This window comes from Lactuca serriola, chromosome 8 (genome assembly GCF_051521515.1).
Source record: "Lactuca serriola cultivar US96UC23 chromosome 8, Lser_US96UC23_V15, whole genome shotgun sequence".
NCBI lineage: Eukaryota > Viridiplantae > Streptophyta > Magnoliopsida > Asterales > Asteraceae > Lactuca > Lactuca serriola.
The window spans coordinates 306,019,393-306,091,481 of record NC_136415.1 but is presented as its reverse complement, the minus strand read 5'-3'; the positions used below and the strand labels follow the sequence as shown (position 1 = coordinate 306,091,481).

At 38.8% G+C, this 72,089-nt stretch overlaps 1 protein-coding gene and 1 pseudogene across 1 annotated transcript; both read left to right on the top strand.

The window, feature by feature from the left end:
* Positions 1 to 29,998: 29,998 nt before the first annotated feature.
* LOC145071820 (5S ribosomal RNA) lies at positions 29,999 to 30,116 on the top strand (annotated as a pseudogene).
* A 20,392-nt stretch (positions 30,117 to 50,508) lies between these two features.
* On the top strand, positions 50,509 to 55,045 carry KUP6 (K+ uptake permease 6). Its single transcript, XM_079012504.1, has 8 exons — positions 50,509 to 51,067; positions 51,163 to 51,649; positions 51,937 to 51,990; positions 52,558 to 52,818; positions 52,902 to 52,954; positions 53,064 to 53,187; positions 53,301 to 53,555; positions 53,741 to 55,045. The coding sequence occupies exons 1-8, from the start codon at positions 51,029 to 51,031 to the stop codon at positions 54,799 to 54,801; spliced, it is 2,334 nt and encodes a 777-aa protein (XP_078868630.1). The 5' UTR covers positions 50,509 to 51,028; the 3' UTR covers positions 54,802 to 55,045.
* Positions 55,046 to 72,089: the final 17,044 nt, after the last annotated feature.

Genomic DNA, 72,089 nt, shown 5'->3' with positions numbered 1-72,089 from the left:
GTTGAACATTTGATGGTGGATTGAGATTGCCAGAAATGAAATTCCACAGTTCTTCATCCAATCCATTGAGATAATCCTGCATACGATCAACCCATTGATCGTAATATGCAGGGATGATCATAGGAATTTTGGTGGATGATCCTAGAAGATGAGAAAATGAAGTCATGGAATTCAGGTTGAAAGACGCCATTGACGTACGGAATAAATCCTTGAGAATTTTTTTGAAGAAACTTTGAGAATTTGACAACAAACTATATGATTCAAATCAGAATCACCAATAGAACACTCGATTCAAGAATTAAGTGCAGAATCGAATCACAGACTAAGATCTAGACAATTTTTCACTTTCAAAAAATGCGGAAACTTTTGAATCAAAGAGTTGATTCAAAAACCTTTTGAACAACATGAAAATCAGATCAGAGATATGATTCCTGCTCTGATACCAATTGATGAAAAAAAGAATCGAGTATTGAATTAATCAGAGTGTGAATTCAAAATAGGATAGCGAGATTTGACCACCAATGCAAATATGATCTTGTTTCAGCTCTATTACGCTTCCATGTTTTACAGAGTACAAGTGAAAATTCTGTAAAGACTTCATATCTATGACTCTAGTAAACACTACTATTTATAGGAGAGGAAAGCATATAAAAAATATAATAAGGACTAAACATTAAGCTTCGAATATAATGCCCTAGTAAAATAGATTACAAAAATGTTCAAAGAAACCAAAAACAAACTTCGACTCATTATAACACTTCGACCCTAACAGGTTTAGGGGCAGTGTTGATGCAGAGGGGTCGCATGATCGCTTACGCTTCGAGGCAGCTGAAGCCTCATGAGGCGAATTATGTGACACATGATTTGGAGTTGGGGGCCATGGCTTTTTCCCTCAGAATTTGGCGACATTACCTCTATGGGTTCCACTGTACTATTTACACAGATCACAAGATGTGACAACCCAAAACTTTCCATTCTGTTCAACCATCCACTTCAATTTGAGTCAAAACTATTTCTGCTAACTTTCAAACTTTTTGGGATAAGTTTGAGTGTTTTAAAGTTAGTACATCAAGAGATATCAGGAGAGAGGATACCCTAGGGTTTATTACCTATCAAAACATGCCCAAACTTCAAGAGTTTTGAGTTTACGGTCCAAAATGGTATTAGGACCGTAAACCCAAAAGACTATATAAGTGAGACTTAGAAATTTTAACCACCTTTTCACAATTCCAAAGACTAAAGCCATTTCTCTCTCAAGTATCATCCTGTTTTTCTTCAAGATCTTCAACTAGTAAGTGTTTCTAGCCCTATTAGATCAAGTGTTAACATCAAGAAATCATTAAAATCCCCCAAGAACAAGGTGTTCACGGCCCAAGATCTTCTTGGACCGTGAACACTAAAGGTGGGGCTTAAATGTGCCCTTTGTCCCTTTAGACCTTGGAAACAAGCATAGAAACAACCCTTAACATGTTTAAACCATAAGAGCAACAAGAAAACACCCAAATATCACAAGGATAAGGTGTTTACAGTCCAAGAATCTCCTTGGACCGTAAACCCTAAAAAGAGTGCTAAAAGTGTGCCAAAGTGCCCCTAAACTCTTGCCAAACCTTAGAAGCAAACATAGAACCTTCCTTTGATGTGTTTAGCACATGAAAACCACAAAAATGTCCCATATATATGTGTTTACGGTTTGGGGAGCTCCCAAAACCGTAAACACGTCTTAGACATGTTCTGATGCCCCAAACTCATTCCTTAAGCTTAGAAACTAGCCTAGACCTTTACCTAGAAGTGTTTAGGACTTGAAAACATCATTTGACCATAAACGCATGGGTGTTCTACTGTAAACCCAAAGCCAAATGGTCCAAAAACCGTAAACCCTATAAAGGGGTGATATGTTGCCCTAATCACTTCCTAAGGCTAAGACTTGAAGTTAGGATGCTTCAAAAGGACTTCTAGGACTTCAAACCACCATATGGTCAAAGTACCATGAGTTTACGACCGTAAACGCATGGGTTTACCACCATAAACTCAATGGGAGTTGGTTACAAAACCGTAAACACAAATTAGTGCAATTTCACTTCCCTTTGTTGAATCACATGTGATTCCAACACCTAGCCAAGGTGTTTCCTAGTCTCGGAAGGTGTTATCATTCATATAGTTGTTTATAAACACTATATTCATGTCAATATGTGTCCTTATATGTCAATTAGGACTTATTGTGTCTCGGGACTTCATTCGTGGAGCTTCTCATCCGTACGCACATACCCGTTTGAATCACCCACATCAGGTGAGTTCATACCCCGTAATGAATCTTTTAAACTATTTTAACTGTTTTAAGGGGGGATACAAGTTGAACACAATGATAATTGTGTAAATTTTTGTTATAAACATCTTTCAAAATGTTACTTATGTCACTTATAAGTTGTCATTACATTTCAAAACTCTTTTAAAGGTTGTGTTACTTTATAGTTGTACAAAACTCCGTTTTTAAAGTATAAGCACAGCTTGGTAGAGAAACGAGTCTTGTCATTATCAGTATAGTTAGAACATTAGTAAACTATTATAGGTATAGTTTAGGAGAATGTTATTCATTACTTCTAGTACAATGAAGCACACAAAGAAACAATACCATAACAGAACAAACAGTGAAGAGAATCAAACAACACCAGAACAAAACAAACAGTGAAGAGAATCAAACAACACCAGAACAAAACATAACAAACAAGTTAATTTACTATAGCATGATAACACACAAACATGATCTAATTATGCCAATGAATCACTAACGCATTAGTGATAGTTATATTGGGTATACATGATCATGTAACTTTAATGTGAATTACACGGCTTGCATGGATTTGTTGGGGTCGTGTTGGATTCCGTCAATCTCTTTATATGAGAGCGTTTAGTAGGGGTTCTAGCTTTCACATTATGAACGTAATAAAACAAATATGTTTTTAGGTTAATAGTACCTCCGCATGTCGTTATAAACGACATCAGAGTACTCACTTCTCCCATTACTTTCATAAAGTGTCGGTAACACTTGAAGGTTAATCTATTTTCTACTCGACATAGTTATAAACTAGGGAGAATATACTTTACATTTGACAAAGGAACAGCCAAGTCTTGGTAGAAGGCTACTTTCAAAACAGTAGAGTCTTGGTAGAAGACTACTTTCAAAACAGTCGAGTCTTGGTAGAAGGCTACTTTCAAAACAGTAGAGTCTTAGTAGAAGACTACTTTCAAAACAATCGAGTCTTGGTAGAAGGCTACTTATAAAGGTTAGGACCATGATGCTAACTTTATGATTCCTTAATGTATACACTATAGGATACATATATGCTAAGTAGATTCTAACAGCTAATAGGGTGTGTGCTCTTCGTTGTACGTCATGTTCCCGTTGGATGTGGGCTTACACTGAGGTCACCCAATCTATTATCTACCCGAATCTATATATATTTATGCTTAGTATACATTAAGTCATCATAAGGGTACCTGGTATGGATCAGGTCATAGGACACAGAGTCAATGCACAGTTTTTCTAGTACAAAACTTACGTTTCAAAGTCAGTACTTTTGGTATACAAAACTAGCGATTTCCCAGTTAAGGGCTTAATCCATTTTATTAAGCCAGTACAGTTTTAAAGACTTTAAGTGAGTTAACTCTATAACACCTCAGTTTATACACCATGTTTATATATAAAACTAATATCCGACAGATAGCTAAATGTGTGTTTTCCCCCGACGTCCTGTTCCCGTTGGATGTGGGCTTAGGGCAGATTCCCCTAATTAACTATCTACCCGATATCAGATTATATATAGCAGTATAAACAAAGCTATTATAAAAGTAATCACCATAGTCAATATTTTACTATAAGAAATATAGGTTTTCTTAAAAGAATTCTCCATTAGATATAAAGGAACCATTACAAATAACTCCATGAGTAACAAGTGAATACACCAAGGTTATATATGACAACGATCTAACAACCAATGGAATGTGTGTTATCTGCCTTACTTACTGTACCCCATTGGGTTATGAGTTGAGGGCAGATGCACACAATCGATTGTTTATTTACTCCAAGTATATATAACTTGTACCCACTTAGTACGCATATAAAGGCTTGTAGTGTCATTTTACTAAACTTCCATTAAAGTAGGAAATATAGGATTTTCTAGAGGAACAGGCAAACTTTTCAAAACAGAACTTACAGCTTACATCACTCTTACATATACCTTTTCAACAACACTTTACAGCTTACTCACATCACTAAAATCTTATGAACTCACCAGCTTAATTGCTGATCAACTATTTCAAATAACTTATATTCTTAGGAGACTATTAGACGGGTGCTCGTGCTGGGAATTCAGAAGATGGAGTATTTTAGCTTCAAGTCTCGTTTTGTTATTTGTTTATGACTTCTATGTTTAGTGAACACATACATTGTAAACACTTTCTTTCTAAATGAAATGGTTGTTCATTACTTGCTTACCATATACATATCTCGTGATACTTGACATGACGTCCTCCACCCCCGAACGTTTCCGCCGTTCCAGTTTTGGGGTGTGACACAAGAGCCTGAGGTACCTAATGGATCAGCCGAATCTGAATATACGACAACGTCGATGGTTGGATGTGGTGAAGGATTATGATTGTGGGATCCTTTATCACCCAGGGAAAGCTAATGTGGTGGCTGATCCTCTCAGCCGCAAGGAGGTCGCGGCTCCGATCGGAGACATATGTTTGAGGATGACCGTGATTACTCCATTATTGGAGCGGATTCGGGAGGCACAAGTTGAGGCTATGAAGGAAGAGCACCGAAAAAGCAAGCGTATTGTGGGACAGGTAGCTTCTTGAGATTATGATAGTCGGGGATTATTAACTCTGCATCGGCGAGTCTAGGTTCCATACTGGGGCGGTGTACGCCAGATTCTGATGGAGGAGGCTCACAAGTCGAGGTTCTCTATCCATTTCGAGGCGATGAAGATGTATAGGGATCTTTGTCCTGATTATTGGTGGCCCTGCAAGGGAATGTGGCATGGTATGTGGAGCGGTGCTTGACCTGCAGGAAGGTCAAGGCCGAACATCAGCGTCCTCACGGTAAGATGTAGTTGTTTAAGATTCCCTTATAGAAATGGGAAGATTGATGGGTTTTGAGCATTCTAACACTCCTAAGCGTACATGCAACCCTAGAAAACCTTGGATCTATGTTTGTTTAAAATACATGCAAAATATGATTTCCAAGGTTCATAATCCTATCTAGCATACATGGGGAACTTTTTAACTTAAAAGATGGTTGGAATACCATACCTTGTTTGATGATTTGATTCCTTGAAAATCTTGAGAGCCTAGCACCCCAAATGTGATGCCTCAAATGCTTCACACAACACCAAATTCTTTTGGAGTAAACTTGAGATAATTAAGAACACTTCTATTTTCGGCCTTGCCCTCTTGTATAGCTAGTGTAACCGAAAATGGGGAGTATGATGCTCTTTATATAGTGTGTTCCAATTATGGTTACACCATGTAAACCCTAATGTAACATGGCTCTTCATTTCCATGACCCATGGGTTTAAACTCCAAGGAGCATCCTATGGGTGTTAGCCCAACTTGATAATCCATGGAGCCTTTATCCCACTATACAAGTTATGGATGATTTACATAATGAACCCATATATTTAGTATTTGATTGAGTATGTTTATGAACTTGTAGCCGGGGAGATACCGGAGCAGCAGCGGTTAGCCCTCAGAGTTATTCACTCAGCAGCCAGTTCACGAGGTGAGTCTCCCTTCAGTAGGAACGGGTCTACGGCCACAATGCCGGCCCGTGTAATTATCAGTAGTTCCGGTCTTTAGTTTGATGTAGTAGCTAGCTGGCTTGACATCTTTGTGATTCAAGCATATTTGTGTTATGTGTTCCGGACTTCGGTCCGATGCAGTTAGTTCCGGACTTCGGTCCGATGCAGTCAGTTCCGGACTTCGGTCCGATGCAGTTAGTTCCGGACTCCGGTCCGATGCAGTTAGTTCCGGACTCTGGTCCGATGCAGGGGACAAGGTCCCGGTCAGTTCCGGACTTCGGTCCGATGCAGCTAGTTCCAGACCTCGGTCTGATGCAGTGGGCAAGGCCCAGTATGTGATTTATATGTATTGTATGGAATGTGGTAGTTTGGGGGAGCTCACTAAGCTTTGTGCTTACAGTTTCGGTTTTGGTTTCAGGTACTTCCGCTTGTAGAGAGAGGAGCTCGGGATGATGGCATCGCACACACCACAGTTCCAGCTTTTATCCTGGGAGTTGATTGGTTCTTGATTTTTATATAACATGGATATGATACAATTTTCCGCATAGTGTTTTTATTATTTTTTTTGAGATACATCATGTATGGTTATGACATGACACTCAGATTATGGTTTTTGGTTATGTTGAAAAACGAAATTTTTGGGTCGTATTTTTGGGACGTTTCAAGTTGGTATCAGAGCCCTGGTTTGAGGGATTCGGATACACTTCCGGGTGTATCTGAACTCAAACTAAGGGGGAATTAAAAAGATTTTTCAAAGGAAAATGTTTTCTAAAAGAATTTTGGAAGCACTTAGAAAGAAAGAGATTTTTAAAAACAAGATAAGGGTGTGGTGCATGCGATCAGCCGAGCTCAAGTAAGTACTCCCAAATTACCCATATAAGTTATTTGTTCAGTTTCAGTTTCAGTAGAACAGCATGCTAGTATAAGACTAAGGATCTAGGAGGATACCTTATGTGCCTGCTTTATGTGTTACAGCTTTATGAGTATTGCGTGCTAGTATTGAGTAGACAGCAGTAGGATAGCCTGTTTAGGTTATGCCTGATAGTATGAGCTTAGCACTGTATGCTAGATCAGTTTCTCGTTTTGAGAATAGTTTTGCCTGAGTATGTTTCCTTTATCCGAATGCTGCTTGCTTCGTGCTTTGTGGGAGTTCTGAGTGATGGAAGTTAGCCATTAGGTGAAAACGTTACACCACATGTGATCAGGGTTGAATAATCCCAGAGTGCTGGAACTGGCCCTATTGCGCAGCTCTTGTTTGAGTCCAACCGTTATAGGGACAGGTCTGTTACTTGAAGGATTATCTGATCTTCGTCACATGTGATGGTGTTCAGGTGGTGGTTAATTAGCATTATAAGGAGACCTGCAGCAGCTGAGGACTAGTTGAGTTGAGTTTGAGGTTTCCCTGGGGCAAGCCTAGGATGAGAGTAGCAGAGATCAGTAGTAGTAGAAGTGACTTGGGGGAGTCAGGGCAGTTCTTGAAGAAAGTACGGATAGATGTGGAAGGTAGTATGGGCCCGTACTACTGGAAGCAGAGGATCCGTACTCGAATCAAGAAAGGCTGAGACAAGACCAGGAAGCTAGTTGTAGTATCAATGATCCCTGGAGATATTTCTGTTTTCTGATGTAGTTGTGATGTGTTTCAGAATGGTGGTTTTGCGTTCGAGACCAGCAGCCGGCAGCGGAGGTGCCGGGGAGGGATCAGGTTCAGGTTCGGGGGATGAGCGCATGGACGAGCAGACCCGAGAGTTTCTTTCTTCGGAGATTACGCGCATCATTATAGAGCAGACTCCTGTGATCTTCGGTTCGATCAAGGAGGGGATTCTAGAGCTGATGGATGAGAGATTGGGCACCTTCCGTGCCGAGGTGGCGGCCATGATGGGGACGCGCACCCTAACTTTCAGGGAGTTCAGGGCATGTGGAGCTCCGGACTATCATGGGGCGCGAGACCCCATAGCGAGCACCAGATGGTTGGCGGATGTGGCCAACGCTTTCCGTACTAGCAGATGTCCCGAGGGGGACAAGGTCAGATTGGCGTCCTGTCTTCTGAAGGACAGGGCACGGGATTGGTGGGAGGAGGTCGGACATGCCATTGGGGATGATGCAGCATTGGACGCCATGACCTGGGCTGATTTCTCTACCAGGTTCAGGGCGGAGTTTGCACCGGTCATTGAGGTGCAACAGCTAGCTAGGGAGTTTCAGGACCTCACCCAGACTACAGAGACAGTGGCGGAGATCACCGCCAAGTTCAGGGAGAGGGCTCTTCTCGTTCCTCAGTATGTAGCTGATGAGGAAATGAAGAAGGCCCGTTATCATGAGATGTTGCGGAGCGATATCCGCCAGTTTGTGAGCCGGTCCAGCTGTAAAACGCTGGAAGATATGATTGCTAGGGCTCGGGAGAGGGAGATTGATCTCGAGATGGAGAAGAAGAGGAAACCGGAGGCGGTTTCGGGTTCAGGCGGTTCGGGCAAAAAGCCCAAGGTTTCGGATCATAGATCTAGGAGTCAGCAGAGCCACGGTCGATGTGGCAAGTGTGGGAGATTGCACGAGGGAGCGTGCAAGGCAAGGAGTTCCGGCTGCTACAAGTGCGGTCGGATTGGGCATTTGAGTAGGGATTGTACGGCCCCTGCTACTGCCGTCGCAGCATCAGACCTGATTTGCTTTTAGTGCAATCAGAGGGGACATAAAAAGTCCCAGTGTCCGGGTTTAGCTGCAGCGGGGAAGGTGGCTGCACCTGCCCCTGCTACCTTGAGGATTACAGATGGCCGGCAGGGCCGAGCTGATGCGCCAGTGGCGAAGAGTAGGGCGTTTCAGATGACAGCAGAGGAGGCGCGAGCGACTCCTGATGTGGTGACGGGTATGTATTTTCCCTTTATCTCTTTATTATTATTGATTACATATTGCTTATGATTGTATGTTTTATTCAGGGTCGTTCTCTGTGAACGGCATTTCTGCTTTGGTATTATTCGATTCGGGGGCTACCCGATCATTCGTATCACTTGCGCTTAGCAAGAGGTTCAGTAGAGCTCCAGGGGAGCTGGATTGTCCATTAGAGGTTGAGATAGCGGATGATAGGACCGTGAGGGTCGGCAGAGTGCACAGAGGGTGTTCTCTTCAGTTATTTGAGGAGCAGTTTTCAGTGGATCTGGTACCTATTCCCCTGCGAGGGAATAAGGTTATTGTGGGTATGGATTGGCTAAGCCCCAATGGGGCGGTGATTGATTGTGAGCTTTAGATAGTGAGGGTTTGCACTCCAAGTGGGGGAGAGTTGGTGATTCAGGGCGAGAGGCCACAGCGAGGACCGACCTTTTGTTCCGCCGCAAGGGCGAGGCGCTATGTTCAGCAGGGTTGCGCCGGTTTTGTAGCTTACGTTTTGGATGCCCGGGAGAAGGGCAAGTCGACAGTTGATGATGTTCCTATTGTTCGAGACTACCCAGACGTGTTTCCTGAGGATTTGTCGGGGATACCTCCTGAGAGACAGGTTGAGTTCAAGATCGACCTCATCCCTGGTGCGGCTCCGATAGCCAAGGCACCGTATCGACTAGCTCCCCCTGAGATGCAGGAGTTGTCTACACAGCTGCAGGAGCTTTTAGACAAGGGTTTCATTCGGCCGAGCAGTTCGCCTTGGGGAGCGCCGATCCTGTTTGTGAGGAAGAAGGATGGGTCGCATCGTATGTGTATTGATTATCGGGAGTTGAATAAGGTAACGGTGAAGAACTGTTACCCACTCCCGAGGATAGATGATTTGTTTGATCAGCTTCAGGGAGCGTCTTGGTTCTCCAATATCGATCTACGCTCCGGATATCATCAGATGCGGGTTAGAGATGAGGATGTACAGAAGACTGCTTTCAGGACCAGGTATGGTCATTACGAGTTTGTGGTGATGCCATTTGGGCTCACCAATGCTCCAGCCGCGTTCATGGATCTCATGAACCGCGTGTGTAGGCCGCTGCTGGATCGATCAGTGATAGTGTTCATAGATGACATCTTGGTATATTCCAAGACGCAGGAGCAGCACGAGGAGCACCTGCGGGAGGTGTTGGAGGTTTTGAGGAGGGAGAGACTTTTCGCAAAGTTCTCCAAATGTGAGTTCTGGTTGCGCGAGGTGCAGTTCCTTGGTCACCTCGTCAACCAGAAGGGTATTCTGGTAGATCCGGCCAAGATAGAGGCCGTGATGCAGTGGGAGGTCCCGAAGTCTCCATCCGAGATTCGGAGCTTCCTAGGGTTGGCAGGGTATTATCGGAGATTTATTCAGGATTTCTCCAAGATAGCAGTGCCGCTCACCCGACTGACCAACAAGTCAGTGGTATTTCGTTGGGGTCCAGAGCAGCAGACAGCATTCGAGACCCTCAGGCAGAGATTGTGCGAGGCTCCGATCCTTACCTTGCCAGAGGGAGTAGAGGTCTTTGTAGTCTATTGTGATGCCTCGATCACAGGTTTGGGAGCAGTTCTGATGCAGCAAGGCCATGTGATAGCTTATGCCTCGAGGCAGTTGAAGCCTCACGAGGCTAATTATCCTACCCATGATTTGGAGCTGGGGGCAGTTGTGTTTGCCCTCAAGATTTGGAGGCATTACCTTTATGGGGTCCGTTGTACTAGTTACACGGATCACAAGAGTTTGAGGTATCTTATGGATCAGCCGAGTCTGAATATGAGGCAGAGGAGGTGGTTGGATGTGCTAAAGGATTACGACTGTGAGATCCTATACCATCTAGGGAAGGCCAATGTGGTGGCCGATGCCCTGAGCCGCAAGGTGTCGGTGGCCCCTATCAGGGATCTATGTTTGAGGATGACAGTGACCACTCCGTTGTTGGAGCGGATCAAGGAGGCTCAGGTAGAGGGTCTCAAGGAGGAGAAACAGAAGTGTGAGAGGATCGTGGGCCGAGTAGCCTCGTTTGTTTATGATAGTCGTGGTTTGCTGACGCTTCACGGGAAAGTGTGGGTACCGTACTGGGGTGGAGTACGGCAAGTGTTGATGGATGAGGCTCATAAGTCTCGGTTTTCTATCCACCCAGGGGCGACGAAGATGTACCGAGATCTTCGACCTGATTATTGGTGGCCCTGCATGAAGCGGGACGTCGCCTGGTACGTCGAGAGATGCCTGACCTGCCGGAAGGTCAAGGCGGAGCACCAGAGGCCTCACGGCAGGATGCAGCCGTTAGACATTCCCGTGTGGAAATGGGAGGACATTACCATGGATTTTGTCACCAAGCTTCCCCGGACCGCACGTGGAGTGGATTCGATATGGGTAGTAGTGGATCGGTTGACAAAGAGTGCCCATTTTATCCCGATCCAGGAGAGTATATCGGCGGAGAAGTTAGCCGATATCTATGTGCGTGAGATTGTGGCACGACATGGAGTGCCGGTATCGGTGGTGTCAGACCGAGATGTCCGTTTCACATCCAGATTTTGGAAGCGGTTCCACGACGAGATGGGTACTCGTCTCCATTTCAGCACCGCTTTCCACCCTCAGACAGACGGGCAGAGCGAGAGGACGATTCAGACTCTCGAGGACATGCTAAGGGCGTGTGTCCTAGATTTCGGTGGCAGTTGGGATACGTATCTTCCGTTAGCGGAATTCTCGTATAACAACAGTTATCATGCGAGCATTGATCGACCTCCCTTTGAGATGCTGTATGGGGGGAAGTGTAGGACCCCGATTTGTTGGGGCGAGGTCGGTCAGCGAGTCATTGGGAGCACAGAGGTGGTGCTCAAGACGACCGAGTTGATCCAGCAGGTCCGTAGTAGACTGCAGACTGCTCAGAGTCGGCAGAAAAGTTACGCCGATAGGAGGCGTTCGGACTTGGAGTTCCAGGTGGGGGATATGGTCCTACTGAAGGTCTCACCTTGGAAGGGTGTCATCAGGTTCCGGAAGAGGGGCAAGTTGGGCCCCAGATTTATTGGTCCTTTCATGGTTTTGGCCCGGGTGGGTCGGGTTGCTTATCGGTTAGATCTTCCTGAGGAGCTTAGTCAGATCCACAACACTTTCCATGTGTCTCAGTTGAGAAAGTGTCTGGTGGATGAGTCAGCAGTCGTTCCCCTAGAGGATATTCAGATTGATAGCAGCCTGAATTATATTGAGAAACCGGTCGCAATTCTGGACCGGAAGACCAAGACCTTGAGGAACAAGGAAATTCAGTTAGTAAAGGTGCAGTGGCAGCACCGGAAGGGGTCTGAGTGGACGTGGGAGGCTGAGGAGGAGATGAGGGAGCACTACCCAGAGTTATTTGCAGATTCAGCCGTAGCAGACTTCGAGGACGAAGTCTGAGATAAGTGGGGGAGAATTATAACGACCCGTGTCCGGTATGGTAATTCCTTGGTATTTATTTTGTATTTTTGCAAGAGGGACTCGGCGATTTCATAGCCTGACTCGCCGAGTAGGGTCGCGACTTCGAGCACGAGTGAGCCGGGGACTCGGCGAGTCCATATCCCTGACTCGGCGAGTCCATCCGTCTGGGTGAAACCCTAAATCCCCGGGTTGCCCACTATTTAAGTCACCTTATAGCCCCATTCTCGCCTCCCTCACCCCGAGAACACTGTGAGAAAGAACCCTAATCCACCCTTGTGTGAGCTAAGTGTTTTGTGCCATTTTGTGAAGGTTTGAAGAAGGAGAAGAAGCAAGGAGCAAGGAGAAGAGGTGTAGTGCAAAGATCCAAGGGCAAATCTGAGTTATTTGAGGTATTTTCGGATTTTCCCTCTTGTTATATGCTTTAAACCTCCATTAGAGCCCTTCTAGGATCTAGTTGATGCTTGTTCCAAGCCTTATGTTTGCATGAATGCCTTAATAAGTCGAGATATCTTTAGATCTGAATGATTGGGTGTTGTAGAGCCCAGATCTACTGCCTTTTTGGAGTTACTTTGCATATTAACCATAGATCTACCCATTTTGTGCATCTTTTAGCCTTATTTCCCTTATTCATGAGGTTGTACACGTAAAGTTGGAAACTTTACGTGGTAAATCAGCTTATTGGACTCAGACTATCAATTGTATGTGTTGGATTCAAACAAAATCGAGTAAAAATCAGTTGCATGGCGGCCACTCGGCGAGTCGGGAAGTACGACTCGGCGAGTTGGGTCGCGAGTCCCCGATTCCTTCATTTTTTATCAGTGTCGAGTGGATCCAGTGAGCTAGAGAGTGGACTCAGCGAGTTGAGAGTAGACTCAGTGATGGAGGGACTCGGCGAGTTGTTCATACAACTCGGCGAATCCAAGGCAATCTTCTTAAGCTCAAGAACAACTCGTCGAGTTGTTCATAGGACTCGGCGAGTCGGATGAAGATTGTCTGAGTTCTTGGGTCGGGAGAGTACTCGTCGAGTCGATGCCATACTCGACGAGTAGCAGCGAGTTGAGTCGAGGAGTGAGAATAGGGACTCGGCGAGTTGGCGGCCCAACTCGGCGAGTCCGGTCAACTATGGGTTGACTTTGTCTGAGAGTTGACTTTGACCTGGGGTAAAAGAGTCATTTTACCCAGTGCAGTGTTTAGTATTTGATTGAGTATGTTTATGAACTTGTAGCCGGGGAGATACCGGAGCAGCAGCGGTTAGCCCTCAGAGTTATTCACTCAGCAGCCAGTTCACGAGGTGAGTCTCCCTTCAGTAGGAACGGGTCTACGGCCACAATGTCGGCCCGTGTAATTATCAGTACTTCCGGTCTTTAGTTTGATGTAGTAGCTAGCTGGCTTGACGTCTTTGTGATTCAAGCATATTTGTGTTATGTGTTCCGGACTTCGGTCCGATGCAGTTAGTTCCGAACTTCGGTCCGATGCAGTCAGTTCCGGACTTCGGTCTGATGCAGTCAGTTCCAGACTTCGGTCCGATGCAGTTAGTTCTGGACTCCGGTCCGATGCAGTTAGTTCCGGACTCTGGTCCGATGCAGGGGACAAGGTCCCGGTCAGTTCCGGACTTCGGTCCGATGCAGCTAGTTCCAGACCTCGGTCTGATGCAGTGGGCAAGGCCCAGTATGTGATTTATATGTATTGTATGGAATGTGGTAGTTTGGGGGAGCTCACTAAGCTTTGTGCTTACAGTTTCGGTTTTGGTTTCAAGTACTTCCGCTTGTAAAGAGAGGAGCTCGGGATGATGGCATCGCACACACCACAGTTCCAGCTTTTATCCTGGGAGTTGATTGGTTCTTGATTTTTATATAACATGGATATGATATAGTTTTCCGCATAGTGTTTTTATTATTTTTTTGAGATACATCATGTATGGTTATGACATGACACTCAGATTATGGTTTTTGGTTATGTTGAAAAACGAAATTTTGGGTCGTATTTTTGGGACGTTTCACATTACTTCTGTTGCTAACAGGTAGGTGTCAAAATGGTTAGTCCCGTCTAGTTATCCTTTAGCACTAGGATAGGCAGAAAAAATTTACATGTATGGTATGTACTAGTAACTCATCATATAGAATCTAGGTACAAGTGTCCATGTAAGTGTATAGAAGTAAATGTATCTATGTAAATGTATTCATGTAGGCATATCGATGTAGACGTATTCATGTAACATGTAATGTATAGTATAGACTCCTGAATGAACTGACTCTGGTGTAATTCCTTGTAATAGGAATAATAGTTTGTATCTCCTAACTATCCCTATAATAGTTAACTAGAAGGTAATTGATTTTCCAAGAAGGTTTATACACCCTTGCTACCCAAGAGTGTGGGAATTGAATGAAGGATGAAAGCTATCATATCAATACATATATAAGAACATAAGTGTATAGATATAGTTTTGATCAAGAAGATGAAAATGGTTTTGTAAGACATTTAAGAGTTTTGAACAATAACTTAAAATGACTTGATTTCATTTTAATAAACATTTCAAAAGTAATACATTTGATAACAAAGTATTTTTAAGATAGAAAACCATTTCATGCATCACAATTTGAAGTATGTGAAATCTGCTGGATGAAAACATAGTTATAAATCACATATGATTGATTCATTACATGTTGTTTTCTACTTGTATCCCCCCCCCCATTAAATAATTTAAAATCATTTAAAACATTGATTAAGGGGTATGAACTCACCTGTAAAGGGTGGTTTGGATGAACTGAACGATGTAGGATTGCTAAGTGTCAAGTGAAAACTTGTACACACCCAAAGACCCTAGTTAACATATAATCACACATATATGTACCCAATTAGTCTTAAACTACTAATTGAAAATGTTAAGACATCCTAGAACATGCTAAACACCTTATATAAGTGTTATAAGCCCTAAGGATTGCATCTAAGTTGTTGTAGGACAAGGCTAGTGGGTTTAGGGTTACAAAGGACCCCATTCTTGAGTTTACTCTCCAAGAACCATCACACAAGGAGTTTATGGTCGTAAACCCTTGAGTTTAAGGCCATAATCTCTCAAGCCCTTGTTCATTTGATGTTTTGAAGCCTTACATGTTCCCTAGAAGTATTTCTACTTGATGGTTTAGTCCTTGGAAGAGATTAGGGCACCTTTCAACTCCTTGGAGGAGTTCACGGCCCTAGAACTAAATCCCTTAGAGATTACGGCCATAATCTCTCATGGAAATGGTGTTTTTGGTGTTTTCAAGTCTCACACACATTAGGGTACGAGTCTAGGCTAGTTTCATAATGAAAGGAAGGGATTAGGGCACACTTTTGGCCCTTAAAGAAGGGTTTACGGTCCAAGGTGTTCTTGGGTCGTAAACTCTTTAATCATGTTGTTTTCTTATGATTTCTTGGTTACTAGACACATATCAAGCCCTATAATACACTTAGATAGAAGTAATCACGATTTGGGATGAAAGGCCGAAGATCCGTGAGAGAGAATTTGGCTTTTCTCTAGTTGGAAATGGAACAAATGAATAAATATGGCTAAGGACCATATATATACCCCTGGGGTTTTGGACCGCAAACTCCATGTTTGGGTAGGAAATTTCCAAATTCTTCTTGTATGAAAGTTTATTGTTGCACAATAAACCTAAGAGCATCCCCTCTCCTGGCATCTCCTAAAGTGTTAATCATAAAATGTTCAAACTTAACCCAAATCGTCTGTAAATTAACAGTAATTGTTCTGACTTCTATTGACTTGATATGTTGTACAGATGGAAATTGTGGGTTGTCACAGGAACTAAGAAGATGATGATACGCCATTTAAGATAAGTGATCATATAATCCTCTGTTCGAGATATCAGCCGAACGAATAAATGGAACAATGTCTTACTTATTGTCCAGCAGTTTGTTTCCTGATTTCCGATTTGTTTGACATAGAACTAAATTGAACACATCAATTAGGTTCTGACCGGGCCCGGTACATAGGTCAAAACAAAATCATCGAGGGGCCTAGATATCACTTCTAATCCAAGAAGGAACAGATAAACTTTAACTCATATGCTTAGTCTACTACTTGTTGAATCACACACAAAAGTACGTTTTATAACATCGAGTTACCAATGCAGTTTCGTACGATCAATGCATAACCAACTCATAGGTAACAAGTCATATCTCTTGGTTTGAAGACTTATATGATACTACCGTCTCACGATCACTCGAGATAAATTCCATGAAGTGATACCAGTGAGCGTGGGTTGAGTCCAATGCTCAGAACTTATGAGCACTCATAAGTGTTGTAGCCATGTCCAATAACTTAGACCTCTGCAACCACTCATGACAGTCTTGATTCATACATACTTCCAACATATGACTGACTGTGGATGCTTTGAATAACTTAGTCATTCAGGAAGAGCAACTTAGTTATTCTGGAAGTCAAAACATGCAAAGTGTAACACAAGAATAAATGAATCTAATATGGTATCAAACCCTATGAATATAAATACAACACCTTTTATTTATCACCATATTGATTAATCATTATTTATTCTTTTAGGTTTTATCAACTTTATACTTGAATTCAAAACACTAATTGTCTCATGCTCCAAGCATGTTCACTATGTTTCTCAAACAATAGCTTTGCCATACACCAGGTATACACTCTATGTTTGTCTATGATCCTTACTCTGTGAAATAAACCAATTGAACATAATTTTAATGATTCTAATTCACACTCCAAAATCTTTATCGAAAAATGTAAAATTTCCCAATTCTTATCATTTATTAGATTTTTAAACTTATATGCACTACCCTCTTGTAATGTACAAAGTCACAAAGACTTGTCACCAGTCATTACAGGGTATTCCAATGGAGATCAATTCCATGGAAACGAAGTCTCAAAGTACGTTGTTTTGAACATCTTCCTTGCATTAAGTTTTCTAACATTACCCATATAACTTCCATCTAAGGAGACAACTCCATATTCCCATTTTAACTATCACTTCTGAACAAGAGTTACCTCCTTCCAGAATATGTCAATTAGGTCCTTCCAAAAAAAACGTTTAACACTATACTTCCAATTGTCCTTGAGCAACCAATCTTTGGTAAACCTTAGATTGTCCTCGACAATTGCTTAATCATTTTAGTCATATCCAATTATAGACTTTTTCTTTCTTAATTCCCTTAGCATTTGCAAAAGTTTAGAAAAGGATGAATATCATAGCACATGCAATCGATCCTATATCCGAAGCATATGGGACACTATTCATGATGACTCACATAAAGAAATGATACTAGACCAGTCTTTTGCTACAATATTTCTATTTGCCAAGTTCTCATAATTCAGATTATGAAAAGGGATGCCGTAAAATAATCGAATTTTAGAACGCAAATAATAGACCCATATATAGAATTTCCTTATGTTGATCCATTCCAACATGAAATTCATATACATATCCTTGACTAAATATGATTAAAACCTCAATCTAAGCTTTTAGACTTGAAGTGAAGTATAATTTCCTCTCCCTTAATTATAGCAAAACAACTTTTTTCCCAATTGATACCTTTTGTTTTCTATAATTAACATTGCTAACTTGCAAAACTTATTATAATTATCATGCTCCCACTTGCATGATGATTATTAGCATGAAGCTTATGCTCCCACTAGCTTTGACATGTACTCAGAAATCTACTGGACTTCTAGAAATCAATACTTTATTGACCTTCTTACCAAAGTTCATATTTCTGATACACAATGCTTTTATACAACTTTATCAAAATCATACACCTTTCTTTATATAGCACACATGTCTCTCTAAACAATTTCATAACTATAAAAAGGGATGCCGTAATCATAGTCTCAATTGTTTAGACCTTTGACATTTCTTACAAGTCCATGTTAGTGTGCCGGTTAACTACACATGCTCTACTAACAATTTTGAGGATGCAAATGTCACAATTGCTATCTAGTTAAAAACTACTTAGTGAAAAATTTTCCTCACCATCATTTTCATGAATCGGAGAGAAACCTTGTGACACTTAGATTTTATGGTGTATGTGTTCCTATCCATGTGAATTTTGTCAAAACCATAATCACAAGACAAGGTTAGTGACAAATCCAAACTCTTATGGATTGAACTTGTGCAGTCTTAACTTCTTGCCACCTGGCAGCCCAAGGGCCTGCCATCGCTTCCAAGTTGTTATGCAACCAGTTGAGACCTCTCAGAACTCATATGCAAAGCCAACTTTAACTGGAATGGGCACAAAAATAGGAATATGTCAACACCATAGGCTATAAACCTCAAGTCGTGTGCTAGTGATAAACTATAGGTTTTTCCTTCTTGATTAGATCTGGAAGTATTTCCAAGATCTTTAAGACTCCCACTGCCCTCTTGACATATAAGACTCACTTGCCAAATTTTCAAGAGATAGTGCAGATTCTCTATCATGACAAACACTTCACACAATTGGCCTTAAGTTGGTCTCTATTTTATCCAAAACATCATAACTTACCAATTTCAAATGTACAAGAGTGGGACACACTTTACTCTTACATTTGACTAGTGTTATAAACCTTTCTTTAAGATATATCACTCAAGTTACAATCTTGGAGTATGACTCTAAGAATTGTTTTTGGAACTATGTTTGACTCATCTTCTTGATTTAACCATTTCAGCAATTCTTGATTCCTCTTCTTAGCCATATGAATGAACTAAGATGTATTTAGAGGACCAATTGTGACATGGTTTCTTAATCATTAAGATGAACACATAACATGATACTTAAGTACTCTCCCATCTTTTTAGATTGGAGAAAATTTTATCCTTCTGCCTAATTTGATTCTTCTCATCTACCCTACCATACACTGAAATTTTTTTCCAATGTTTCAGAATTATACTTAACCTTGTAAGTATAACCATATTTACTAAACCTTAGTAAATCATGACGAATAGTCTTATCAACCTCTTGTGGTGGACCTTGATCAGTGCATACGAATGTGTACTCGATCCCTTAGTCCTTCACTTGACTCACATATACATGTGAACAAGTTACTAGTCTTAATTTTTCCAAAGCTGAAAGTTCTCATTCATCATACTGTACAACTTGTATGATTCCAAGTTTCTATCCAACTAAAAACTTGGGTGATGAGAAGCTTTCCTTATTTGGTAAATTTAGACCCTACCACAAACGAAAAGAATCAAATTCACATTTCCATTATTGCTAGAAACATATAAAGATCAATTTTCAATTAAAGTCATTGCGAGGAGATATAAACTAAAATAAAATCAAAATTTTATTTATTTATAAAGATGCGGAAAAACTTTTCCTTACAATGCAACTTGAAATGAAAAAAAAAACTATGCCATTACATGTTTTTCTAGCAATCTATCATAACCCCTAGGTAGTAGCTCAAAAATCTTATCTTCAACCACGCGATAGAAATCCATCTTCGCGATCATTTTCAGCATACTTTTACTTTAAGTTTCCTTCCCTTTGCTTGATCCTGTCAAACATCAAAATGTAACTTAGTCACATCATGTAATAACAATCAGCAATTAGGAACTTAACAGAATTAGATAGTGGACTTACCTGAATCAAAGTCAAACTTTTTGATTCTTCTTTTCATCCAGATCCTTTAGGTAGATAAGGCAGTTTCGCTTCTAAAGCCCTTTTTCCTTCACAATGAAAACATATAGACTCTTCGGGAATGGTACAACAGACTATTCTAGACTTAAACTTTCTCTTTACCTTCCGGTCAACCGGTTTGACCAAGGCTGATTCCTTTCCATTGGGAAGAGAAAGCTTTTCTAGACTTCCAATGTTACCATTGTCCATTTCCATGAAATTTTGAGAAGTGGACCTTCCACCCATATTTGCTTGACGAATGTGCTAAATCATTTCTGATTCAGCAGCAATAAGCTAATAAGAAAGATCTATTAGGGTCATGTCGAGATCTGTCACATAGTAGTCTTTAATAAACTTACTATATAACTCAAGAAGTGACTGAAGGACCCAGTCAATAGCCAACTACATTGGGACAATGACACCCAACATTCTCAACTTGTCAATGTGTGACTTCATTCCTAAGACATGAGTGCACACCCGTCTTCTATCTTCATGTTTCATTGCTAGTAGGGCTTGAGTGACCTTGAATTTTTCAAGTCTTTGAGCTTGTGGGTCAGGGAGAACAATTGGAGGAGGATGAGGAAGAGAGGTATGATTTCCATGAGCCAAACTCAGGAAGTCATCTTCATTAGGAAAGATTGTTTCATAAGATTTGGGAAGATCATTGTTATCTAAACCAGACATCTACAATGGGAGAAATCCAAGTTAGTTGATTAAAATCCTTAATATAACACTCAATTTTAAATATTAAGGCTAGGACCCAACACAATATTTTATAACTTGGAAGAGGGATGTCGTAATCCAAGATATAAAATATTTGCAGGTAGGCGAATCACGATTCACCAATTTCCACCATGAAAAACGAAATATAAACTATTAGTTTTTAATTGGTCTTTAGAAATTCCTAGATTCTTTTGAGATTCAATGAACTTTTCAAAGGCATGTTTCAATCTCGAGTGTGCCCTCCAAGTTTTGTGACTGGGATACCGAGGATCACAAAACGAGGTGTGAAGTAACCATGCAAATTACTTGGTACCCTTAATGTTTATCACTCAATTGATGTGCCAGTTAAACACACATGCTCCATCCACCTATGATAAACCATAAGTCACCCTTTACCTACGTTGTTAAGTCCAGGTTAGTGTGCCGGTTAACCACACATGCTCCACTAATGACTTTCACAAAGTGCAAAGTGTAATTTCATGGGATAGCACCTTATTCACATTTTCCTAAAGTAACTAAGATTAGGAATTTAATAAAACATTTAGTTACTTTATAATAATCATTATACTTTTAATGAGAATTTTATAAGTACTTGTCCTACCCGTTCGGATAACGACCCTCCACCAGTCAAGGAAGCGGTGGGTGAGAGTGGACACCCATTAAGTTGCCATTTTATAGGCAACAACCTTATACCCCCCTTATACACCGGCTTCGTGAATGAGGCCTACTAATGGTAAGACGACTTGATCTTATATATATATAATTAACTTATAATATTATAAAGTATAAGGGTTGAATTTTAACTTTTAAAATTCTAAGGGTTGGAACTAAAGTTTTTATGATGACTTTACATGCTCCAAAACTTGAGGGCAAGTTTTGTAACTTTGCAAAACTCTTCAATTCATAACTTATGAGATTAATGGGTTTATTAAAATGAGTGTCTCTTCATTTTATGTAACCTATGTGATTTTAATGAACTTTAAAAGATAAAGACTTTTGGTAATTCATAACTTGAGGACAAATTATGGATTCCATTAAAACACATAATGATCAAGAATTAAAACTAACAAGAAGTTACAAATAATTCCTATGATCGTCTACTCTCATAAGAACATGAATATGAATATCAAAACTTCAAGAACACATAAAATCATGGAATTTTTATATTAGCCATTGTAAATGGATTAGAACAACCATTACACCAACTAAAACAAGTTTTAAAACACCAAAACAATTTAGGGTAATGTTTCTAGTCCATTTCTAGCAACAAAAGTCGAAAAACTGTTGTCAGAGCCTCCTACTCGTCGAGTGCATGAACCTACTCGATGAGTAGGATGAATTTTGCCTTGGACTCGTCGAGTCCCCCCATGGACTCAGCAAGTCCACTATCCAAACAGCAACCAATTTCAATTTTGAACACGATTATGCACAATTAGCAAACAAACAAGCCTAGGCTCTGATACCATTGATGGGTTTTGAGCATTCTAACACTCCTAAGTGTACATGCAACCCTAAAAAACCTTGGATCTATGTTTATCTAAAATACATGCAAAATATGATTTCCAAGGTTCATAATCCTATCTAGCATACATGGGGAACTTTTTAACTTAAAAGATGGCTAGAATAACATACCTTGTTTGATGATTTGATTCCTTGAAAACCTTGAGAGCCTAGCACCCCAAGTGTGATGCCTCAAATGCTTCACACAACACCAAATGCTTTTGGAGTAAACTTGAGAGAAATAAGAACACTTCTATTTTTGGCCCTGCCCTCTTGTATAGCTAGTGTAATCGAAAATGGGGAGTATGATGCTCTTTATATAGTGTGTTACAATTAGGGTTACACCATGTAAACTCTAATGTAACATGGCTCTTCATTTCCATGACCCATGGGTTTAAAGTCCATGGAGCATCCTATGGGTGTTAGCCCAACTTGATAATCCTTGGATCCTTTAGCCCACTATAAAAGTTATGGATGAATTACATAATCAACCCATATATTTAATTAGTTATCTTTTGATCACTTAATTAATCCTAGATTAATTCTTGATCAATACTAATTAAATAATATTATTAATATATTAGAACTTAATATATATTAATAAACCATAAGTGTTATTTCTCTCATTTTAGTCTATCCAAATGCATGATGCCATGCAACCCAAATGGACCATGCCAATGGGGTCAAGTACATACCAGAAATAGTTATGGACTTAGACACTTTATCCAACAAAGACATCACTATGGATTTCATCATGAAGCTTCCCTAGATTGCTCGTGGAGTAGATTCGATTTGGGTCATCGTGGATCGTTTGACCAAGAGCGCATATTAAATTCTGATTCAGGAGAGTATTTCTATAGAGAATTTGGCGAGATTTATATTAGGTAGGTGGTGGCACGTCATGGGGTGTCGGTATCAGTGGTTTCTAACAGGGATGTTCGGTTCACTTCCAGGTTCTGGAAGAGATTGCACGATGATTTGGGCACTCATCTTCATTTTAGTACAACTTTTCATCCACAGACCGATGGTTAGACTGAGCGGACTATCCAGACCCTTGAGGATATGATTAGTGCATGCATGTTGGATTTTGGTGGGAGTTTGGATACACATCTTCCGTTAGCGGAATTTGCGTATAACAACAGTTATCACGCTAGCATCGATCGACCTCCTTTTCAAATTCTCTATGGGAGGAAATGCAAGACCCCGATTTATTGGGGAGAGGTCGGTCAGCAGGTTATGGAGAGTGTTGAGGTGGTACTCAAGACCACTAAGCTAATAAGCAGGCTCCAAACAGCTCAGAGTCGGCAGAAGAGTTATGCCGACAGGCGCCGGTCAGAATTAGAGTTCCAGGTGGGAGATATGTTTCTCCTAAAGTTGTCACCTTGGAAAGGTGTCATCCGATTCAGGAAGTGGGGCAAGCTGGGCCCCAGGTATATTGGTCCCTTCAGGGTTTTGGCTCAGGTGGTCCGGGTTGCGTAACGTTTAAATCTTCCATCCTAGCTCAGTCAGATTCATAGCACGTTTCATGTATCTGAAGGGTTTTGAGCATTCTAACACTCCTAAGGTGTACATGCAACCCTAAATACCTTGGATCTATGTTTTCTATATTATACATGCAAACTTGAAGTTTCCAAGGTATTACCCTAATGCAACAACCAAAAATTTCCAACCAATTTAAACTTTTCAAAAACAACCCAAATCCATTAATTATTACAAAAAGGTTTTCAATTAGTTTATTATCAGAGTATCCCAGAAACATCAGCATAAAAATGAGGAGTGGTACGATCATGCCTTCGCCTTGCCACGATCTCCTGAAGTACCTGAAATAATACACTAAAACTATAAGCTCAAAAGCTTAGTGAGTTACCCCCAAAATACCAACCACATAACCATACACATATCAAATCATATCATAATACAGAACAACCATGCATATCGAGTCTGCAGTGTGACGGGTCTGCCCGCACTGGGTCTTCAGTCCACCTGGTCCACTCTCTGAGTCTATAGTATGACTGGTCCGCCCGCACCGAGCCTTTAGTCGGTATGGTCCACTCCCCGAGCCTTGGCACGTTTGGACCGCCCTCTTGGGGCCTTCAGCCTATCCGGACCGCTCGTTAGGCCTACGGTCTATCCGGTCCACCCTGGGTATGTTGTCCTACAGCACAAAGCAGGACCCGCCTTAACCCAACCTCAGTCAAACAACCATGTGCACATAAAACAATCAATCACATAATAATCCCCAGACAAACCGATCTATCAGATCAAACAGCATAACAACATCCTAACAAGGATACCGACCTAACCGGTCACTAACATAGCATTACCCTATATACCAGGATACCGACCATAACCATGTCACTAACATAATACCATCCTAATTACCAGGATGCATACATATCAAACAGATACCCGGATTCCCATCCGATAAAGGGTCGGCCTTGGTGCCTTAGACCCTGTTGATATAGTGAGGATAACTCACCTAAAATTGACGACTGAAGAGATAAAACCAAGTTGCTCTGACCACCGACACGAACTTCACCATAGAACACTACCAAAGAACCAATTCCATAAATACCAATATTACCAAAATACCCTTGGAAGTCAAACTGGTAAACTCTTGGTCAATGTCAAAGTCCTCAGTCAAAGTCAACCTTCCTGGTTGACTCTACTCGCCGAGTCAACCCGTCGACTCGTCGAGTTCTTATACTCAGAAAACTCCCATAACACGACTCAACTCGCGAGTCACCCCAAGACTCGTCGAGTTCAACGATCTTGGAATTCCATCCTGTCCAACTCACTAAGTCGCCAACCGACTCACTAATCCGAAGTTTAACCACAAGAGCTTGGGATTCTGCGACGTGACTCGCCGAGTCCAAGAACAGACTCGCTGAGTCCAAGGCAATCTTCAACAAAATTTCCGAGTTGTTTAATCATGAGCTAAAACTCATAACTTTTGTTTAGGTAGATGAATTTGTGAACATGGATTGATTATTTGATTAGGATTAATTTTAATTGGTGATTATGTTTTATTAAGCTTGTTAAAGAACCTTATGTGTTAACAATAACTATTCTTCTGTTAATAAATTAGTAATTAAGTTGTATGAACATCTCTTAGTTATTAATTTCATATGATTCATTGTGACCACATAGTTGTATGTCTAGGAATAACGAATGTGAAACTAGAATTAACTAGAAGATAGGTAAGTTAATGTGTGAGATTGTTTGATGAACATCATCAAGAGGTTAATTGAAGGGCCAATTTAATTAACCATTACAAGTCTTATTTAACCCGAATCAATAACTAGGAAATCCGTTAGTTTAGACAACTGGCCACTGCTTGAGTTAATTTGTTTCCTAAGGATTAGTAATAGCGAACGTGAAACTAATCATCTTAGTCGGTAGCCAATGAAGAATTAATCCGATACATTGAAATCATCCATGGGAACAAATGAGTCGAACCTAAACAGAAGTCCTCTTTATTATTGAATTTAGTCGATTTTCATTTGCGTAGCTCTTAGTTTCTTAGTTTAAGTTTTAGTTAATTGTTTAAGTTTCTAGTCTTGCAAAACTAGAGAAAACCCTCTTTCTATTACTTGTTTTATTTAGATAATATTAGCATTTATTTTAATTGTTTACCTTTCCCTGTGTTCGATACCCTACTTACCTGAACTAAACTGCTAATCGATAGGTACATTGCCTTTTGTGTGTTCTTCTTTGTGTTTAAGTTAGTAGGATTAAAACTAGTTCGTTTCACACACATCAAGTTTTAGCATAAACAAGCTCAAAAACAAAATCAATTGGTAAAAACATAGTTCAAACAAGAAATTAGGTAAAGAGTAAACTTGATTTTGCCTTGATTCTCCTTAAAATTGAATGTAGGGTTGATTCCCTTGCTTCCCACGCTCCAGCAGCACCTTTAGTCGACAATTGGCCTCCAAGGATTCACCTATATGCTAGGGTATCGATCTGAAAGTCCCTTTATATAGATTTTCACAAAACAGAGGCTACTCGGCGAGTCTAGTGACCTACTCAGCGAGTCCGTCACTTAAAACCCGTGTGCGGCAAGTCAGCGCGTCCAGAATCGCGAAACTTCTGACCAACTCGGCGAGTTTATGGCGTACTCGCCGAGTCCGTTTAGAATCAGCATTTTCTCAAAACACGAAAGTCGTCCGAAATTGTGTCTAGTTTTCAGAACAATTTGAATCTTGTCAATCGGAGTTCCGGTTCATGAGATATGGCCAAAACACTAACGAGGGGTCAAGCTGTCCAGCAACATCCTTCTTTCTTCAACATCCAAGATCCAAGCCTCCAATCGCCAATTCCGCTTCATTTTCCTTTCGAGCATGTCTTTGTTGCTGAAAATGAAATATTTAAGCTAATTAAGCACCTTTGGTTCATTATTTGAGATAAAATTAACATAAAGTATTAAGATCATGCATGATTCTTATGACTAAATATGCCCATATCATTATTCTTTCAACTCGTGGAGTCCATGCCCATCTTCATATGACTCGCCGAGTCCCTTCAGTGCTTCATCCATATAGAGGCTTTTCGAGCCATGAAAGGTCTCCAAACTATAGATCCACTCTTCGAGGACATAACCCCTACGTAAAGTTGCAAACTTTACGTGAAACCAAGGAGTTAAAGGTCCAAATCACTCTAGGGCTTGGGTTTTAGATGAAGGGGCTTCACCAACAACTCATTGACTGATGATTTATGACATTCTGGACCAACACAAGTCTAGATCTGAAGTAGCAACCTCAGATCTAAACTCCAAACCCGAAATAGGTCTCAAACATACCCAAAATGGCCCCTAATCTCCTTCATGAATAGATCTAGATGCAAAAGAGTGAAGGTAACAGCTTATTACCTCCAAGATGTGCCCAAACTGAAGTAGATTCTAGATCTACACCACTCCCTTGATGCAAGCCCTTTTTGATCTTCAAGTTTCTTCCACAAAAGACAACCTCCAAAGCTTCAATCTCCCTCCAAAGGCCTCACACACACGAGCTTAGGGTCTTCTGGATCTCAAGGGAAATAAGGAGGTTGGGACAAGGACATAAAGTCCTTTAAATAGGGTGCAACCCTCGGGATTAGGGTTTTCTCATTCCAGCACCAACTCGTCGAGTACAGCTTCTGACTTGGCGAGTTGTGTCACACCCCAAAACCAAGAACGGCGGAAACGTTCTGGGGCGGAGGACGTCATGTAATGTATCACAACACAGTAAATGTAAATAAGCAAACAACATCGTCCATTGCATTAAATATATAATTTTAATACAAGCGTGTTCTGTACAGTTATAGACACCAAAATAATGTAAAGCAGAATAATATGAGATGAGTCTTGGATGCGCTCCATCTTCTCAAAAGCTGGCCTCGGTACCTGTCTACTGATGACCTGAGAATACAAGTTATTTTGAAAGAGTTTATCAGCATTAAGCTGGTGAGTTCATAAGTATTTTAGTGTCGGGTTTGTTATCAAAACGTTTGACCCTGTCGCAAGTATAAGTTGTAAAATGTATGTAAGTGTTTGTAAAAGTTTGAATCTCTCAGAAAAACCTATATTTTCTATTAAAGTAGCCTTCTACCAAGGCTTAACTGATTTGTATGCTCGTTTGTTGTAAAAGTGTGCAATTTCCCAAGTGTAACTATCATTTAACAAAATATAGTTTGTACATTAATGTTTAAGTGAGGTTATCACTAAAAATATGTAATGGGTAAATCATTGTAGTACTGTAGTTTTGTATTATAGGAACTACTGCTGTACTAACTACCTTAAACCGGATTTTATATTAAGGCATTATGTGATAAATTGCACCATACTATCGACTAGTAACAACGACATAATGAATGGCCGTAATAACGAAATGACGTTTGGCACCCGCAGACCTGCAGGTCCGACTATAGCTAGCAGAAAGGTGTAGGATTGTCAATCCAGCATAGATCTATACGCAAACTCACGCTCCCCCTCCAAGAGACTCTGGCCACAACTCGAGTCATGACATTTAAGTCATGCTCCGATTTAAATCACAGTAATTTAAGTATTCTATTATGTGTAATGTAATGTTTCTCGTTCTAGTATAGTTGTATATGTTCTCCTCCTAGTATAGTTGTATATGTTCTCTTCCTAGTATAGTTGTATATGTTCTCATAGTATAGTTGTATATGTTCTCATAGTATAGTTGTATATGTTCTCATAGTAATGTAATGTATAGACTCATGAATGAACTGACTCATTGATCTAACAGTTGTAATAGTATGATCCTGTGTTACCCCGATGGTAACTCACTAATGATGTGTCTAGTACGTATGAATATGGAAGTACTTTTATGTCTATATAGGTATATTTGATATATAATTAACATTGAAACGACCTTCGGATGGTCACCCGAAATCCCACCAGACCACATCCAAATCGAGAAAAAGGAAATAGGGCGGATGGCCTTCCTAAGCCCTTTAAACATTATTTATACATCTATACATATATGGGCATGCAATTTATAATATAAAAGCATAAATAAGTTTTTATAAGACATTTGAAACATAAATATTAATTCAAGAAAAGACCGACTTGATGTCAATCTATAAAACAATTTGAAGGCATAAGTTCGATGAAACAGTTCAAGTATAAGGAATATTTGTTTGAATCACAGTTGTAAATAAGTTTGAAAAGTAAAAGAGTTTGTAAAACATTTTGAAGTAAAACAGTTTGATAAATAGTTTGAACAGTGATAAAATCATTGGTTTCCTAGTTATTAATCACATGTGATTAATGCAATCACATGTGATTGAGGCAATAACTATATGTATTTAACTTGTATCCCCCCCCCCCCCATAAAGTATTTAAACATTTAAAATCATTTCAAAGGTTGATTTAAGGGGTACGAACTCACTTGATTGAAGCGGTTGATTTGAAATAGTCTAGAGAAGAATCGAGCAGAACTTCGACAGGAAGAGTTGAAAGCGGGGGAAAAATCTCGGGATTCTCGGGAATCTCGGGAATCTCGGGAACACAAAACCTTCCTTCGGGAATTGAAGGTGAAAACCGGGGCTTCGGGAGGGCTTCGGGAGCTTAACCGCAGAGTTTCAGCACGAGAGATGGAAGAATGGAGCACCTAAACCCGGCACCCCAAGAGTTCTATTTATAGGGGCATTTCTGGTGTGCCACGTCGTGGCTAAGGTTGGCCACGTCGTGGGGAGCAAGCCTTATCCCCTTCCGTTGATTGGACGCCCTCAGTCACTTGTCGGGTCGCGGCCAAGCTGTGCCACGTCGTGGGGGCCTGACAGCCTCGGATTTTGGACCCCGAACTTGTAAAATCCATAACTTTCGCATACGAGCTCCGTTTTCGACGTTCTTTATATGCACGCGTAGCTGAAAATATTATCTACAACTCTCGTTTAGACTTCATCAGCAAATTTTGAATTTATTTTTAATTATTTATTTTTAACGGGCCGGGACACGAAAAGTCCGTTAAAAATCCATAACTTCTTCATCCGGTGTCCGTTTTCGTCAGACTTTTCGCCGTTGTGCTTCTAATGTTGAGACCTTAGATTCTCATTTAGGTTGTTTTGGTCAAAAGTATCTTGCGCTCTATTTCGAGTTTTTAGCTGTCTACTGCTATACCCGAATCTTGGAAAAATCATAACTTCCTCATCCGAAGTCAGATTTGGACGTTCTTTTTATGTACGCTCACGGTTTGAGGTTATCTATAACTTTCATTTAGATAATTAAGGCTAAAAACTATTGTATTGAAACTTCGCGTTTTTCGTTTAATCGGTGTTGCCGGTTTTGCCGAGAATCTTCGGTTGGTCATAACTTCTTCGTTATAACTCGGATTTTAGGGTTCTTTATATGTACGAAAACCTTGATACGATTCCTACTACTTTATTTAACCCAAATAAGATTTTAGGAAAGTTATATTTTGACCTAAATTTGATTGGTTTTACATTACATTGTCTCGAAATATCAAGTTGTCACATCTAAAGTGGGTTAGATCTGATCCCACATCGGCTGGGAAGGAGAACTAAGCATTCCTTATAAGGGGTGTGGATACCTTCCCAATCACAACGCGTTTTAAAGACGTGAGGGCAGCAGATCCCATAAGAACTCTGCAGTTAAGCGTGCTTGGGCGGGAGTAGTACCAGGATGGGTGACCCCCTGGGAAGTCCTCGTGCCGAGTGGCCCAAAGCGGACAATATTGTGATACGTGCCAGAGGGGGATGTTACAAATGGTATCAGAGCTGGGGCACGGGTCGATGTGTTCGACGGGGACGTCGAACCCTATAATGGGGGGTGAAAGTGGGTTAGATCTGATCCCACATCGTCTGGGAAGGAGAACTAAGCATTCCTTATAAGGGGTGTGGATACCTTCCACATCACAACGCGTTTTAAAGTCGTGAGGGCAGCAGATCCCATAAGAACTCTGCAGTTAAGCGTGCTCGGGCGGGAGTAGTACCAGGATGGGTGACCCCCTGGGAAGTCCTCGTGCCGAGCGGCCCAAAGCGGAAAATATTGTGATACGTGCCAGAGGGGGATGTTACAAGTTGGCCACTTAACCCGCGATCAAATACCGCTTTGACTCGATGAGTAGCATACCTACTCGTCGAGTAGCTTCCTTAATTTACACTTTAAGCCCTTCACTCATACTTCTAGAATTTGGGATGTTACAACTCTCCCCCACTTAAATTAGGCTTCGCCCTCGAAGCCTACTGCAGTATACGATACTGAATAAACCTCTTGCACTGCAGACTCTGATTTTCCAACCAACTCAGGTTCTTCCAGACCCTACCACTGCACCTGCTTTAAAATTTCTTCTTCTCGTGTGGCATCCTTGCCAATTATTCTAGGCCGACCACCGGCCTTCTTTCCCCGATGACAACACATAGAAACTAAGCATCACCTGATGATACTACCATATTCCTGTCTTACACATTCATTCACATCTTGCGAAGACTGGATACCGTTATAAACCACAGGGCCCTGACCCGGTACTAATATGATATCCCTTGCCCAACAGGTGCAACTTCTTTCATATTGCACTGTTGGGAACTCATCCTGCTTCCATCCTGAATCCAATCCCTTTCTGTGCTGACATGATAACGCATTTTTCAGGTTCCGAGCAACTCTCATGAACACCCATCTATAATGCATATACACATCGTACCTGGCCCAAACAGCCTCGAGCTGGAAGACCAGGCACGTCTACGATGGGTCCAACCATCCCTAGTATGGAACACCACAACATACATAACTCATGACTACACCTCTAATTGGACCCCAAGGGTCTACCCTTGCATCACTTCCGAACCTTCTGCTTCGACATTAGAGCTAACCATTCCACAACCTCACGAACATCCAACCCGGATGTGCTCCCATACAACTGGTACAATCTCAGTGCTCACTATCAAAAACTGAAATACTTTCGATCATCATTTACACTACCCCTATCCCTTCCGATTACCAATACTCCTTCCCGGAGCTACATACCTTTCCCTTCCATTCTTTCAAGAAGTCTACTCAACAACCTTTACCACATCCGTAAGTGCTATGGTGCTAAAACTCCACTCTACACTACCCATGTAGAGCAACTGCTATTCTCTAACTCACATATACTCCGAATCCGGTCACATAACTAACAAGCCCATGCACAACCTTTAGCTAACTCCATCATCATGATCAATACTTGGGGCCAGACCTTATCAATTTCTATTTCATGGCGACATACTCATTCATTCTCCGCATACAGGTCTACTAACACACACAGGGTCTTCAGCATGACTGGACTGCCTTACTAGGCCTTTAGCCTACTGGACCACCCTCAAAACCTTCAACATGTCTGGACCACCCTTCTGGTCCTTTAGCCTGTCTGGACCGTTCTTTCTAGGAATCTCTCCCATGCATACTGTTCTCGCCCTCTTAGGGTTCATAACTCCACCTCCATTCCATATACTCACATTATGGCCTAACCCTAGGCCTCACAACAATCAATCACCTTCTCTGAAAACCATGGTCTGTTCCCTTCCCCACATGTCTATCACCATATTCACGGCTAAAACACTGCTGGATCCAAACAGATCGCCGAGTCCAAGGCAATCTTCAACAGACTCACCGAGTTGTTCTTCCAACTCGTCGAGTCCATGCCCATCTTCATATGACTCGTCGAGTCTACCCGTGCGACTCATCAAGTCCCTTCAGTCCTTCATCCATACAGAGGCTTTTTGAGCCATGCAAGGGCTCCAAACTGTAGATCCACTCTTCTAGGGCATAACCTCTACGTAAAGTTGCAAACTTTACGTGAAACCAAGTAGTTAAAGGTCCAAATCACTCTAGGGCTTGGGTTTTAGACAAAGGGGTTTCACCAACAACTCACTGACTGATGCTTTATGACATTCTGGACCAACACAAGTCTAGATCTGAAGTAGCAACCTCAGATCTAAACTCCAAACCCGAAATAGGTCCTAAACATACCGAAAATGGCCCCTAATCTCCTTTATGAATAGATTTAGATGTAAAAGAGTGAAGGTAACAGCTTATTACCTCCAAGATGTGCCCAAACTGAAGTAGATTCTGGATCTACACCACTCCCTTGATGCAATCCCTTTTTGATCTTCAAGTTTCTTCCACAAAAAACAACTTCCAAAGCTTCAATCTCCCTCGAAATGCCTCACACACACGAGCTTAGGGTCTTCTGGTTCTCAAGGGAAATAAGGACGCTGGGAGAAGGAAATAAAGTCCTTTAAATAGGGTGCAACCCTTGGGATTAGGGTTTTCTCATTCCATCACCAACTCGTCGAGTACAGCTTCCGACTCGGCAAGTTGGCCACTTAACTCGCGATCAAATCCCGCTCCGACTCGACGAGTAGCATACATACTCGTCGAGTAGCCTCCTTAATTTACACTTTAAGCCCTTCACTCATAATTCTGGAATTTGGGATGTTACACCTAACTAGCATACAATCATAAGTACTAGTATAACAAAACTAGATAGAATACATACCTTTTTGATGTAGCTTGATTCCATGGAGCTCAAGAGCCTAGTGCCCCAAGTGTGACACCTCAAATGGTTCACACAACATCACTAACATTTGGAATAACCATGAGAATAGATACATGAACTCTAGAAATCGGCTTGCCCTCTTGTGCATACACTAGTGCCAATTTCACCAACCAATGGGGTCTTTGTATAGTGTGGCTATTAGGGCTACACCATGTAACTCATGAATTTACCCATTCCTTATGCTCCATGGGTTTTAACCTCCATGGAGTATCCATGGGTCACGACATGGGTTAAACCCAACATAAGGAATCATGGATTATAAGCCCACATATATAAGAATGAATGCTTTACACAATCAATCCCCATATATTTAATTAGTCTCTTTTGATCACTAAATTAATTCCAAATTAATTCGTGATCAATACTACTTAAATAACTTGATTTCATATTAATATATTATAAATTATAATATATTAATATGTCACAAATATCCTCTTCTCACAAAAGGTCTACCCAAATGTTCCGATGCCATGCAACCCAAATGGACCACATAGGGTCGGGTCAAGTATATACCAATTATAGTTATGGACTTAGACACTAATCCAAAAATATCTCAGTTGTGGAAGTCTTTATTGGATGATTTTGGAGTGGTACCATTAGAGGATATTTAGGTGGATGACCGCCTGAACTACATTGAGACACCGGTGGCGATCTTAGATCGGCAGATGAAGACCTTAAAGAACAAGGTTGTTGAGCTAGTGAAGGTCCAGTGGTAGCACCGCAAGGGATCATAATGGACTTAGGAGCCAAGGATGAGATGAGAGAGAACTATCCAGATTTATGCAGGGTAGTGGACTTTGAGGACGAAGTCTGATTCAAGTAGAGGAGAATTGTAACACTTAAATCCTAGTAAGCTTCTCTTTTTCCCTTATATTATTTATTTAGTCCATTTTAGTCCTTGTGTTGTACGCGGGGCGTACCACATGGTACGCTTGGTGTACAAGCTGTAAAGTGAGTACACGGGGTGTACCACATGGTATGCTTAGTGTACTCATGTGAGGCAGGATCGAGACTCAGGAAACGTACGTTAAGCATACGTGTATATACGCAGGGCATACGTGGGTCATTAAGAAACCCTAATTCTCGGTGTTTGACACTTGTTTATGGTATAAAGCTTTGGTCTTTTTCTTTAGAAACTTAGATCTTCCTTGTTTAAGTTTTGGACCCTTCTTGGTCCCATGGATGAGATCTAGTGGTTTGATATCACTCCAAGAGCTTAGAGTTGGCACTCTTGGTGTTTCTATAGTCCTAGATTCATAAAGTTGACACCTTTAGGGCTTTGAATCCCCCATGCATGAGTTTGATTTCATTTAATGGAAGTAGAATGCTAAATTTCGAACTTGGGAACTTTTGGGGCATGCAAAGTCACCAAGTCAGTGACTTTATGGTTCTAGACACTTTTTGGGACTCAATCTGTGGTTTGGACCTTTGGACTTAAGCATTAAGAGCTTAATGGAAAAAGTTGGCTTAATGGATGAGTACATCGGACGTACAAGTCCGTACGCGCAACATACAAGCCAAGCAACAAGTACACTTAGCGTACAACTGAGTACGCCCCGCGTACTCAGTTTGTTGGGCTTCATAATTTTTGGGTTTCAGTTGGGTCATTCCTTTGGATTTTGGACCTTACTGGGCCATCTAAAATCAAGCATTTGGCTAAGAGTTTAGACTAGAGAAAATTATTGAGCCTTAAGGTAAGGTCCATATAGCATTTGGGCCTAATTTGGAATATTTGGCCACAAGTGGGCCTTGGAGGATCATTTGGATTTGGGCCTTTTTGATTTGTAATTTTGGGCCTCAATTTTGGTTCAAACTAGGACAAGAGTAAAACGTTCATTTTACCCCAAGTATGGATTATTAGATATAGATTGGAACCCAAGTGTTAATTGGGTGCTACTTTAATTAGCCCGGGGATTCATCAGGATAACAACTAGGGATTTTTAGTGAGATTCAACAGCACGAGGTGAGTTTCCTCACCATGTATAGTGGGTCGAAGGCACCAATGCCGACCCATGATTTGATATTTTATAATACTTATTGTCTGTGTGACACTAGTATGCGTATATGCTATATGCCTTCTGGGTGTGGCCCGTTGACTATCTTGTATGCTATTATATAATATGAATTGTATGTAGCCAGGACCCGTTATGCGAGTTAGGGTGGGGCCAGTTATACTCTTTAGGCGGGGCCCGTTATACAAGTTAGGATAGGGCCCGTTATACTCAGTGGGTGGGGCTTGTTATGCAGTTAGGACGGGGCCCGTTATACTCTTTAGGCGGGTCCCGTTATGTATTTATGCTTGGTATGCGGTATCTTGTGAAAACTCACTAAGCTTTTTGCTTGCATTTTTAGTTTATGTTTTAGGTACATCCGGTTTCAAGTGGAAGAGCTCGGTTTGACTGCATCGCACACACCACATGGATTCCACTTTTGAGATATCACTCTGATTGTTATGATGTTGAGATACTTATTTTTATTTGAGTTGTATGGATAATGTTTTTGGAATACTGTTTTATTTAAATGAAAAATGAAATTTTTGGGTCATATTTTTGGGACGTTGCTGTCATGCAGTTAGGGAAAGAAGGAAAAGTTTTGTGGTTGAGCATTTTCATTTTTTTTGGGTTATTGGTTGTCAGTTGTGGGTTCGCGAGTGATCTCTCAAGTTTCTTAAAAGATGCCTTGGTGTCGAGATGGTTAGAGATAGCTTATGGAAGATGTGTCGTTGCATCATAGATCTTAATAAAGACCGATTTCGAGGACGAAATCTAATTTAAGTGGGGAGACTTGTAACATTCGGTTTCTATTCATTTCTTAATTTAGGATTGTGGGCCAAAAATCAATTATAAAAAGGATTTGGGCCTTAAAGAAAGAAAGTTTAGATCTTTTGGTAGGTAATGAATATAGTTGTGACATTTAACCCTTGAATTGTGTTTTGGGAGGAAGAATGGAAAGGGAAAAGTCATAGTTCGGGTTTCTTGCATGAATTAAGGAGTTCAGATCGAGAAGTTTTTAGTTAAAAATAACTAGATAATATTGTGGGGCTCTTCATTACCTTTCCATGCATATAAAGAATACTAAAATCGGAGTTGAAACGAAGAAGTTGTAGCGGGTTGAATCTTGACTGGGTGTGAAGAATGATAGTACACTAGGCGTATTCAGGGTACGATGGGCATACTGGCTGCTAAAAGTCGCACCTTTGAGGATTTATGTTGGGCGTAAATAAGAGTACGCTGAGCGTACGCGACCAGTGTGCAAACCCTAAATTCGGGGTTTTGAGCCCTATTTAAACACCTTAACTCCTTTAAACCTTTTTCATTCTTAGCCTCCATCTCTCCAAACATCCATCTTAAAACCCTAACCCTAGTTTGAGCCTGGTGAGCTAAAAAGTGTGTTTTGGGGTGCATTTGAAGGAAGAAGAAGGGGGTGATAGTTCTTGGAAGCTTGAAACAACTTTGGATCTGGAAGTTCTGCTCCCTTATTCATCTACAGAAGGTATAAAGTTTGTACTTCTATGCCTCCATTGATAGATCTAGCGTAGATGTTAAACTTATGCCCTTTTGTTCCATAAATTAGTCCATTTGAGTTTGAGTTGTTCTAGATCTTGTGAGGTGCATTTCCAGGTGTATTTGAGGGTGTTAAGTCATAAAAATGCAATCTTGATCTTCTTTTACCATTCATGCATGAGTTATGAAGCCTAAAATCTTATGACAAGTTAGGGTTTTGGATTTGGACCTTTCTAGCCATGTAAAAGACATAAAGTTGGAAACTTTATGATTTAGGATGTCATTTGGATCTAGATATGAGCTCTGGACGAAAGTTCTTAAAGGAATAAGTGCTTTATGGAAATGTTGGAACAAGATTGCGTACGTTGGGCATACCTAAGGAGTACACTGGGCATACTAAGTCTGAGTCTTGTATGCTGAGCGTAGGGATTGAGTACGTTGGGCGTACTCAGCCTGCTTTGGACTTTGACTTCCATTGACCGTTGACTTTTGACCAACTCTGACCTTAGGACAAACTTGAGGGTTTTTGGACTGTTGATTAAGATTTTACTTGGTTTTGGTGATTATTTGATTCGCAGGAGCAAGAAGTGCAGAAAGAGAAGCGTGTCTTAGTGTTTCGGAGTTCTACTTTTCAAGTGAGTTTTCCTTACTGTAATGGTGGGTCGAAGGAGCCAATGTTAGCCCACTAGATCGAGCTAGGTATCCTTGTGTATATGATGTTTCTATGCGATAATGATCTTTTAGATTGGTAGATTTGTATAATTACCTGTACTTGTTAGTTATATGTTTATGTTTATCTATTGCATCTATTGACATAGTGTGGTTTTGGGTTGAGGATTTAGTAATATATGCGTAAGCCAACATACAAGGGTATTATAGTCCAATGACTGATTGGACCAGTTGTATATTGGCATTCCAGTCCCATGACTGAGTGAAGCAGGGTATTCTAGTCCGATGACTAATTGGATCCGTTGCATATTGGCATTCCAGTCTGATAACTAAATGGGCCGAGGCATTTCAGTCTGATTACTGACTGGGCCGATGCATTCCAGTCTGATGACTAATTAGGCTGGGGGTAATCCTACCCGATGGTTGTGGACTCGAGGGTATTCCAGTCCAAAGACTGATTGGACCCAAAATGCATGATTGCATATGTTCTGTTGTGTAGGGTATTTTAGGGGAACTCACTAATCTTTGGTTTACATTTTGACTATTATGGTTTTAGGTATTCCAGAGGATAAGGGCAAGGCGAAGGCTTGAACATGCACATCATCTTGGATTTTTATGAGATTATGATTTTGGGATACCCTGATTCATGTTTATGACTTTTGGAAACTATGTTTTGTAAATACTTATGGTTTTGGATTGGTTTACAAAATGAAATATTTTACCTATATATTTGGGATGTTTCATCAGACCAGTCCCCACGGTGTGGACCTGTACTGGCACAACGTGGTGACTTGGGGTTCACTGACTGTATTAGCATTTTATGCTCATGACATGGCCAAGGAAGTCCACGATGTGGAGGGTCGTTGTTAACAATTTTGACCTTATCTTTGACCACTGACTTTTGATACATAACACTTTTTGTCAAGATAGCTGAATTTAGTGTGCAGACTAAGGTTGGGCCTTGTATGTTGTGATAAGAGTGTTGTAGAAGTGGTTACGAGGCCTTGAGCTATGGTTTAATTGATTCGTGAGTCAGGTGAGTCTTCTCACTATACTATATAGGATGCTAGCTGTCTTTGTGATGCTTGCATTGTATGTTGGGATGGGCCCATTGGCATGCTTACTAGATTGGGCCCATTAGTATGTATGCTGGGTTGGGCCCATTTGTATGTTAGGATAGGCCCATTGATATGTAGGGCTGAGCCTGTTATAATGGGATGGGCCCAATGTGAAAGCTATGTCCGTTGATATGTATGGTATGTGGTGTTTCGGGGAATTCACTAAGTGTAACACCCAAAATCAGAAAGGCCAAGAAAGAAAAGAAACCCCTAAGTCAAAGGGGTCAACTCGTTGAGTCCAGGAGGAACTCGATGTTGGATTAGTGTCTAAGTCCATAACTATTTTGGTATGTACTTGACCCGATGGTGCATGGTCCTTTTGGGTTGCCTTCATCAAAGCAACTTGATAGGATGAATTATGGAGAGAAAGGATTGATTATGATTTATTAATATATTATGAGAATAATATATTAAAGGAGAAATCATATTTTTTAATTAATATTAGTCAATAATTAATTAAGAATTAATTTTGTGGCTAAAAGAGATTAATTAAACTTAAGGGACTGGAATTGTAATTATAAGATAATTGCAATTGGGCTATGGATTACCTTATAATATAAGGTTGGACGAATTCTATGGGGAAACCCATTAGAAATCGTCCAAGGCTTATTAAGGAAGGAGTCCATGGGTTGCTTAGGGCTTAAGCATCCAAATTAGGGTTTCCTTATTAGATAACCCTAATAGCCTCACTATTTATGGACCCCTTGGGCACCAAAAACGTGGGCAACTGAATCCTTAGGGTTTCTACACGTTTTTTTGGGGTGTTTCTTCTCTTCTCATCTTCATCTTCTTGCTCTTGGTGTTTGTGAACCATTAGAGGAGTGACATTTGTGACTCTAAGCTTTCTAAAGTCATTACAAGGAGGATTTGAGATTGCTATTGCTACATAACAATCAAGGTAATATCTTAAACCCATTCTTATGTTAATATTGGTTATCATATGTTAGATCTAGGGTTTAAAGTCTTGGATGAATTGCATGTACAATAGAGAAACCTAGATCCAAGCATTAGGGTTTGTATGAGCACATAGGATGTTCTTATGGCTAAAACCCATCAGTGGTATCAGAGCCTTGACTGGTTTCTATTGTATTGATGCCTTGTATGTTTGTTTAAGCTGTAAAATCGATTTTTGGCCCCTCTGCCTGTTGAAATCGGCGAGTTCCAATGTGGACTCGGCGAGTTGGCTCCTACTCGGCGAGTCCATAGAGGAACTCGACGAGTTCGAGCGTCAGAAGGAGGCAGTTTCGGGATTTCTTGCTGTTTTACTCAAAGATACTTGCCTTAACTGTTATGGGTCATTAAAATTCGAATTTTAATCATATTTTGAGTGTATCCTTGATTAAACAAAAGATAATTACCAATTGATTAGATAATAACTTCCTTATTTGATTAAAGTTTGATTATTTGTATTAATTGGGTAACTTATCTTGCAAGAAATTAACATTAGGTCAAATTAGATAATAATTAGATTAATTGTTTAATTGAAGTTATTTGCTATTTGATCCTTGTGTTTTGAAAAGTTTCAAGAATTGCCCTCAGGTTTTGGAATTTAAATTTTGATTAAAAGGTTTGATTTTGAAATATTTAAATTCTAAACCCTAATGTTTTGAAATGTTTCAAAACTTGCCTTCAAGTTTTTGGAATTTAAAAGTTGATTAAAAGGTTTAATTTAGGAATGTTAAATTCTAAAACCCTGTATTGTTTTGAAAAGTTCAAATCACACCCTTATGGTTTTATTAATTAATTAAAGTGTATAATTAAAAGAGGTTTAATAAATCCATAAAGTTTTGGTTCACAATTTAATTGAAGTAAAAGTATAATTGTTAAATTTAACCACCTAGTATTTTAAAAGTGTAAAATACACCCTATACTATATATAACATTAAAAATCTAACATTATATATATATGTATGAGTAAAAGTCAGTCTTACCGTTAGTAGGCCTCATTCACGAAGCTGGTCTATAAGGGGTGTTTAAGGAAATTGCCTATAAAATGGCGATTGAATGGGTATCCACTCTTACCCACCACACTCTTGACTAGTGGAGGGTCGTTAGCCGAATGGGTAGGCTAGGACATAAACCTTCCATTATAAGTATAATGAAGTACAAAAGTAACGAAATGTTTTTACAAATTCTCAATATTAGTTACTTTAGGCAAAAGTGAATTGATGCAATTCCATGAAATTACATTTTGAACCCTTGCGAAGACGTTAGTGGAGCGTGTGTGGTTAACTGGCACACTAAATGGTTCTAAGTAAAGGTAGCAAAGGGTGACTCAATGTTTGTCATAATTCGGTGGAGCGTGTGTAGTTAGCCAGCACATCGAATGGGTGACTGTAACATGTGGGGGCAACATGTAAGTTTGCATGGTTATTCACACCCGCTTTGTGATCCTCGGCATCCCAATCACAAACTAGAGGGGCATATCGAGATTTAAACATGCCATTGAAAAGTTCAATGAATCTCAAAGGATCTAGGAGTTTTTCAAAGCATTGAAAACTTAATCTCTTTTTCATTTTTCATGGTGGAAAATTAGTGAATCGTCATTCACTTACCTTTGAATGTTCTGCAGTTTGGGTTACGGCATCCCTCTCCCGAGTTGTGGAATATTGTGTTGGGTCCTAGCCTTGATATCTCATTTGGGTGATTTATTAAGGACTCAATCAATCAACTAACTTGAATTTATTTTCTCCCGTTTTGTAGATGTCAAAGTACGACAACTATAGTCTTCCCAAATCCCGTGGAACAAGCATTCCACATGAAGATGATATTCCACAATTCAATCGAGGAACAAGAGATCATGCTTCACTTCCTCCACCTCCTCCAATTATTCTCCCTAACCCACAAGATCGAAGAATTAAAAGGTTCAATGTCACTAAAGCCCTTTTGGAAATGAAACATGAAGATGGTAAACCCGTGTGTGCCCACGTTCTAGGAATGAAATCACACATCGATAGGTTGATAATGTTGGGTGCGTCATTCCCTGATAAGTTGGCTGTGAACTGGGTTCAGCAGTCACTCCCTGAATCATATAATGAGTTCAAAAGAAAGTATTATATGATGGATCATGACGAAAACCTCATTGACCTAACTTACATGCTCATTGCTGCTGAATCAGAAATGATTTGGCAAAGCAATGGAGCGTATTTGTTGGGAAAGTCAACCAACCATGCTTCCGAGGACGTTCTAAGAGAACCGACCTGTGTTTGCTGCCAAGAGAAAGGGCGTTGGATACAAGTCTGCCCTAAGATCCTGAAGAGTCCAAAAGATGGGAGAGTCAAAGAGTATGGTTGTGCTTCAGGTAAAATCCACTATCTAACTCCATTAAGTTCCTATTCGTTGATTCTTAATACATGATTTGATAAGATTGCATTTGAATGTTTTGCAGGATTAGTGAAGAGAGAGGAAGCTTGATGAAAGAGCAAGATGAGTCTAATCATGAAGAAATGGATCTCGATCGCATGGATTTGAAGATTAGATTTTGAGCTTAGAAAGTTATGATAGAGTTGTTAGAAAATTTTCTTTTTGACTAAATAGTTTTCAGTTGATTTTGCATTGTAAGGACAAATGTTTTCCGTTGCTTTTATGAATAAAATAAATTTTGGTTTGACTCATTTATTTATTTATTTATTTCCTTGCAATGAAATCGTTATGAAAAATTGATGTTCGCATATTTCTACAACAAATGGATGTGATTCTTAATTATGTTATTTGTGGAAATGTCAAGAATTTACCAAATAGGGAGAGTTTCTCATCGCCCAAGTTTCAATTGGACAGAAACTTGGAATCATGCAACTTGGTTGCACAATGAATGAGAAATTTCATATTTGGAAATTAGACTAATTCGTTGACAAAGTGTCAAGTGAAGGACTAGGAGATCGAGTACACAAAGTTGTTGTGTTGATCAAGTCCACCATAAGAATGACAAAGATATTCGTCATGATTTACTAAAGGTTGAGTAAATATGATTATACTTATAAGATTAAGTGTAATTCTGAATTGATTAAAAGAGTTTAAATCAATAGCAGAACGAATAAGACGAATCAAGTAGGCAGAAAGATGAAAGTTTCTCTATTCTAAGAAGAAGGGAGAGTACCTTTTATGCTTTGTGATATGTCTTAATGATTAAGAACCATATCTCAATTGATCCTCTAAGTAAATCTTAGTACAATTGTATGTCTGAGAAGAGGAATCAATAATTGAAGAAATGGTTAAAATCAAGAAGTCGGTCATATTTCATTCCAAAACAAGTCTTAGAGTTAAGATTGTGACATTGAGTGACAAGTCTTAAGAAGGTTTATATCATTCATCAAATGTGGAATTTGAAAAGGTTTTCTTATTCTCGCACATTTGAAATTGGAAAGTTGTGATGTCTTGGATAAGACAAAGACCAACTAGGACCAATTTTGTGAAGTGTTTTGTCTTGATAAAAGCTACACTAACTCTTGAATATTTGTTTGTCGAGAAATGTTTATTGACAAGAGAATCTTATATGTCAAGGAGTCAGTGGGAGTCTTAATGGTCTTGAAAAGTTCAAGAACTAATCAAGAATAAATCTTATCGATCATCACTAGCACACGAGTTGAGGTTTACAACCTATCGTGTTGACATTATATTGTTTCTGTGTCGTTCCAATTGAGTTAATTATGCATGTGAGTCCTAGGAGTTCTCATTTGAATGCATAAAAGGCAAGGACCTTGATCAATGAAAAGTACATTGATAGGAAAGGGTGAGCTGCTTAACTACTTGGAAGACATGGTGGGCAGCTGTGTTACCATAAGGCAAGAAATCAAGATTGAGAAAGTTCGGTCCATATGAGTTTGGATTTGTCACAAACCTTGGTTTTGACAAATTCACATGGATAGGAACACATACACCATGAAAATCTAAGTGTCATAAGATTCCCTCCTTCATGAAAATGACTGTGAGGAAATGCTTTCACTAAAAGAGATTTTAAGAAGATAGTGATTGTGAAAATTGGATTCTCGGATTCGATTATGGTTACGGTATCCCTTTCCATGATTCGAATTGTGAGATTTGGCAATTAGTCTTAATTGTTTAGACACACATATGAACTATCTAAGGCAAAGGTGTATAAGCTTAGATAAAGGATTATCAAAGCATTAGGTATTAGAAATATGAATTTAAAGAAATTCAATAGGCATTGTTTTCTGAAAGTTAAGTTGTTTCTGAATACATGTCAAAGCTAGTGGGAGCATAAGTGTTATGTTTATAATAATCATCGTGATAGTGGGAGAATAAATGTTATGCTTGTATGATTATTAAGGCAAGTATTGCAAGTTAGCAATATTAATTATAGAAAACAAGAGTCATACTTTGCAAAGTTGTAAGGGTTGAATAGTTGTTTTTCTATAATTAAGGGAGAGAATATTATGCTTCATTTCAAATACTAAAGGCTTAGGTTGTGGAATGTTAATAAACTTAGTCAAGGATACATAGTGTGTTCCTAAATTTCGATTATGATTACGACATTCCTCTTCATAGTTCGAATTGTGAGAACGTAGCACATAAAATATTATGGCAAAAGATTGATAAAGTATCAAATCTTTATGTAAGACATTATCAATCGTGTCCCACACGCTTCGAGTATAGGATCGATTGCAAGTGCTATAATATTTAACCATTCTAAAATTTTCCAAATGTCTAGCGCATTCAGAGGGAAAAAGGACAAGAATCGGTTTTGACTAAGATAATTAAACAACTATCAAAGGACAATCCAAAGTTCGCCGAGGATTGGTCGCTTGTGAGTAGTTGGAAGTATAGTATTGGATGGACCATATCGACATTATTATGAATAGAAAAGATTCTATTAAGAATGAGTTGTCATATGGAAAATATGGAAATGTTTCCATATTGGGAGTTGGATATTGAGAGTCTATGTCTAGATTAGAAAATTTTATGCAAAAGGATGTTCAAAGGAATGTACTTTGAGTGAGAGACATCATGTCTATAGAATTGTATTGTAACAATCACAAATAAAGAACTTTGTAATTTCATTGGCAATTGTCATTGTGACTTTTGTGCTATGACATTACGAAAGGATCATTGCATAAAATATTAGAATCTAGCATATTCTATAAGTGGCAAGAATTTGATATTCTTTCACATGTGAAAAAGGATTGGGAGTTGTGAAATGAGTATGATTGGAAATGTGTTCATTTGATCTATTTCACAAAGTAAGAACCATAGGTAAACATTGTGTGCATGCTAAGAGCATGGGACAAGTGTTGTAATAATTCAAGTAAGAAGTTGGTTACCCGAAACAACAAATAATGAGTAATCGATATGGTGATAAATAAAAAGGGTTTTATTTATACTCAAGGGTTTGGGACCATATAGGATTAGTATTATTCTTGTGTTTCACTTTGCATGTTTTGACTTCCTGAATAATTTAATTGGTTCAGAACAGTCAAATTATTCGAACGGGCCACAGTCGTTCATATGTTGGAAGTAGATATGAATGAAGACTGTCGTGAATTGGTGTGTGGATTGTCTAAAGAGTATTAGACATAAGCAAATGTTTGCTGCAACGTTCATGAGTGCTTATGAATATGATATGAGCGTTGGATTAAACCCATGCTCACTTGGATCACTTCATGAATTGTATCACGAATGATTGGTGAGACGATAACATCTTATATTCTGGAAACCGAGATGTGTGAGCTATATCTTGCAAATCTGTTGCATATTGATAATATGTAAACGCACCAGTAACTTGGTGTTATAAAACATATTGTTGTGTGTGATTTGGTAAGTGAGTGCAAGAAATCATTGAATCAAATTTTATCCGTTCCTTTTATCCAAAGTAGGATAAAAGCGATATCTTTGGGCCCTTCGATGATTTAGCGATGGCACCTAAGTGCTTGGCCAAGCCGGGACTAAATTGATGTGTTCAATTGTAGTCTGTTATCAGTCATCATAAATCGGAAATCGGGAAACAGTATAGAGAGAATGAATATATTTCATGTCTCATATCTATACGATATCTAGAATGGAGGAATATATGATCCCTTATCTAAAGGACATGCGTATCTGATAAGATCAGAGTTGACAGCGGCTTTAGAAAGCTACAATTGCAGATTAGGATCTGAAGTCATACGCAAAATAGTTATTAGACTTATCCAAGTGGGAGACTGTTGGATTAGTGTCTAAGTCCATAACTATTTTGGTATCTACTTGACCCGATGGTGCATGGTCCTTTTGGGTTGCCTTCATCAAAGCAACTTGATAGGATGAATTATGGAGAGAAAGGATTGATTATGATTTATTAATATATTATGAGAATAATATATTAAAGGAGAAATCATATTGTTTAATTAATATTAGTCAATAATTAATTAAGAATTAATTTTGTGGCTAAAAGAGATTAATTAAACTTAAGGGACTGGAATTGTAATTATAAGATAATTGCAATTGGGCTATGGATTACCTTATAATATAAGGTTGGACGAATTCTATGGGGAAACCCATTAGAAATCGTCCAAGGCTTATTAAGGAAGGAGTCCATGGGTTGCTTAGGGCTTAAGCATCCAAACTAGGGTTTCCTTGTTAGATAACCCTAATAGCCTCACTATTTAAGGACCCCTTAGGCACCAAAAACGTGGGCAACTGAATCCTTAGGGTTTCTATACGTTTTTTTGGGTGTCTCTTCTCTTCTCCTCTTCATCCTCTAGCTCTTGGTGTTTGTGAACCATTAGAGGAGTGACATTTGTGACTCTAAGCTTTCTAAAGTCATTACAAGGAGGATTTGATATTGCTATTGCTACATAACAATCAATGTAATATCTTAAACCCATTCTTATGTTAATATTGGTTATCATATGTTAGATCTAGGGTTTAAAGTCTTGGATGAATTGCATGTACAATAGAGAAACCTAGATCCAAGCATTAGGGTTTGTATGAGCACATAGGATGTTCTTATGGCTAAAACCCATCACTCGACGAGTCGGAGCGGGAACTGGGGGATCGATTAAGTAACCGACTCGGCGAGTCGGCAAAGGGGACTCAGCAAGTCCGGTCTGAAGAGGGAAACCCTAAATCCTGGACTTTGGGCACTTTTTAAGCGTCTTATTCTCTCCATTAGGGTTCCTTGGAGCCTCTCTCATCCAGAATACGCAACCCTAAGCCTCCATTGTTGCACATTCAAGCTTCTTGCCATTTTTGGGTGGTTTGAAGGAAGAAGGAAGGAAGGAATCATTGGGGCTTCAAGGATTGGATTTAGATCTAGAGTTTGGTTCACCTTTCAGAGTTATTTAAGGTATTAAGTCGTTATTTTCACCCTTCTTCATCTAGATCTATCTTGGTTATGAGTTTTGGGGCTTTTATGCCATGTCCTTGAGTCATTTCGAGTTGAAGCCGAAATCTGAAGTTGCTACTTCAGATATAAGTGTATTCTGGCCTAGAAAATCATAAAGCATCAGTCCTTGGGTTGGTTGTTAAGCCTCTTTGTCTTAAACCCGAGTTTGGAGTGTTTTGGGCCTAGATCTCCTTAGCTACACGTAAAGGTTGCACCTTTACATGAGGGATAGGCTTTGGAAGTATGGATCTATGATTTGGAGCCCCTGCATGGCTCGAAAAGCCACTGAATGGATTAAGAACTGGAGCGACTCGGCGAGTTGGATGAAGTTGGGCAGGAACTCGGTGAGTTGGAAGAACAACTCGGGGAGTTTGTTGAAGATTGCCTTGGACTCGGCGAGTCAAGTCGCAAAACCCCAAGCCCTTCGAGTTAAGGCTCAGATCAGTGAGTTGAGATGGAAGGACTCTGAGCATATGAACTCGGCGAGTCAGTAGGCAGACTCGGCGAGTAGGGTTGACCTGGAAGGTTGACTTTGACCAGGATTTTGACTTTGACCATAGTTGACTTATTTGACTTTCGGGGGACAGTTAGACTAAGTGTTGCATTGATATTGGTAGCTCGAGGAGCTAGTGGCGCAGGAGTTCAGAGAGTTGTCGGGCAGTAGCTAGAGGGGTTACCAGCAAGTTCAACAGTACCAAGTGAGTTTCCCTTTGTGTGAATGGGTCTAAGGCCACAATGCCAGCCCATGTAGATACAAGTAGGAAGACCCAGGGGTTAGACCTAGGCACTGTATGCCAGTATGATATTAGGGACCGAGGTCCATTGATAGCGGGCGGGTGCCCATGGAATGGTTTGCATGATAGAAGTATACTTGTTGTCTGTGTGATACTTGTATGTGTCTAGTAGGGTGGTGAGTGCGGGCGAGGTCCCGTATCTCACCAATAGTAGAGTGTGGACGGTGTTCCACATCTCAATAGCAGCAGAGTAGGGGCGAGGCCCAGGTTAGGGAAAGAGTGAGTGTGGGAGAGGTCCCATATCTCACCAATAGCAGAGTGTGGACGGTGTTCCACATCCCATTGGCAGAAGAGCAGAGGTGAGGCCTAAGTTAGGGAAAGAGTGACTGTGGGTTGGGCCCGTATCTCACCACCAGTAGGGGCGTGGACGGGGTTCCATGACTCATCAGTAGCAGGTCAGGGGCGAGGCCTTAGGACAGGATCCATTAGTATATGTTTAGCTTATATGTTGTGATATGTTTATGTGTTATTATATGTTAGCGGGCGAGGCCTAGTGACAGGCAAGGCCTAAGTAAAACGGATATGTATCCGAGCGGGGCTCGAAGCCAGGCGGGGCCTGGAGCGGCGGGGCCGTTGTGGCGGGTGAGGCCCGAAATAGCGGGCGTGGCCCAGTATGTGTTGTATGTGTTCTTAGCAGGGTATGTGGTAGGTTGGGGAACTCACTAAGCTTCGTGCTTACGGTTTTTAGTTTTGGTTTCAGGTACTTCCGGTAGCAGAGGGAAGAGCTCGGGGTGATCGCATGGCACACACCATAGACTAGACAACCTAGGAATGTTTTACTCTGATAATGAAAATATGTTTTGGAAATTATACTCCTGGATTCATGTTATGACTTATGATATGTTTTATGAATATGACTTTGGTAATGATTTAAAGAAAAAATTTTGGTGCGGATTTTTGGGATGTTACACTAAGCTTTGTGCTTACATTTTGTGGTTTAAATATTTTTCAAGTACTTCCGGTTCCAGAGGGAAGGGCCCGACATGATCGCACTGCATCCCCATAGTTTATTCCACATTGTCTAGTTGTGATTTCTAATATGATGTTTTGATAGAACTGCTACCTTTACTATCTCTTGGAACAAATGAATGAATGGTTTTTCTGGTTAAAAAAATGAATTTTTCACTTAATATTTTTTGGACGTTACATATATACTGTCGGAAAGATCGTCGAAAATTATATGCAGAAAGAAAGAAAGAGAATTGAATATTCGATCAGGTGTATAAGAATGAGAAACAAAGATCTCTTTATAGAAATTGAATGATTTAATTATGCACCAAAATTGTGGTTTGTGTGAGCCCAGAATTTTGGAGTTGCATTGGTGTCTGCAGGTTGTGTCCGCATACGAGTTCGTTACATTTTTTTCCATAAAATCCATGATTTGCACCACCTGCGTGCATATATGTTGGAGTAAAACCATACATAAGAGCTTGTAAACCTATTACACATTTATGTTTATAAACTCACTAAGAGTTTGCTCATTTTTCCTATTTGTGACACATTCTCCCACCAATTTTATTTGCTAACTTTATTTCCAAATACTCATCTTTGAACATCAATATCTCATTCACATGTTTTTCGTTTTAGATAAAACATATATCGTTTCGAAGCTCTCACGGAGAACACAACCCACTACGGGCTAATAAAATATATAATATATATATATATATATATATATATATATATATATATATATATATATATATATATATATATATATATATATATATATATATATATGTGTGTCCAAAGTCAAATAAAAATACATAATTTTTATTAAATTCCCAACAATATACATGTCATGAGCTCCTCCCACGACCATGTTACAGTCGTGCACACCGTCATTGGTGTCACGGCCGTGGCATTTCATGGTGTGTGACACGGTAAGCAACCGACGAATGAGAAAGAAGCTTGAGGGATTAGCCGCATTACCCAATAGGGAAGAGTGTGTGTGAGTTTTCTCCAACCAATTTCCTTCTTCCTCTCTTTTCTTTTCCCTATTCATCTCTCTTCTTCCTGAAGATGGCTCATGTTGCAGTTACACCAACAAGAAGATGGTGGCAAGGTGGAGATAAATGGCCTGAGGAGTATACCTCATGGTCTTATAGTAGAAAAAAAGTGATTTCCGATATCCAAATTTGAGCTATAATATCAAGTAGGAATATACAATGTATAGTTCTTATTTATAATTTATAAATTATTTAAAACCAATAATCTTTATTTGTACACATTCACAAAAAACAAGGAATACAAGAGTCTAGAATTCCAATATAGTTTCAAAGATTTTTTTTGGTCTTGATATCGACACATATGAAATTTTGAGTTAACTAAACACAAATTCATGGTTTCATGCGATTTCTTTAAATTTCTCACGTTCAAAAGGGAACTTCAATTTTTAAATTTATTTACTTTTTAAACTTAGTTAATTTATTTATTATTTACCTTTTTGAATTAGTTATTAAGAATGCTAACGAGACTAGTTATTATTCTTCCTTCCTAATGTTGTACAGTTGATCCCCATATTGGAACAATTAAGTTTTTTTTTTTTGGATTGTTTAGATGATACAATTTATCATTTTATAACTATATATATTTTGTTTTTAGAGACAATTCCATATATAAGTCATTATATTTTCAGTTTTTTATTAAAAAACAATATCTTTATTTATATAATTTTTAGACAAACTATTTATGTTTCAAAAGTTACTGATTTGGACTTTATCGACATAAAAAACAAGAATAATTTCAGATCTTAAATATATTAAAATAAATATATTTTCTCTTTGCATCGAAGTTTCACACTGATTTGCTTTATCAAAGAATATAACTCTTTATATTATACAAATGTTAAAATAATGGTTTTCTCGTGAAAAGATTATATTATTAAATTACAAGATTTTCAAAACACCAATAGTTTTTATAAAAGCAAGTAAACAAAAAAAAAATTGTTTTTTTTTTTATATAAGTAAAAGCAAATATTTTTACAAGATTTTTTTTTCTCATTTTCAAATGTAAACGTGACCCATAACAAGGATTTGACACTTTGACCTACTTTGAGTAACTTTGAATCTTTATTACGTGTGAAGACGAATTTTGTGTCAAAACGTTGGTAGAAACATGCAGCCACGAAAGATCAAGTAGAAAAATCTAGAAACACCAATCAAGTTTACTGATAAATTCCCAAATGCGAAAGAAAATTCACTACATATCTCCTTCTTCTTCTTCTTCGCTTATCGGTTTTCTCTCTCTAAATCGAAACCCATCTTACACGCAATTGTATTAAAATACAGTTATTATGCCCCAATTACGCACTTCTTTTGTAACTTTTCGTCTTTGCTGTTAGTTCAACTGCTATCTCAACACTTTTCTCACATTAAACAAACAATTTTCTCCATCCATTGTTGTGAATTGGTGTTTCTTTACCAACTTCAGACTATTTTATTCAATGTTCTTTACTAGGGTGGGTGGTTTCTTCCCATTTTAGTTAATTAATTATTAGAACTCCTCAGTTCCGCCTTTTCAATCGAGATTTAGCCATTAAATCGCTGTTTCAACTCAATTTGATTATTTTTTCCTAAATGGATCTTCGGCTTATCAAATTAATACCTGAATCGTTGGCGATTTGAAGCGACTTATCATGGATCTGGAAACTGGGTCTCGTCAAAATCATCTAAGGGTAAGATTGGGTATTTGTATAATTTGTTTGATTTAGGGGTTCTTCGAATACACCCATTTGAAATTTTTGTGTTGTTTTCTTCTGATTTTTTACAGAAACAGTCATGGAGAGCGGTTTTGACATTGGCGTATCAAAGCTTGGGTGTTGTTTATGGAGATTTAAGCACATCTCCATTATATGTGTTTAAAAGCACTTTTGCAGAAGATATTAAACACTCAGAGACTAATGAAGAAATATTTGGAGCCCTTTCTTTCATTTTCTGGACTCTTACTTTAGTCCCTTTGTTGAAATACGTGTTCATTGTGCTCAAAGCTGATGATAATGGCGAAGGAGGCACATTTGCTCTGTATTCGTTGCTTTGTAGACATGCTAGAGTGAGTTCATTGCCTAATTGTCAATTAGCTGATGAAGAACTCTCAAGCTACAAAAAGGAAATACCTAATTTAGCCCTGAGTTCTTTCGGGTCAAGACTTAAATCTACTCTTGAGAAACATGGAGTTTTGCAGAAGTTTTTGCTTGTGTTGGCTCTTGTTGGAGCTTGTATGGTGATTGGAGATGGTGTTCTTACTCCTGCCCTTTCAGGTTAGATTCAATCGCATCATTCGTTTGATTTGATTTCTATCTAATTAGGGTTCTTTAAAGATCGATTCTTGTTAATTGTTATTTTCCCAATCTATGGTTTCCCCAATTCTTCAAGATCATTTTTTGAGGACAAAATCGCAAAATTAGCGTTCTTTAGGTGTCGATCTTTGTTTTTACGATTGATATTTGTTTCTTTTTGGTAATAAATCTACGAAATTTTTATGTCCAAAAAGTTGTTTGTTTTTTCTTTACGCTAAATCGATTCAATTTTTATGATGATTTTGCAGTCTTTTCAGCCGTTTCTGGGGTGGAACTTGCAATGGCAAAAGAGCATCACAAATGTAAGATTTAAGATTTAAGATTTAAGATTTTAAGATTTTAAGATTTAAGATACCTCGTAATCTTTTTATCCTAGGTTCTCAAAACAAAAATCTCTTGTCTTTACTTTCTTGATTTTATCATGAGTAAAAAAATGCTACAACTCATAAGCCTGCACATATCCCCAATTTACAACAACTTACGAGTGAAAAAAGTTAAAATTTCCGATTAAAAACATCAAAAAATGCCATGTTATTATAAAACTTGTAAAATAAAACAAGATAAATAAACCCTCCTTTTAAATGGGAAGAAGTTACTAAAAAATCCTAGGTTTCATCTAATATCAATGTTTTGCACTTTTGTATGTGTCGAATAATAAACTACAATAACAACTTGTCCCACTTGGATTAATTCACAATTGGGTCACTTTTATATTTCGGGTTGACATGTTATTGGGCTTTGTTTGTTACAAAATACAAAACCCTTTTCAGTTTTCATACACCTCGAAATTCGATTAATAATATACAAATAACGACCTATATTTTACCATTAGATTTACATTTTATATACAAAAAAACTTATTGTTGCAGATGTAGAAGTCCCTGTGGCATGTATCATATTAATCGCACTATTCGCCCTACAACATTATGGGACCCACCGGGTCGGGTTTTTATTTGCTCCTATTGTCGTGTTATGGCTCTTATGCATAAGTTCAATCGGATTATACAATATTCTTCATTGGAATCCTCACATTTATCAAGCATTATCTCCTGTTCATATGTATAGATTTCTCAAAAAAACCCAAACCGGAGGTTGGAAATCTTTAGGGGGTATTTTATTATGCATCACAGGTAACCATTTTTTTTTATATAAATTCAAAATCGTTCTTTTTTTTTTTTGTATAAATTTTTGTTTTTTGTACTTTTATTTCCAGGGTCGGAAGCTATGTTTGCTGATCTTGGACACTTTTCTCAATTGTCTATCCAGGTTTGTTGATTTTGGACACTTTTCTCAATTCTAAGAAATATAGCAATGTATTTTTATAAATTTATTTAGGAAAATAATGAAATATCTTATTTATTTTATTTTTTTTCAGATAGCTTTTACATCATTTGTTTATCCCTCCTTGATTCTTGCGTATATGGGGCAAGCTGCGTATTTATCTCAACATCATTTCATTGAAAACGAGCACAAAATTGGATTCTATATTTCCGTACCAGGTAAGTTACATTTTTTAAACTTTAATATTCTGGTTAGCTTAACTATGGTCTATGGTTAAGTTAACTATGGTTAGGTTAAGTGAAGGTTGATTTTTTTTTTTTTTTTTTTTTAGAGAATTTGAGGGTCCCGGTGTTGTTGATAGCCATACTTGCGGCAGTTGTTGGAAGCCAAGCAATTATTACAGGGACTTTTTCGATTATAAAACAATGCTCTTCACTTGGATGCTTTCCCAGGGTCAAAATCGTCCATACATCTTCAAAATATCACGGGCAAATTTATATCCCGGAGATTAATTGGATCTTGATGTTGTTATGTCTAGCTGTTACTATTGGGTTTAGAGATACAAAACGAATGGGGAATGCTTCAGGTATGGCCCACCTTAATTATTATCTGTGTTTTTCACTTAATACAGAAAGAACGACTTAATAAATGAAAGTAAAATGTTATAATAAATAAATCATTTACTTTCTCATCCATTTATTATCCAATCATGTTCTTTTAAACATCATTTATCCAGACAACACTTTATACTGATATATTTTTTTTCTTCAGGTTTGGCGGTTATTACGGTTATGCTTGTTACAACATGCTTAATGTCCCTTGTGATCGTCTTATGTTGGCAGCAAAGTGTTTTTCTCGCAATCGCTTTTGTTGTATTTTTCGGAACAATCGAAGCCTTATATTTCTCGGCTTCTTTAATCAAATTTCTTGAAGGTGCGTGGGTCCCAATCGCACTGTCTCTCATCTTCATGCTTGTAATGTACGTGTGGCACTACGGGACCCTCAAAAAGTACGAATTTGACCTCCAAAACAAAGTATCTGTGGATTGGCTACTTAGCCTGGGCCCCACCCTCGGAATAGTTAGGGTCCGAGGAATCGGGCTTGTTCATACTGAACTCGTGTCTGGTATCCCTGCGATATTTTCCCATTTTGTCACCAACCTTCCGGCTTTCCACCAGGTTTTGATTTTCCTCTGTGTGAAATCCGTCCCGGTCCCACACGTGGGACCGGAGGAACGGTTTCTCGTGGGCCGTATCGGCCCACGAGAATACAGAGTGTATCGGTGTATAGTCCGGTATGGATACCGTGATGTTCATAAAGATGACGTGGAGTTCGAAAAGGATTTGGTATGTAGCATAGCCGAGTTTATCCGGAAGCAAAAAGACGATTCTACCCTTGATGTGCGTACAGACGGGGAGGTCGGAAACAATGATGAGGTCATGACTGTTATTGGAACGCCTTCCACGAATGCTGAAGGCGTTCATATCTGTAGTCCAAGCCCAGATGGGCTTGGGCTACCAGAGGTCGAGGAAATACAAGCCTCAACCGCGAACCAAGTGAAGAAACGCGTGAGATTTGTGGTACCGGAAAGCCCGAAAATTGATGACGGGTCACGGGCGGAGTTGCGGGACCTAATGGAGGCCCGGGAGGCTGGGGTGGCTTATATTTTGGGACATTCGTATGTTAAAGCAAAACAAGGGTCTTCTATGATTAAGAAGCTTTTTATAAATTATGGGTATGAGTTTTTGAGAAGAAATAGTAGACATTCAACGGACTCATTAATGGTGCCTCATGCTTCGACTCTTGAAGTGGGAATGATGTATCATGTGTGAAAGTGATGACTTTTTTTATTCTGTAAATGGTTTTTGTTTTATTTTTGTAGTTTGGTAAATGAATGGTCTGCAACCACCGTGAGGTGGTGGTGGGTCGAATGGTAGCCGGCGGTCCACTGGTTGTTGTGGTGGCGGTTAGTGGTTTTTGGAACTTTGAAAGAAGATAGTAGTAGATATAGTGTGTAGGTATAGTTTGTATTTTATGTTTCCGCTCTATAAAAAAAAAATCACGATTACGAGATGATATATACTTTTTGGTGTAGTTTTTTACTAGTTAAGTTACATATAATAATATCCATTAATATAAAAAAAAAAAAAAAAAAAAAAAAAACCCATGGATATCAATAAGTTTTAATTTATATTTCTGAGAGTTTTTAGAGACTTGTAAAATACCCAGAATTTAAGAAAAATATTTTTCCATGTAAACTTAAAAGTTTTTAATTTAAACAAAAGGTTTTAAAGTAGTTGAGAATTTTTCAAACCATCACAGCATCCAACAATGTTTTAAAAACCGATTTTTTAATTGAACCGGTCGGGTGATATTTTCCGGTTCAACTGGTTCAACCGGATGATCAAACCGGTTCTATATTTTTATATGTTTTTAATTATCTTACATATATTGATTAGAAAACTTGTCATCTTTTTAGTATTATAAACGTAAATAGAATCCAACATATAAAAACAATCATTACCGAAGTCAAAATCAAACAAAGAAGCCCAAAACAAACACAAAAATCCAAGAATGTCCGATTCAACCCGGTCCATTCCGGTTCAATTCAGCCGGTTGAACCGGTTTTTTACCAAAACCAGCCGGTTCAGTCCGATCAGGAAATCGTTATAAAACCGGTCCAAATTGAACCGTTGTCACCTCCGGTTCCCGGTTCGACCGGTTCGAACCGGTTTTTAAAACACTAAATCTAGCCACAAAGGAATATAATCAATAGTATCTAACCAACCAAAAATATGTCGCCAAATATTCAACTCAAGTTCACGTGAAACAAGAAAATGATCGAAAACTTACATCGAGTAAGAACATATCGGACACAACAATGAAGAAACTATAAACTAAAAGCTTCCAGATGCTAATTGAATTAACATTTGGATTAAGACTTATTTTAGTTTAAAATAAGAGCTTTAAACATGTATTTTCCAATCAAAGTTTTTTCTTCAATTCGATCTTTTTCTCAAAATATAGAAATTAAAACCTTAAAAGCCGTTTAAGCTTTTAAAAGTGATAGAAACTATAAACTGCTTTCAAATGCTAAATGAATTAACTTTAGAATTAAGAGTTTTTTAGTTTAAAATAAAAGCTTTAAACATGTATTTTCTTATCAAAGTTTTTTCTTAAATTCGATCTTTTTCTATTGTCAAAATATACTTTATCTATTAAAATCTTACTGCTATGTTTTGTTGAATATATTTATACAAAAAAAAATATGGAACAAAAATATTCAATCTATTTTATTACACTGAGCATCCTATTACTTTCAATAATTATACTCATACTTAAATGTATAATAAAAGAAAAAAGTTATATGGCAATTTATCCTGTTTTTTTTTACCAAGTACAAGTGCATGTATGTTGAATTTTGTTTTGGATTGGAATATTCTTCTCTTGAAAGCAGAGTTTTAAAGATTCTAAATGTAATAATATGTGACAAAATAAAACCCGTAAACTTAAAAGTGTGGGCCCAGTTAAATGAAAGGATAGGGGGAAGCCCAACTTTGTTCACCCATGATAATTGATAAAGGAATGAAAGGGTATTTTGGTTTGATTCGAGTTTTAACATCAACTATAGTCTGTTATGAAAAAAATTAAAACTTGAACTATATTGAAATATAAATTTTGTAAAAATTGAAGTCCTGTTAGGTTTCTTAAATTTGAATCTTGATTTTTTATTCGGTTATATAAGATTTTTTATTCGGTTATATAAGAATTCTTTTATGTTTATTTGTAACAAAATTTAGAAATTTTAAAATATTAAGATATTAAAAAGATTAAAATAAGATGACATGAACCACCGAGGAACACAACGGACGGAGGACAAAACATATGGGGTTGCACACAAGATTTTAGGGTGGCACACCAGAAAATTTACATTACATCGAAAATTTTCTCAAAATATTTACATTGTACTCTAAAATTTAAGGAGTTGTACTGGTCACACCCGGAAACCCCTAAGTCCATCCCTAGTGCGAACATAATTTTATGCATTCGTTTAATTATTAAAGGTTTTTTTTTGTAATGGCCCATGTTTTGAAAACAGTGTCGGACTGGCCAGTTAAACCTATTTAACCAGGAGCCGATCCTGGATCTGGTTCTAGAGTCCCCAAAACCGTTCATCATGTGAACCAGTAAAAACCCGAAAGTTTAAAAAATATTTATTTTTTCATTTTTTATATAATTAAAACAGTAAGACGGTCGGCTCGGTCTCCGATCACATTTCAAAACATTGGTAACAGTTGATTCTTTGGAATGCTTTTAGAGTATTAGATTGAAATTATTAAGTTTTGGGGGTTTTCTCTAGGTAGCAACGCGGAAGATTTAGAGGTCATGACATGACGAGTTTGCGGCAAGATCTTTAATGAAGCTCGTAATGCAAAGGGGTTGGTGGGCTAAATCCTAGAAGCCTCAGAATTTGGACCTATTTAAGAGCATTAACGCTAGGGTTTCATCATTTTCAACCTCTACCTCCCCAAGAATGTCTTTACTAAAACCCTAGCCTCCCTTAAAGTGTGTTGAGGCCATCCTCTCTCCTAAATCTATTTTTGGTGTTGTTTGTGTTCATAAGTAAAGGAACACAAGAAAGATTGATCATTGGGGCATAGCACTTGAAGTATTCAGTCTTTTCTACTCCTTTCGGACCTTTATAAGTTCAAATATTCAACCCTTATCTTTTTTTCATACTTAGATCTATGAATTGTTGAGTTTTGGTCCTTTTCGGTGGCTTGATCCATAGAGTTTGGAGAACTCTTGAGCTTTGATTCACGTTTGATTCCAGATATGATCTTATGATGGAATAAAGAGTGTATGCAAGAGCCCTATTTGCTCCATGCATTAAGATAAGTGCATCTTAGGCACTTTTGGACTTGGGGTTTGAATTATTACTTGATTAGGTCATTAGAATGGATAAAGTTGGAAACTTTATCCATTAAGATGTTTGAGACTTTCATATCTGAGACTTGAAATTCATGTCTTTAAGGGTCAATTGCTTAATAGGAAATGTTGTGCTAGATTTTGCGACACAATTGGATTCATGTCTCGCGGCGCAATCTTTGAGCAATCATGATTATTTTGTTGCCTAATGGTCACGGCGCAATGACCGTTAACCTTTTGACTAGTTTGAGTCTTTATCAAACTTTGATGGATTTGAGTATATGACTAAGGTGTTGTCTTGGGTTGTTATTAGTCGTGTTATGCTATTTGTTTTTCTACATATACTGCTGTAGATTTTCTATTGTTTGGCTCATATGAGTTTTCCTATTATACTATATATATTACAGTATGTGCCCTTTGTATTTTAGGATGTAGATATGTTGTAGTATGTGTTGGGGATTTTAAGCATCAAGTACACTATCTAAGCCAGCGGAAAAATCAAAACTTGATATACTTAAGTGCACATGCAACCTAGGATCTATGTTTTTCTATTATAGCAACGAACTTTCAAAACCAACAAAATAAAGATTACTAACCTCATATTCCTTCCTTGTAATTTCATACATTCCAGTTTTTTGCAAGATAAAGGATCTAAAAGAGAACCCTCTAATGGAATCATACTCACACACCAAGTAGCAAAATGAAGAGCCCACAAATTAGGGTTTATTCGAAAATCACCAACCCTAGGAGAGAGGTTGTGATTTTTGGATTTGCAGAGTAAGAAAGGTAGAGTATAGAAGATTTTAGAGAGAGAGAGAGAGAGGAATAATTGGCTTTAGGGTTTACCCTAACAGTCTATTTATAGGTAGCTGATAGAATCCCAGATGAATACAAACCCTAGGGTTTATCCTTTTATGATTCAAACCAACTGCATCCTTATCCAAGGATACTTAAAAGCGTCCATACCTAGGCTTCTGGGGGCTTTTAGTATATTCCAATTAATCCTTATGATTAATTAATATTCAAGCTCTTTTAATTAACTAAATCCTTTTAATTAATTTACCAAAATAATTTCTAACAGTTTTTAATTCCTTAATAAAAGAACACATTATTGATCTCAATTTCCTTGTGTCATTTGGGTCATAAGGCCAATCCAAAAGGACCTTGCTATTATTATAAATATTAACAAAATATTTAATAACCTTGGACACCATTTCCAATAGTCACCCACTTGTACAGGCCATCACCCACTTGGACACCAGAGAGTAGTCATCTATGCAGTTGCTAGGCTCTAATCATAATCAAAATTCAGTCCTTACACAAGTGATCAATTTATTACTTTATTTTAGATATGTATCTAAACTTGAGTGATAGATATCTTTTGTTCAACATTCCGTTTTCCGATTAACGATTTCTGGCATTACATCTGACAAATAAATCGAACACATCAATTCAGTCATGGCTCAGCCAAGCACTTCAAATGTCAACACTAAATTATCGACGGACTCATAGATATTGCTTCCCAGTTACGAGAAGGAACAAATAAACATTGACTACATAGTTTTTGCCTACTCGTCTAATCATACATGGAAATACCCTTTTTGACTACCGGTTACAGATAGCGTTAGAGCACAACAATATGTTGGATTAGGTGTCTAATTTCATAACTATAATTGGTATATACTTGTGTAACATCCCAAAATTCAAGTCCAAAAAAAATTTCGTTTTCATTAAGTTATTGTAAAACCATCAGTATAAGAAAACATCCGTAATATCATGTCATGTCAAAACCAAGGTAGAAATAATCAAAAAATGTTATCATAAAACAATATCAGAGTGTAATCCCAAAGATCTCATGTGCGGAAAACCATAGTGTGATGTGTTGCGATCGAGCCGACTCCTTTCCTTAAAATGAAGTACTTGAAACCAAAACTGACACGAAGCTTAGTGAGTTCCCCCCCCCCCATCATACCACATACCACATAATACCATCATTATCTTTCAACCGATAACTGCCATCGGTATCTTTCAACCGGTATCTGGGGATTATTTCACCCCTACCACTATCACATAATAATATATCATAAACATCCTGATCACATACTAACATATCATAGACAAACAGATAAGCATTACATGGCTTCAGCATACCCCTTCGGTATCTTTCAACCGGTATTTGCCATCGGTATCTTTCAACCGGTATCCGCCATCGGTATCTTTCAACTGGTAACCGGGGACTATTTCACCCCTACCACTATCATATAATAATAGGATATAATCATACAGTCAGACATATCTGGGGTACTGACCTACCCTTCGATCCTAAAGACCGAGTCAAGGAAGAACTATTCCCTGCCACTACCACTGACACACACAGCATAACACATAAGCATATTACCTAAGCATATCTCATAAGCATATCACATAAGCATAACTCATGAGCATATCACATAAAGATACCAAAATAATTATCACAAAGACAATTATCTACCAACTACCCCTATTGGTGGGCCGACATTGTGGCCTTAGACCCACCCCTACTGGAAGGTAACTCACCTCACACTGCTGAAGTCCCGTAGGCATAACCCCACACTGCTGATGTCCCGTTGACTCAACCCCAGCTATTGGATGATAGATTCTTGAACTGTCAACACCAAAATAACACCCAATTAATAAATGGGTTCCACTACATAACCATAAGTACATACTTTGGGTAATTACTACATTAGCCCCCCCCCCCCTTTGGCTTTATTCAAGCCCAAGACCAAATCCATAGGCCCAAAGTCAAACTAGGATTCAAGGCCCAACATATGGCGCATCTATGGCCCAATTTTCCAAATTGGGCCCAATCCCTCATATGGACCTTACTCTAAAGCCCATTAATAGCACAATCATCAATGCCCAAAAGAAAGGCCCAACAATAAACCCAAGTGAAATTAGGGTTTCACGAAAACTGACGATTAGGGTTAAATGTTTCTAACTTAACCCATCAAGGACTTAATTCATTAAGTCCAATATTGCTTAGATTAATTTTTGCCAATGATTATTAATATCTCCAGTTATTAAATAATTCCCGTGTCTCCCGATTATTTCCCCAAATTACGATTTTATTAGCATTATGGTTTTTCCAACCCAATTACTTGTCAACTTATCAATTTTTTGGGCTTGTAAGTCAATTAGGGCTTTATCGGGCCTATTAGGCCCACTAGAATATCATTAATCCTATTAGGGTTTTCACTAATCTCATTAGGCTTCATTGGACCCATTAGGGTATACAAGCACCCTAAACGAATCAAACTCACAAGGCAAGCACACCGCCACCCGACACGGAAACCGCCACCACCCTACGGTGTTGTTTTGATTTTCCTTTCATTATACCACATACCACATACCACATAATACCATCGTTATCTTTCAACCGATAACTGCCATCGATATCTTTCAACCGGTAACTGGGGATTATTTCACCCCTACCACTATCACATAATAATATATCATAAACATCCTGATCACATACTAACATATCATAGACAAACAAATAAGCATTACATGGCTTCAGCATACCCCTTCGGTATCTTTCAACCGATATTTGCCATCGGTATCTTTCAACTGGTATCCGCCATCGGTATCTTTCAACCGGTAACCGGGGACTATTTCACCCCTACCACTATCATATAATAACAGGATATAATCATACAGTCAGACATATCTGGGGTACTGACCTACCCTTTGATCCTAAAGACCGAGTCAGGGAAGAACTATTCCTTGCCACTACCACTGACACACATAGCATAACACATAAGCATATCACCTAAGCATATCTCATAAGCATATCACATAAGCATAACTCATGAGCATATCACATAAAGATACCAAGATAATTATCACAAAGACAATTATCTACCAACTACCCCTATTGGTGGGCCGACATTGTGGCCTTAGACCCACCCCTACTGGAAGGTAACTCACCTCACACTGCTGAAGTCCCGTAGGCATAACCCCACACTGCTGAAGTCCCGCTAACTCAACCCCAGCTATTGGATGATAGATTCTTGAACTATCAACACCAAAATAACACCCAATTAATAAATGGGTTCCAATACATAACCATAAGTACATACTTTGGGTAATTACTACATTAACCCCCCACCCCCTTTTGGCTTTATTCAAGCCCAAGACCCAATCCATAGGCCCAAAGTCAAACTAGGAATCAAGGCCCAACATATGGCGCATCTATGGCCCAATTTTCCAAATTAGGCCCAACCCCTCATATGGGGCTTACCCTAAAGCCCATTAATAGCACAATCATCAATGCCCAAAAGAAAGGCCCAGCAATAAACCCAAGTGAAATTAGGGTTTCACATAAACTGACGATTAGGGTTAAATGTTACTAACTTAACCCATCAAGCACTTAATCCTCTAAGGACTTAATTCATTAAGTCCAATATTGCTTAGATTAATTTTTGTCAATGATTATTAATATCTCCAGTTATTAAATAATTCCCGTGTCTCCCGATTATTTCCCCAAATTACGATTTTATTGGCATTATGGTTTTTCCAACCCAATTACTAGTCAATTTATCAATTTGTTGGTCTTTTAAGTCAATTAGGGCTTTATCGGACCTATTAGGCCTACTAGAATATCATTAAGCCCATTAGGGTTTTCACTAATCTCATTAGGCTTCATTGGACCCATTAGGGTATACAAGCACCCTAAACGAATCAAACTTACAAGGCAAGCACACTGCCACCCGACACGGCGACCGCCACCACCCTACGATGGTGTTTTGATTTTCCTTTCATTATTACATTTTTTTACAATTTACAATGAGCTCATGAAATAAACACACACACTATACTAAATAAACAGACACCCGCAACCACCCTTGTGGTGCCCGGCGGTGGCATGTGGCGGCAGCCACCACCTCACGGTGGTGGTGGTGGCTGTTTTTAGTTTTCCGACCCATTGAAACCACACCCAACATACTATTTGTTCACAAAACACCCCAGCCACCCACCTGGTCGCATATGGCAACAACAACAACGACATCATCAACGGCAGCCACCATGGCTGACCGCTATGGTGGTTCTTCTTGGTCACCGACCAACAAACACACACCAACCACTGAAACACGAACCCATACTCGATATGGAACACACACCACGGCTGGTATTCAAGTTTGGAGGGAGACATTAATGGAAGTAATAGCTACGATAGAAAAGGCCCCGCTTGGTCTTCGTTGAAGGCAACGGAAGCAGCCGACGTCGATGGGAAGGGTAGTCGCGACGTCTGACTGTGGTGGTTCTATCTTCACGGAAACAGTACAACGGCTCAACACTCCGACCGATCATGACCCATGCATCGGCGTCTATGTTTCCATCTCTAGCTTGTGCGATTCTCCCTCTCTCTCTATGGTTCACAACGTGACCAGAAGCGGCTGAGGTGGTGGTGCTTGACGGCAAAGTTGCGGGCAAGGAATGGTGGTTGAACTCGTCACTGTGGTGGCGGCGACTGGAGATAGGAGTACGGCGGCGGCTGATTCCATTAGGGTTAGGCTTAGTAACGTGCGACGATGACGGGTTATAAGCCCCCGTCTCATTCCAAACTTAACTCCTTTTTCCGCGTTCAGTCCCTCATCTACATAATTTTCTTCAAATTAAATCCAACATTTAACCTTTAGCCCCTAATTCCATAATTTCCTTTCCTTTTGGCTCTAAAACTTACCAAATAGCCCTCCACCTGAGAATCTTTGCAAAGCAAATCCAACAATTACCTTTTTATCCCCGACCTTCAACCCTCTTTACAAATTAAGTCCGAAACTTACCATTTAACCCTCTAAACTTTCAATTATAACTTTTTAACCCCCAAAACTTTCAATTATTTATTTTAGTGCTACTATTCGTTCATTAGTTTTTTATTTATCTAATAAATAAACAGGGTGTTACAACTCTCCCCCACTTAAATTAGATTTCTTCCTCGAAATCATTCCTTATCATTCCTTACTCGCCCAACCACTCTAGTAGCATGGTCACCAACCTGGACACACCCTAGCCTTCCAAGGGTAGCCATGACCAATCCTCGTAAAGCCCTAAAATCCTCATATGAACGAATTTCTCACAATAAGATCACATCTACTCCGTCTAAAATCTATTGTCTTGAGACGGTTTGAATCCCTGACGGACCACTCATAATGGATCATTATTGTTGAATCTAGTATGTTTATCCTTCAAATGACTACTTAACTTTTGATAACTCGAGGTTCCCACTATAAACATGATCACAGACCTAATTATCTTTACAGATCGCTTGTGCCTGGCCAAGGCTCAGATACTCCTGCTGTGAGTAACTTGTCACTCCCCAATCATCTAGTTATTTCATTCGTACTCGCAACCTGAAGCAAAAATGCTAACACTTCCCAAATGTTGAGACTGATCGAACACCAAACTGCCTGAAGCAGTATGCTGCTACATATTTTCTTCCCAAAATCTATCGAGACCTCCCTGGTCTTAATTCATCTGTCAATCGTCTGAAATACCGAGGTCCGGCCCAGCTGCGGAGCCAAGGGACTCCCACTTAGTCGCCTCACACGACTTCTGAACGAAATCCTTCTCTGGAACTAGTTGCCACTAGTTATCATGGCACTGTGGCTCAAACATCCTTCTGATCTAACCGATCGGGTCGATGCATCAAATCCTATCATCATCAAATCCAAGACTAAAATTGATTGCTACCTGACCAATGGTAGCCATATCTCACACGTCCTTAAGCACTCCATTGCTTTCCTGACCTCATAACTGTAGTGACGTTCCAACAGCCGTATCACTGGCCTAACCAGATCTAATCCATCTAGGTAATTCCGAAATCCAATTCATGGATTTACATATCCTCACTGCTACACCCGAACTGGTGGGTACTACTGTTCCTTCTGCGTCCTAACAACGCACTCACACTATCTACTAACCTAGTGAATGTTGCAGCTACACCCGCAGTCTCACGACACTCTATCACTATCTGACCGCTAGTGAATGCTATGGCTACCCCCGCAGTCCTACAACACTTCCCATGCTAACTAACCACTAGTGAATGCTACGGCTACCCCCACAGTCTTACAACACTTTCCATACTAACTGACCATTAGTGAATGCCACGGCTACCCCCGTAGTCTTACAGCACTTTCCATACTATCTGACTGCCAGTGAATGCTACGGCTACCCCCGTAGTCTTACAACACTTTCCATACTACCTGATTGCTAGTGAATGCTACGGTTACCCCCGTAGTCTTACAACATTTTCCATACTACCTGATCGCTAATGAATGCTATGGCTACCCTATAGTCTTACAACACTTTCCATACCGGTCAAACACGCACTCGACCTAACACATAACTGAAATTGAGTCCTAAATGGAGCTCTAACTTGGTTCCCGAAACATGCTATCACGTGACCTCGTTGCATCAGTATTGCACCCATGCCCGTGATTGAAGCGTCACAGCAAACCAAAAAATCATCTACACCCTCTGGCAGGGTGAGATTCGATGCCTCGCACAAACGCTGTCTGAGAGCCTCGAAGTTTGTCTGCTGCTCAGGCCCCCAACAAAAGGCCACCGACTTCTTAGTCAGTCGGGTCAAAGGAACCTCAATCTCGGAGAAGTCCCATATAAATCTCTGGTAATAACCCGCTAGACCCAGGAATCTCCGAATCTTAGTTAGAGACCTCAGAATCTCCCACTGCGTCATGACCTCTATCTTGGCCGGATCGACCAGAATTCCCTTCTGGTTGACAAGGTGCCCCAGAGATTGCACCTCGCGCAACTAGAACTCACATTTGGAGAACTTTACGAAAAGTCTCTCCCCCACTTATATTCGACTAAGTCTTCAGTATATATATGAGAATTGAAGGACTCCCAATCCTTCTCGCTTTCTAATATCCCATTGATGACAACCTGTGCCTGCCAATGCTAGCGTTTGATCACCGATTAAACCTTGAGATCTCCCATCCTCAGAAATCTTGATGAGTACTCTTGAAATCTGATCCGGTCTGACGCCTCAATCCATCTCACATGATGTCAATTAAAGACCTTACTCTTCGCTCTAGCTGACGAATCCTCGTGCCCACTCACAATCTCGCAGCGCTATTGAACTCTGACCGAATATCCTCTAAATAATACCCCACATAGATCCTGGCGAAGATCCGGAATGATAATGGTACACGTAGAACCCACTCCGCAAGATGCATCCCTCTGTGGATTCATCAAGGACCTTTAGGCATGCAGGATGGCATATATTGTTGGATTAGTGTCTAAGTCCATAACTATTTTGGTATGTACTTGACCCGATGGTGCATGGTCCTTTTGGGTTGCCTTCACCAAAGCAACTTGATAGGATGAATTATGGAGAGAAAGGATTAAATATGATTTATTAATATATTATGGGAATAATATATTAAAGGAGAAATCATATTGTTTAATTAATATTAGTCAATAATTAATTAGTAATTAGTTTTGTGACTAAAAGAGATTAATTAAACTTAAGGGACTGGAATTGTAATTATAAGATAATTGCAATTTGGGCCATGAATTGCCTTTTATTATAAGGTGGACAAATTCTATGGGGGAAGCCCATATGAAATTGTCCAAGGCCTTATGGAAAAAGGCTCCATGGGTTGCTTAGGGCTTAAGCATCCAAATTAGGGTTTCCTTGTTAGATAACCCTAATTGCTTACTATATATAGATCCCTTAAGGACCAAAAACGTGGATAATCATCTTGCTAGGGTTTTCACACGGTTTTGGTAGCCTCCATCCTATCTCCTCTTCATCCTCTTGCTTATGGTGTTTGTAAGCCATTAGAGGAGTGACACTTGTGACTCTAAGCCTTCCAAAGCCAATTCAAGGAGGAATCGGGATTTTTATTGCTACATAACAATCAAGGTAATATCTTAAACCTAATTATATGTTAATATCGATTCCATATACTAGAATTAGGGTTTATAGTCTTGGATTCAAAGCATGTACAATAGAGAAACCTAGATCCAAGCATTAGGGTTTGTATGAGCACATACAACGTCTTATGACCAAAACCCATCAGTGGTATCAGAGCCTAGACTGGTTTCTATTGTATTGATGCTTGAAATGTTTGAAAAAATTCGATTTTTTGGTTTCTGGAGGCTGGACTCGCCGAGTCCGTAGCTGAACTCAACGAGTCCATGCAGACTTGACGAGTCCAAGCTTGACTCGACGAGTCAACTCGTCAGATGGAGTATATTTCGCGATTTCTTGCTATTTTTGCTTATGGATAGTTACCTTATCACATTAGATCAATATAAATCCGATTTTTTGATATATATGAGTATATTCTTGATTTAATTGAAGATATTTATCAATTAATAAAATATTTGTTTCCTTATGTGATAATTGATTAATTATTTTGATTAAATTGATAAATTGTTTTGCAAGAAATCATTAAATAAATCAAATATGGATAATTATGTAATTAAATGTTAATTTAGATTATTTGTTATTTGATCCTTGTTGTTATGACAAGTTTCATATTTTCCCCTTTAGGTTTTATAGTTTAAATTTGAACCCAAAAGTTTTGTTGTTTTGAAATTTAAATAGTTGAAACCCTAATGTTTTGAAAAAGGTTTCAAAACTTGCCCTCAAGTTTTGGAATCTAAATTTTGATTAATAGTTTAATTTTGATGTATATTTAAATTCTAAACCCTAATGTTTTGAAATGTTTCAAAAACTTGCCCTCAAGTTTTGGAATTTAAAAGTTGATTAAAAGTTTAATTAGGAATGTTAAATTCTAAAACTCTAGTATTGTTTTGAAAAAGTCCAAATCACACCCTTATGGTTTTATTAATTAATTAAGGTGTATAACTAAAAGAGGTTTAATAAATCCATAAAAGTTTAGGTTTAAAATTTAATTGAATTAAAAGTATAATTGTTAAATTAGACCACCTAATATTTTAAAAGTATAAAATATACCCTATACTATATATAACATTAAAAGTCTAACATTATATATATGTATGAGTAAAAGTTAGTCTTACCGTTAGTAGGCCTCATTCACGAAGCTGGTCTATAAGGGGTGTTTAAGGAAATTGCCTATAAAATGGAGATTGAATGGGTATCCACTCTTACCCACCGCACTCTTGACTAGTGGAGGGTCGTTAGCCGAACGGGTAGGATAGGACGAAACCTTCCATTATAAGTATAATGAAGTATAAAAGTAACTAAATGTTTTCATAAAATTCCCAATCTTAGTTACTTAGGCAAAAGTGAATTGATGCAATTCCATGAAATTACACTTTGTGCCCTTGCGAAGACGTTAGTGGAGCGTGTGTGGTTTATCGGCACACTAAATGGTTCGAAGCAAAGGTAGCAAAGGGTGACTCAATGTTTGTCATAGTTCGGTGGAGCGTGTGTGGTTTACCGGCACATCGAATAGGTGACTGTAACATGTGAGGGCACCATGTAGTTTGCATGGTTATTCACACCTGCTTTGTGATCCTCGACATCCCAGTCACAAACAAGAGGGGCATATCGAGATTTAAACATGCCATTGAAAGTTCAATGTATCTCAAAGGATCTAGGATTTTTCATAGATTTAAAACTTAAATTTCTTTTCGTTTTTCGTGGTGGAAATTAGTGAATCGTCATTCACTTACCTTCAAATATTCTGCAATTAGGGTTACGGCATCCCTCTCCCGAGTTGTAGAATATTGTGTTGGGTCCTATCCTTAGTATCTCATTTGGGTGATTTACTAAGGACTCAATCAATCAACTAACTTGAATTCGTTTTCGCCCGTTTTGTAGACATCAAAGTTTGACAACTATGGTCTTCTCAAATCCCGTGGAACAAGCATTCCACATGAAGATGATATTCCATGATTCGATCGAGGAACAAGAGATCATGCTTCACTTCCTCCTCCTCCTCCAATTATTCTCCCTAACCCACAAGTTCAAAGGCTTGAAAAGTTCAAGATCACTCAAGCCCTTTTGGCAAGTAAACATAGAGAAGGAAAGCGGTGTGTGCACACGTCCTAGGGATGAAGTCACACATTGATAGGTTAAGAATGTTGGGATCCGTTGGCTATGAGGAAATCGCTGTTGATTGGGTTCTTCAGTCACTTCCTAACTCATATAGTGAGTTCGTAAGAGAGTACTATATGATGAACTACGACGTGACCCTTATAGATCTCACCTATATGCTTATTGCTGCTGAATCAGCAATGATTTGGCGCAATAGAAAAGCAAAGTTGATTGGTGAATCTGCCTTCGAGACCTCTATGGATATAGACAATGGCAACGAAAGACATGCTATGATCGAAAAGTTTGATCACAAGAGAAAGGAAATGTCTGAAGTAGTTCCATGTCATGTTCCAAAAGAGTCAATTTGCTTTTATTGCCAAGAGAAAGGGCATTGGAGACGAAGCTGCCCTATTTACCTAAGAGATCTAAGAGATGGGAGAGTCAAAATGTATGGCTTTGCTTTAGGTAAAATCCATTGACTAACTCTTTTAAGCTTCTATTCTAGATTCTTAATACATAATGTGATAAGATTACAATTGATGTTTTGTAGGATCGAAGAAAAGAAAGGAAGCTTAAGGGAAGAAGTGAGCAAAATCTAACCGTGAAGGAATGGATTTCGATCGCATTTCTCGAAGATTAGATTTTTGAGCTACTACTTAGAGTTAGAATTAGATTTTAAGAAAGATGTATTAGCATAGTTTTTCAATGAATTGCATTGTAAGGACAAAATTTTTCCGCAATAAAATAAATTTTGATTTTTATATTATTTATTTATCCTTGCAATGGCGTATATGAAAAATTGATGTTTGAATGTTTCTATTAGCAATAATGGAGTTGATTCTTAATTATGTTGTTTATGGAAATGTCGAGAATTTACCAAAATAGGGAGAGTTTCTCAGCGCCCAAGTTTTAGTTGGACGGAAACTTAGAATCATGCAACTTGGTTGCACGATGAATGAGAGTTTTCATATTTGTAAATAAGACTAATTCATTGACAAAGTGTCAAGTGAAGGACTAGGAGATCGAGCACACAAAGTTACGTGCTAATCAAGTCCACCATAAAAGTAAATATGATTATACTTACAAGATTAAGTGTAATTCTGAATTGATTAAAGGGTTTAGATCAATAGCAGAACGAATAAGAAGAATCAAGTAGGCAGAAAGATAAAAGTTTCTCCATTCTAAGAAGACGGGAGAGTACCTTTATGCTTTATGATAGGTCTTAATGATTAAGAACCATATCTCAATTGATCCTCTAAATGAGTCTTAGTATAATTGTATGTCTAAGAAGAGGAATCAAGAATTGAAGAAATGGTTAAATCAATAAGTCAATCATACTTCGTTCCAATAACAAGTAATGGTTATTGATAAGAGAATCTTATATGTCAAGGAGTTAGTGGGTGTCTTAATTGTCTTGAAAGGTTTCAAGAACAAATCAAATAAACCTTATCGATCATCACTAGCACGCGATTTGAGGTTTACAACCTATCGTGATGACATTATTTTGTTTCTGTGCCAATCCAATCGAGTTAATTATGCATGTGAGTTCTATGAGTTCTCATTTTGAACGCATAAAAGGCAAAGCACCTTAATCAATGAAAGGTACATTGATAGGTAAAGGTGAGCTGCTTAACTACTTGGAAGACGTGGTGGGTAGTTGTGCTACCATAAGGCAAGAAATCAAGATTAAGAAAGTTCGGTCCATATGAGTTTGAATTTGTCGTAAACTTTGGTTTTAACAAATTCACATGGATAGGAACACATACACTGCTCAAATCTAAGTGTCATAAGGTTTCCTCCTTCATGAAAATGATTGTGAGGAAATACTTTCACTAAGAAAGATTTTAAGAAGATAGTGATTGTAAAATTGCATTCTCGAATTCGATTATGGTTACGGTATCCCTTTCCATGATTTGAATTGTGAGGTTTGGCAATTAGTCTTAAATGTTTAGACACACATGAACTATCTAAGGCAAAGGTGTATAAGTTTAAGAGGCCTTGATAAAAGATTATCAAAGCTTTAAGTATTAGAAACATGGACTTAAGAAATTCAATATGTATTGTTTTTCTGAAAGTTAAGATGTTTATGAATACATGTCGAAGCTAGTGGGAGCATAAGTGTTATGTTTTATAATAATCATCATAATAGTGGGAGCATAAAAGTTATGATTGTATGATTATTAAGGAAAGTATTGCAAGTTAGCAATATTAATTATAGAAAACAAGAGTCATTCTTTGCAAAGTTGTAAGGATGGAATAGTTTTTTTGCTATAATTAAGGGAGAGAATATTATGCTTCATTTCAAATCTAAAGGCTTAGGTTGAGAAATGTTAATATTTTTAGTCAAAGGTACATAGTGTGTTCTTAAAATTTCAATTATGATTACGGCATTCCTCTTCACAATTCGAATTTTGAGAACATAGCAAATAAAACATTACGCGTCGTGTCCCATACGCTTTGGGTATAGGATCGATTGCAAATGCTTTAATGTTTGACCATTCTAAAATTTTCCAAATGTCGAGCGAATTTAGAGGGAAAAGGGACTAGAATTGGTTTTGACTAAAATAATTAAACAACTATCAAAGGACAATCCAAAGTTCGACGAGGATTGGTCGCTTGTGAGTAGTTGGAAGTATAGTATTGGAAAATATGGAAATGTTTCCATATTGGATGGACCATATCGACATTATTATGAATAGATAAGATTCTATTAAGAATGAGTTGTCATATGGAAAAGATGGAAGCGTGTCCATATTGGGAATTGAATATTGAAAAATTTATGACTAGATTAGAAACTTTTATGCAAAAGAATGTTCAAAGGAATGTACTTTGAGTGAGAGACATCATATCTAAGGAATTGTCTTGTAACAATCTCCGATAGAAGACTTTGTAATATCATTGGCAATAGTCTTTGTGACTTTGGTGCAGTGACATTACGAAAGGATCATTGCATAGAATGTTAGAATCTAGCATATTTTATAAGTAACAAGAATTTGATATTCTCACACTTATGAAAAAGGATTTGGAGTTGTGAAATGAGAATTATTGTAAATGTGCTCAATTTGGTCTATTTCGCAAAGTAAGAACCATAGGTAAACATTGTGTGCATGCTAGGAGCATGGGACAAGTGTAATAATTCAAGTAAGAAGTTGATTA

Excerpts from the sequence above, each read along its gene's own strand:
- KUP6 (XM_079012504.1), top strand. The coding sequence starts at position 51,029 with ATGGATCTGGAAACTGGGTCTCGTCAAAATCATCTAAGG. Across the intron at positions 51,650-51,936 it reads TCTTACTCCTGCCCTTTCAG|TCTTTTCAGCCGTTTCTGGG; the intron begins GTTAGATTCAAT and ends ATGATTTTGCAG. Across the intron at positions 52,955-53,063 it reads TTTCTCAATTGTCTATCCAG|ATAGCTTTTACATCATTTGT; the intron begins GTTTGTTGATTT and ends ATTTTTTTTCAG.